Source organism: Mesoplodon mirus (genome assembly GCF_964341445.2).
Source record: "Mesoplodon mirus genome assembly, chromosome: 18".
In the NCBI taxonomy this organism is placed as follows: Eukaryota; Metazoa; Chordata; class Mammalia; order Artiodactyla; family Ziphiidae; genus Mesoplodon; species Mesoplodon mirus.
Genome location: NC_138994.1, coordinates 38,130,724 through 38,199,995, shown reverse-complemented (window position 1 = coordinate 38,199,995; position 69,272 = coordinate 38,130,724). Strand labels below are relative to the sequence as shown.

The 69,272-nt window shown below is 57.4% G+C and overlaps 1 protein-coding gene across 1 annotated transcript; it reads left to right on the top strand.

The window, feature by feature from the left end:
• Positions 1-13,176: 13,176 nt before the first annotated feature.
• On the top strand, positions 13,177-36,652 carry MAP2K3 (mitogen-activated protein kinase kinase 3). Its single transcript, XM_082602785.1, has 12 exons — positions 13,177-13,367; positions 26,321-26,387; positions 26,709-26,757; positions 27,521-27,634; positions 27,730-27,849; positions 28,468-28,584; positions 29,510-29,561; positions 30,713-30,840; positions 31,287-31,364; positions 33,864-34,003; positions 35,080-35,125; positions 35,609-36,652. Exons 1-12 carry the CDS (start codon positions 13,319-13,321, stop codon positions 35,690-35,692), a joined length of 1,044 nt encoding a protein of 347 aa, XP_082458911.1. The 5' UTR covers positions 13,177-13,318; the 3' UTR covers positions 35,693-36,652.
• Positions 36,653-69,272: the final 32,620 nt, after the last annotated feature.

The following is a 69,272-nucleotide window of genomic DNA, read 5'->3' as shown; positions in this document are numbered from 1 at the left end:
TGGCATTCAAACGGAATCATGCCGAGTGTCACCTTTTAGGTCTGGCATCTTGGACTCAACGCCCTTGGGACGCACCATGTTGTTCCCATATCTGGAGTTCGTTTCTTTGTATCTGAGGAGTCGCCCATTGACGGATTGACCACATTCGTCTGTCCATTCGCAAGTTATGTGGGCATTTGGGGTCTTTCCAGGATTTAGTTATAATGAATAAAGCTGCTATTAATACTTACATACAAGTTTTGTGTGTGTGTCAGTGTAGGTTTTCATTTCTCTTAGGAATAGAATGGCTGGGTCGTAGGTAGGTATAGATTTGATTTTATAGGAGATTGCCAAGATGTTTGTAGCAGATGTAAGCTTTTATATATAGGATGGATAAACAACAAGGTCCTACCGTATAGCACAGAGAACTATATTCAACATCCTATGAAAAACCATAATGGCAAAGAGTATGAAAAAATATATGTAAATGTGTAAGTGAATCACTTTGCTGTACAGCAGTAATTAACACAACAATGTAAATCAACTATACTTCAATTTTTAAAAATCTGTGTATAAAAAAAAATCTTAGCTGTCCTAACAGGTGTGCAATGGACTCTTTCCGTGGTCTCAGTTTGCAACCCTGGTGACTGGTGGTGAAAGCATCTTTTCATTGGCTTGTTTGCTGTCTGGATAGCTTCCTTGGTGAGGTGTCTGTTCAGGGCTTTTGCACATTTTTTATTGGGTTGTTTGTTTTCCTATGATTGACTTGTAAGAATTCTTTGTATATTCTGGGTACAAGCCCTTTATCAGAGATGTGTTTTGCAAATATTTTCTCTCAGGGTTATTTTGAGGATTAAATAACACCATAAACACTAAGTAAGTGGGTACTCTTATCATTATTATTCTTTTTACTACTGTTATTTATCACTCGATTTTGTCCTGTGGATAGAATAAGACCTCACGCCTCTCTGCCCAAACTCCTCATGGCACCTGCAACAAGGCTGCCCGAACCCCATCCCCCCAGGTCCCCTTTGCTGGAACTCCCTGAGGGGGCCCAGCCTCCGCTGGAGCCCAGAACATCTGTGTTGTTTGTTGTTTACATGTTCACTTATCAAAACCATCCAGCCGGCCCTGGACGCTTGGCTGGGCCCAGAGGAGGCTGCAGAGATGGCCTCGCCTCACCCGCCCCACTCTGCCCGCAGGACGGAGCCACATCCCTCCCATCTCCAGCCCACACTCCTCGTGCCAGCATGCACAGACATGCCCCTCATTCGAACCTCATCACAGCACCCAGGATCCGAGTCCCATGTGCCAGATGAGGGCTTCCCTGGTGGCGCAGTGGTTGAGAGTCCGCCTGCCGATGCAGGGGACATGGATTCGTGCCCCGGTCCGGGAAGATCCCACGTGCCGCGGAGCGGCTGGGCCCATGAGTCATGGCCGCTGAGCCTGCGCGTCCAGAGCCTGTGCTCTGCAACGGGAGAGGCCACAACAGTGAGAGGCCCGCGTACCGCAAAAAACAAAATGAAACAAAACAAAAAAACAAAAACAGCCATGTGCCAGATGAGACAGGCGAGGCTCAAGGAGCCAGTGTGGCCATCCAGAGTCCACAGCCCAGAAGGGGTGCTGTGGAGGCCCTGGCTCTCATGCCCTGAGCATGTCATCTGCAGCACTGTCACTTGGCAAATGTCCCCCAAGGCTGAGTGGAGGACCAGTGGAAGCAGACAGGGACCACTGAGCACCTGGCTCTGCGTGAGTGATCTCCCTCCAGGGAGTAGCTGTTATGGCCCCATTTTACAGACGAGGAAACTGAGGCTGAGAGAGACCAAGTGACTCAATAAATCAGTGGCAGAGTAGGATTTGAGCCCAGGTACCCTGTCCCCTCAGCCTGAGTGCTTGACTGCTGGGCCAGGCTGAACCCATGGCCTCTGTCCCTTCTGTGGGGCCTGCCCCAACTGGGTGAGGGTGGCGTGCACCTCATTGACCGTCACGATACCCGTGGGAAGTCAGTCACGCCACCACCACTACACCCATGACTCCCCACTTCCCTTCTCCCTTCAAGCTCATTGTGACCCCCCTCCCCGTCTCTGTACCCTTGTCTGTGCTGGGCTGCTTCCCGACTGCCCTCCCGACCCAAGCACCCCCTATTCAGTAGACCCTTCCCTGTGGACATGGCTGGCTCAGAGCCTCTGCTGGCCCCAGAGTGCGGAGGGCAATGTAGCCACATCTGGCTACACTGAGGAGTGTGTGCCCTTTTCCAGCCGCCCCCTCGGGACTGTCTTCCTCGGATACACTCATGTGGGTGGGAAATGGTGTTTGCACGAAGACATTCATTGTCAGTGCAGAAGTCCGGAAGGCACCCGAATGCCTGTCAGCAGGGGACTACTGAGTGCCCTGCGGGGGGAGTCACTGTGTGGACGGACACTCTGTAGGCCGCTGTGACGAGGACGGCTGCTCTCCCCATGCTGAGCTGAAAGGACACTCAGGGCCTTGGGACGTTGAGTCACAAAGGGACGGTGTGTGGAGAACAGAGGCTGCCTTGCCCCGCAAAGATGCACACGGGCTACGTTGCCGGGGGGCACCTGGGCATCGGGGGACAGAGCCGGGGACACTTTTCACTCTACGTCTTATCACTGCTTGAATTTTGAACTGAAATGTCTCCCTCCTCCGGAGGCCACCTTTGATTCCACCCCCTGAGGTGTCCCCACCACAGTGCTGTTTTGAGTAACTTGCGGGTCAGGTGACAAACCTCCCTTTTCTAAATCTGCTGCCCGCCCACGAGTTCTTGGGGAGCGCCTCCCACCAGCCCTTCCCTTGTGGCCTTTGGGTTACACCGGGCACCCCTGAGGGAGGGGCCTGGCATCCAGCTCAAGACCCTAGGTGGCCTCTGAGTTGGCCCAGATCCTAGGCCTGTTCCTGCCTGACCTCAGGAGGGGGCTGGTTTCTCAGCCCAGCCCCGCTGAAGCTCTGACTGCGTGCTGGGCACATTCTAACCCTCACTCTGACTCTTAAGAGTGAAGACCATTAAAATACCCACTTTACAGAGGAGGAAACTGAGGCTCAGAGCAGTTCAGAGATCCCTTAACTCGCCTGGGGTCACACACTAGTGAGGGAAGAGCCAGAATTCCACCCTAGCGAGGCTTCTGGCGGCCCTTGGAGGGATATTGCTCTTCCTGGTGTGGCGAGGCCCCTCAGCCTGTAGGTGCCTTTCTCCTGCCCTGGATGAGGCTGGGGCCTCAAAGATGCACTGTCCTGGGACTGAGGACTCTGAGCCAGTGTGATGAGGGCAGAACAGGGCTTTCAGGAGCCCAGAGGAGGGAACAGTAATTCCACCTGGAGCAGCAGGGAGGGCTTCCTGGGGAAGGTGGTGCTGGCACTCAGCCTGCAAAGATGAGGTGGCCGTCAAATCTTCAGTCCAACGTGTTCCCACCAAACTCACTATCTTCTCTTCCCACACCTACTGCCCCACCCCATTTTATTTTATGATTGACACCCTCCTCCAGGCCCTGGAGGAGGCTGCGAGCCTCCCCGTAACCCTGGCCTCCTCCCTTGGCCTCTACCCTCTTCCTACCAGCCACTAAGGCTTCTGAGTCTTTCTCAGATCCCGTCCCCACCTTCCAGCCACACTCCTGTCCCACATGGACTTGCTCCAGCCTCCTCACTGGAGGAGGAAGTCCCTGCTGGGGCCCTGCCCTATGAGTCACGCTGTCACACTGGGAAGTGCGGTAGGTAGCTCTGTGAATGGTCACTGCCCATGACGAACTGCAAAAGGGGTGTGGAGGTTTTGAAAAATGGCTGCAAGTTGTCTGTCATTACACTCATTGTGGGGAAGGGTCGATGACTCCGCCCCTTAAAACTGGGCGGGTTGCTTTGGTGCACAGTCAGGCAGCAGCAACACCAGCAGAAAGGACCATGCAGCTTCCACCCTCTGTCCACCCCCTGTGAGGAAGCCCTGGCCAGAGACGGAGGTCGTGTGGAGGGGCTCCAGCCCTGGAGTCCTCCCAGCCCAAGTGCCAGACTTGGAAATGAATGGAAATGAAGGGCCTCCGGATGAATCCAGCAGAGGCCCCAGACATTGTGGGACAGAGACACCATGGTAAAATAGTTGCTTGACACCAGTGAGTTTAGGGAGGTTGGAATGCAGCAGGAGATAAGCAGAGGGGGATTTTGTGACTTTCCCCATCTCTGATGTTATTCCTTTCTCAACACATTTCTGCTGGGACCTCTGAGGGCCTGGGGGCTGCGGAGGTGGTGCTGGTGCTGTCTCGGAACTCGGCCCAGGGTCAAACCCTAGAGCCACTGTTTACCCCTTCCCTGTGAAACTACGGGGCTGGATTAGAATCAGGGGACATTGGCCATGACCATCTGCTCCCCCAAACCACTACATACACCCAGCCCCTGACACCACTGGAGTAGAGTCTTGGGTCACTAGGTGGTGTCAAGTCTCATGAGGATCAATTTGGGTAATCCAGGAAGGCTGCATGTAAGAGGCAGGATTTAGTTGTAAAGAACAATCAGAGTCAAAAATAATGATGTCATTTTGCTTGTTTACATTAAAATATCAAAATAATATAATTATATTAACTGACTTTTTAACATATTAAAATATTATATATTTAATTTATATTAAAAATAACAAATAATTCTTGGGATTTCCTTGCTGGCGCAGCGGTTAAGAATACGCCTGCCAGTGCAGGGGACACGGGTTCGAGCCCTGGTCCGGGAAGATCCCACATGCTGCAGAGCAACTAAACCCGTGAGCCACAACTACTGAGCCTGCGCTGTAGAGCCCACAAGCCACAACTACTGAGCCTGTGAGCCACAACTACTGAAGCCCACGTGATACAACTACTGAAGCCCGTGCGCTTAGAGCCCGTGCTGTGCACCAAGAGAAGCCATCGCAATGAGAAGCCCGTGCACCGCAACGAAGAGTAGCCCCCACTTGCCACAGGTAGAGAAAGCCCACGCGCAGCAACAAAGACCCAACGCACTCAAAATTAAAAATAAATAAATTTATTAAAAAAACAACAACAAATAATTCTTGCAGAAATGTTTGACAAGAAAAGCATAACGAAGATAAACACATTCCTTGTGAACTTAGGCCCAGATATCATTATGGCCTGTTGGAGTATTCCTACCTTCCCCCCTTGCAACTGGGACCAGGTTGCAACTTTGGGCAAACTTTCCCGGTGGTTCAAACAAGGCACAAACCAGCTGGCAGAAGCGGGTGTTCCCAACAGCAGCAGAGGAAGCCAGGCTTGGGGCATGTGGTCCCGGCCGGCGTGGAGCCCTCCTCCCCTGCCCCCGCCCAGCCACCAACAAAAAGGTCATCATGCAGCTGGTGCCCTGGTCCTTCACAGAACAGCCCTGTGGAGGGACACCTCCGAGTGTGCCAGACCCAGCATCCTTCCTGCCACCCCTCGGCCCTCTAAGCCCCAAGCACAATAACCCCCAGACCCAGGGCAGTGGAAGCCACTTGTCGGGGAGCTGGGGGATCCTGGGGCCGCTCAGCAAGTGTCAGAATCAGTCTGAGTCCTGGGCCTGGGGAGGAAATGAATTCCTTCCTCTGGGCATCAAGGCACCCCGCCCCCAGAAGCCCGAGGGGGGAGGGGGGGAATTCTTCTTTCTACCCCAGAGTGTTTGTGACCCTCCAAGGTCAAGCACTTGAACTTGTACTGTCTCTGGCTTTTCAGAGGACGACGTGTCGGCCGCTGGAGAGGGTCTGGGAGCAGAACGTTCCTCGCGGTGGGGCTCCGCGGTCTCAGGGCGCCAGGCCGCGCCCTCGCCCTAGGCCTGGGCAGCCGGAGGGAGACGCTGGTAGAAAAAAGTCGACATTTATAGCATTTTCTGCTGCAAAGCGCTGGTCACAGTGCCCCGTGGGGTACCACGCAGGACGGATCTGGGGCTCAACTCGGGGTCCAATGGCCGGTCGGCCCGGATTCTTCCCCAGAGGGCCCCTCGCGGGCCCCGCGCCCACGCGACCAGCTCCGCACTCGGGCTGCGCTGGAAACCAGGCTGAGGGCAGAAGGGCGGCACCGGGCGGGGTCGCAGGGCCAGCACCGCCGAGGCTGTGGGAGGGCGTCTGGCCCGCAGGGTTCTGGGGAGACTTGCATCTTTGTTCTTGAGCGGGTAGCTGGCAGGCCGGACAGCCCAGATCTTCTCAAAATATTCCATTTTTGGCTTCCCACGCCCCAGGCCTGCTGACCTCATAGCCTCAAGTCCTCACTCCGGGGGCCTCGCCTCCTGCTTGGGCTGTACTCTAGACACGCTGGCCTTTAAGTGTTCCTTCAAGTGACTTCTAATTCTTATTAGATCGATGCGGACACATAGTGTTAGAAGTCAGAGGGCACTGCAAGGCCTATGAGACCAGGAACAGAAAACCAGCAGCCACCTGCTTGCACCCACTGACAAACAGGAACTGAGCACCTACTGTATACTGGGCTCTAGGCACTGGGGATGCAGCAGAGACCCAAACGGACCCTCCCTCAGCTGACATTCTGGTGGGACTGCTTCCAACCCTTGTAGTTCCCCCTTACTTCTCAATCACATGCTTGTATTGCTATTTCATTTCTCTCTTTTCAGTGTTAGACAGTATCTGATGCTTCCTACTACAGGCAAGGACTTAGTCCCTTACACATGGATCCCTGAACTTCCCCTGCCCCAGTGCTCACTCTCTTTTCGTCACAATTTTTGGATATATCAGCATTTGGTGTTTTGGTTTACATATTATGATTATGTAAATATTGTTCCCAGCTGAGCTGTGCAGTACTTTATGACTACATTTTCTCTTCTTTCTTTTTAAAAAAATAATAAATAAATAAATAAATAAATATTGCTGTGTTGGGTCTTTGTTGCTGCGCTCAGGCTTTCTCTAGTTGTGTCAAGCGGAGGCTACTCTTCGTTGTGGTGTGTGGACTTCTCATTGTGGTGGCTTCTCTTCTTGCAGAGCGCGGGCTCTAGGTGTGCGGGCTTTGTTAGTTGTGGCATGGGGGCTCAGTAGTTGTGGCTGGCAGGCTCTAGAGCACAGGCTCAGTAGTTGTGGCTGGCAGGCTCTAGAACGCAGGCTCAGTAGTTGTGGTGCACGGGCTTAGTTGCTCCGTGGCATGTGGGATCCTCCCGGACCAGGGGCTCAAACCCGTGTCCCCTGCATTGGCAGGCAGATTCTTAACCACTGTGCCACCAAGGAAGTCCCAATGACTACATTTTCTATTTTGTGTTATTTGTTTTTCCAGGAGTTGATAATTGCCTTGTTTTCTTCTTACATCCAGCTGGGCATTGAGGGGGGTCCTTTCAATCTGGGAACTCATGACCTTCGTTCTGGGAAGTTGGAAGGCATAACTCCTCCTTTCACAAACTCTTAGCTTATTTTCTTTTCATCCCTGCCTGCCCTTCCACCTCCAGAGGGACCTGGTGTCTCCCAGGCTGCTGTTTCTAGGGGCTGTCTGTAGGTGGTCTGGCTGCAGATTGGCTTCCTCCCCTGTAGACTTTCATTTCACTTTCCTCTACTCTACTAACTTGGTTACCATTTTTCTATTCATTTAACAGCTTCAAAAGTTTTATAGATTCTGTCCCTGTCATTGACTTTCCTGTTCTCTTTGTCCTTGTGAGTTTGTGCCTTAAAGTTTTCTTATTTTACTTTTATTTTAGTGGAGTTTTGGGAGGGAAGGAAGAAAAATATCCCTGTTCAGTTCATGGTTAATTAGGGGTCCCCCTCACCTTCCCTTTGAGCACCTGTTGTGTGCCGTGGACTATTTAAAGTCAGCTCCTACACCCAGTTTCACATAGCTCTTTTTTTGTCACCCATGTCTGAGCTCAGAAGAAACCTCCTCCAGGTAGGCCTCCTTGGCCACCCATCTAATGGAGCCACCCTAGTGCCTCTCTATCATGTTGCCCTGCTTTACTTTTGTTTTTAGCCCTTATCACTATTTGAAATTAATTTATAGATTTACTTTCATTGATATATTTGCCTTCTTTTTCAACCTCCCCCAGAAGGCTTGCTCCATGAAGGCAGGGACCCTGTCTGTTTTGTTCTTCACTGCCCCCTCAGCATGTAACATGGTGTCAGGCAAAAATGTTCAGGAGGTATGTGTTGAATGGATGGATGGATTTGAGCCTGGGATCTTCAAGAGGCAACTTCAGCATAACTTAAGGAAGAAGCTGGTAATGGGCAGAGTTTCCTGGGAATGGAAGAAACTGCCAGTGAGAGGGTGGACCCCTCATCAGGGAAGGGATGTAAGCCCAGGCTTGGGGATGGCTGAGAGGGGACACAAACTCTAGTGAGAATGGATGTGATCACCTCCAAGGCCTGGCTGAGACAGGTGATTAGCTTAAGGTCACTCATGTCCATCCTGGTGGAGCCAGGACTCCCCTCAGATTGGAAAACAGCCCTTTGCAGGCAGATATTGGGATGTGTCTGGGTCGTGGAGTAAGCCCGGCCTGGACACAGTTCTCTCTCTCTTCTCCCTGGTCCTGTGATCTTGGGAACGTGGCTTGTCTCTGTGTTTGCAGTACTTCTCCCCCACACCACAGTGATGAGGACGACTCTCAGGTCCTGGGTTCTAGGGGACGGGCTTGAACCTGCTAGTAAAATGCCTGATACATAGCACGCTGCTCCTGATCAGGGCTAAGAGCCTGGCTTTGTGCTACCTGGCAGTGGGACCTGGGCCAGCTGCTTGAAGACTTGGGCCTTAGTTTCCTTGTCTGTGAGATGAAGGTCTAACCACACTGGCCTTGCTGGGTCACGTCAAGTCTTGGGCTTGGAGTGTAATGCATGTCAGTGAACCCCTGGCCCTGCCTCCCGAGCATGAAGTGCTATGTGTGAGGGCCTGGGGACAGACAGGCTCTGGGCCAGGGCTCCTGGGATGCCCTGAGCCCCTGGCTGCCTGGAAGATTTCCTGGGGGAAGCCTCAGGGTTTCTGTGCAGCCGTGAAGGGTCCTGGGCTGGACATACCCAAGGGCTCAGTCAGAAGCGAAGCACTTGGCATCTTCCCAGAAAGCGGTGGAGGGAGTTCAAGGGCGATGCAATTTGCCCAGAAGGAGGGTGTTGCAAACTACTTGAATTAATGGAAGCTTGGGCAGGGAAAACTCTGTCTCCATCTGACCATTCCAACAACAGCTCTGCCATTGCCAGCAGCCTTCAGCCCCTCTCCGAGCCACCACTTCTCATCTATTACGCTGGGATGATGATAACAGCTGCCCCTTGCTGCAGTACTGTGAGCCATCCTCCTTTCCACAGCTGTTCACTGCACACCTGCAGTGTGTGCGGACACTGCAGTGACCAGAGCAAAGTCACGGCCCCCATGCAACTTGATTATAGTGAGTCCACAGAATCATGAACTTCAAGGGATTAGCACATAGTAGGTGCTCTAACAATGGCGCTTGCTGTTTTGCTCCTGGAGCCACCCAACTGGTGTGAATTCACCCTTTGATATTCAAGAGTGATGGCGGCTTAGATAGAGCAGGTGAGCTCCCACCCTCCCTCGAGGTCTCCTTCTTTGTAAACTGCAACGTCAGGGCCTGACCCTGAGGGAGGCTCCCACCTCCCTCCAAGCTCAAGGGCAATTACTTACTGCCCTAAAGCACCACCTCCAGCTGGCCTGATGCTGGGCCAGAAAGAACTCAGCCCCTGCCTCGGAGCAGCTCGATTCTGCTGGAGACACAGGTGGGATTTCCGCCGCTGGCAGAGATGGGGTCCCTGGGGGCAGTGTCAGGGAGAGCCTCCCCTCCCTGTTTCAGAAGTAGGCCTTGAGGGGTAGACATGAGTCAGGTGGAGAAGGCAGGGAAGGGCATTCCAAGCTGAGGGAACAGCCTTTGCAAAGAAAGGTTCAGGGAGGAACGGGGAGGGGGAGGGGGAGCAGACGAGGTCCCGGAAGTGCCCAGGGCTCCGTAGAGTGACCAGTTCACGTCCAGCCGCCATGCCAGGGCTGGCCACCAGAGGGCACTGTGGGCGTAAGCTGAGGGGGCCCTTGCGGAGTCACAGCCGTGTGTGTGTGTGTGTGTGTGTGTGTGTGTGTGTGTGTGTGTGTGTGTGTATCTGTGCACGTGCCTGAGCCTGCGTGGCCGCTCCGCGGGCAGGTCCATGCTTGTGCACCCCGCCGTGCTCACAAACGTGTGCATGTGTCTGGGGTGTGTGAACTTGGGTGTGAGCTGGGGGGGTGGGGGGCGAGGGCGTGAGTGAGCACTGCAGGGGTGCATAGAGGTGAGAGCAGGGCCCTCATCCCCCGCTGCTCCCGCCTGTTCCTCCCCCACCAGCCGTCCACCTCAAGGCCTTTGCACACGCTGTTTCCTCCCCCTGGAGTGCTCTTCCCCACACCCTCATGACAACTCCCCCACCTGCTCAGGTCTTTACTTATATGTCACCTGCCGGTGAGGCTTGTCCTCCCTCTTTAAAATTACAGCCCCACCCTCAGACGCACGCCAGTCCCCTTCCCTCCTTTCCCAGTAGCAGATCCTCCGGTGACTATAATTTAATTTGGGCATTTCGCTTGTGTGTTTCGTCCACCAGTCACTTCCCCAAGGGCAGGGCCTTGTGTCTGTCTCTTCAACGTCGTGCCCTCAGCGCCAGGCACACAGTCAGTGCTTACTACGGAGCTGTCGAGTGAATGAAGGGATGAACTCCTGCCATCCCGGGCGCAGACATCCTCTCTCCAGCCCTTAGTAACCCCAGGCCCCGCCCACCTCAGCTCACACCCAGATCCTGATCTGACCACACCCCTTTCCCTGAGTCCACGGAGAAGGGTGTTGGGGACCTATCTTCTAGGAGTCAGGGCAAGAAGCAGCCTGTTACAGGGACCCTGTCCAATATCTCTTCTGGTTTCTGAGTGGTCATGGAGCTGCAACCAGCGAGGAAGGGACGACGGAGCCCTGCCTCCCCGCCGGGCCCTCACACGGGGCCGCTTGCACAGCACCAACCCTCTACAGGGAGACTGTTTCTCGCTTCTCTGCTTGATGAGCTCACAAGCTCCTACTGGTCCTTAAAGGCCCAGTCTCAAAGTCACCTCCTCTGAGGAGCCTTCCCGACCTCACCTGGGTGGAGCCTGGCACCGTCCTGGGACTCTTGCTCATGCATCTATTTATAGCAGCCCACATGGAGTTTTGTGATTCTTGGGCTGTCTGTCAGGCTCCCTGACTAACCATCACCTCCTCCAACGGCAGGGCCTCGTCTGAGTCATAGGAGCAGGCCAGCATGGGACTAGAGTTGCTTCCAATGTCTGTGGCATGCTTTCTGTCTGTCCTTTGCTCATTCCTCAAACATTTTTCCTGGCCTACTATGTGCCAGGCCCTGGGCTGTGCATCGGGAGTGCCCCACAGGGAGTGAGTTGGCCAGATTCCTGCCCAGGAGGCGCTGACAGTCCAGATTAAGAGTCAGATTAAAAGCAGAGGAAATAGGAAAGGCATTGGTGGCATGAATGCTGTGCAGAGAATTACAACTGATTTGGGGGTATGGCCAGAAAGCCTCTTAGGGGAGTTCATTTAAGAGGAGGCCTGCAGGATGAAAGGGACCAGCCCCAGCAGTCACGGTGGGAGGCTAGGGGAGAAAGATGTTTCAGGAAGAGGGAACAGCAGAGGCACAGGCCATGAGGCAGGACCGGTATTGGCGTGTACAAGGGGCAGCACTGAGAACCCGTGCATATGGCATGGAGCGGAGGGGGCGACGGGGAGCATGGGAGGAGCAGGAGTCCGAGTGGTTGGCAGGGGCCTGAACCCAGAAAACCCACCAGACCAGGCCTGCAGTCCCACTAGGGAGGTATCTGCTACTGGTGTCCATTTTGCAGATAGATAAGCAGCAGGAGCCATTTGGGACCGAGTGCCCTGGGCCACTCCAGACACCCAGGTGTGGTGAGGCCGGGTCAGCTTCCTATAGGAAATTTTTTTTTTTTTTGGGGGTACGCGGGCCTCTCACTGCTGTGGCCTCTCCCATTGCGGAGCACAGGCTCTGGACGCGCAGGCCCAGCGGCCATGGCCCACGGGCCCAGCCGCTCCGTGGCATGTGGGATCCTCCCGGACCGGGGCACGAACCCGCGTCCCCTGCTTCAGCAGGCAGACTCTCAACCACTGCACCACCAGGGAAGCCCCTGTAGGAATTTTAAAAACATTTGCTGGGCACCTAGTGAGTGCCAGGACCTAAGCCAGGAACTTCCAAGCTTACACTTGTGAACCAACTTTGGAGAGGCCGCCCTGTCCCCGTGGCACAGGTACGTCAACAGGCACGGAGTGGCTCAGGACGTCTCTGAGTGGCAGGGTTGGCATTTGAACCTGTAACCTGATGAGTCCATAGCTCATGCCTTTCCTCCCACTGCCTGGGGATGCAGGAGGAAATAATGACAATTAGCAGGCCTCCCCTTATCTCATCTGGCCCTCCCCATCACTGTGTGCGTAGGCCCTGCTGTCACCCCATCTTACAAGTGGGAGGGCTCCAAGCCTTTCTAGCAGGTGGTGGAATCTGCTTCCCTCATGTGAGGCTCCTGGCAGGTCACACACTCACGCCCGCGTGAAGCGAGGGACTGACCCCGTGACCTTTGCCAGGCTGTCCATTCTAGTGACCTGGTCCCACTGCCAGATTGGTCAGTGGCTCCCGAAATCCTCCAAGGCTCCACGTGGGAGCAGAAGGGAGGGCTGGTCTGTCTGGACTGAATAGTCAACAAACACCTCCTGAGTGTCCGCGGTAGCCCAGGTCCCTTTCCACCAGCTGCGACCGGAGGCGCGGACGCGAAAACAAGCTCCGGGGTGACCCGAGTTGCCCAGGTCAGTCCCGCTAGAAAGTAGTCGAAGCGGGATCTGACCCTGGCCTCACCCGGGGGGTGCACTTTGACCCCCGCAGCACCCACCTTCCCGCTCCCCAGGGCCGCAGCTGGGAGGGCCAGGGGTACCCAGGGTTTCTGCGCACAGGAGCCAGCGCGCGCGAGGCGGGGCCCGGGAGTGGGCGGGGCTTGCGTCCGGACAGGCACTGGGAGGGACCCGCCAGGGCCTGGGGGGCGGGGCCTGACGGGTTTCCCGGTGGTGGGCGGGCTTGACAGGCGGTGGGAGGAGCCGTACCCCGGGCCAATGGAGGGCGAGGCTTGAGCTTGACGGGCAGACCCCGGCCGGCGGTTGATAGGCAGGGGCCGGGCCCGGAGACCGGCGGGCCAATGGGTGCGCGGGGCGGGGCCTGCGTCGGCGCCGTCCGGCCGGGGCCCCCGCCGCGCTGCCCAGTCTGGCCCCGCCGCCGCCCGTCGCGGACGCGTACGGGACGACGCCCTGCTAGCCGCCCGGGCCGCCCGCCCGCAGCCATGAGCGTGCTCCGCCCGGGCCGAGCTCGCCGCCCCCTGGACTAGTCCCGCCGCCGCCCCGACCCGCCTGCACCATGGAATCTCCTGCCGCGAGCCAGCCCGCCGGTGTGCCCGCGTCCAAAGGTAGGAACGCCCGGGCTGCGGACCCGACCTCTGCGCGGGCCCCCGGTCCGCACCCGGGCAGCTCCCCTGCCCGGAACGCCTCCCTTAGGTCCCGGGCCCAGCCGGACCCCAGTTTAGGCCCTGGGGCTGCACCCAGGCCCGAAGTCGGGAGAGGGTCTCGTTCTGATCACCCCGCTCCAGGTCAGGAACCTTGCTTGGACCTCCCCCTTTGGGCCTTAACTGCACCTTGGACAGGAACTCTCCCAGTCTGGGTCTCTCAGCTGGACCCAGGTGGGATTCACTCTGATCTTGCACCCAGCCCCCTTCCACTCCCGGGTCCCAGGGCTGTATCCAGCCTGGGCCCCCAGTGGTGCTCCCCTACTGCGGATCTCTCTGTAAACGCCCCCTCCCGTGTGGCTGCCCTGGCCACGGTCCAGCTCAGAACTCCCCGTCCTCTCTCCGAAGGCTCTCCACCCTCCTAGGTCCCACATTGCCCCATCCCTGGCGGCCTGCACCCCGTCCTGCAGCTCTGTCTGCAGCCTCGTCTTCCGGGGAGCCTCTTTTGGCCTCTCACCCCACCCTACTGCATGGCCTCTCCATCGGCTCCCTCATCTGGACTTGCAAGCTTCTCTGTGCACGGGGGCGGGCGGGGGGGCGGTGCTCACCTCTGACGCTGCCTGTGGGTCCTGGGCTGGCTGCCCGGTGGGTGCTGGCCGTGCGATGGGCTTGCTCTTGTTTTCTCCAGGCAGCCGGCCTTCCTGGAAATGTCTGTGAGGTGGCGGCTGAGGCAGCAGGCTTTGTCATGCAGAGGGGGAGGATGAGACTTGGAGGGCGAAAGGGGGATTTTTTTTGGCAGGAAGAGGAAAGGATGTTTTGGGCATGTCGGAGTCTCAGCGGGCTGGGCTGTGTGAGAGAGTTCCAAACCGGACGCAGCCGTAATGAATGGGCTGCCCGCGGCTCCCTAACTTGCTGTCTCTGGGCCTCGGTTCCTTTATCACACCTACCTTCCGTGGACTCCTGGCGTAGGATGTGAGATAGTGAATACTAAAGAGCTCTAGGCAAGTGTGGGCGATGAGATGAAGAGCTCAGAGGTGCTGGGGAAGGGGCACTTGCTGTGTTTTATTACTGTTACCATTCTTCTTGCTTAGAAAGGCCTCAGCCATGTGGGATCCAGGCCTTGCCTCTGTTGGGCTGTAGCTTCAGAGTGAGGGGGAGAAAGGTAGCAGCTGGCACTTAGGGGGCCCCTAATCAGGGGTTGTCTCTGCCTCTTTTTCTTTGCGGTGGGGGGAGCCCAGGCAGCTGGAGGGCTTGTGGGGTCCTGGGGAGGGTGTGGGTCCTTCGCTGCCCCTGCTCCTGGTGGCTGCTGTGGCTGGGGCCAGAGCCCAGCCGGCCGGGTGGGCAGGGTAATTACGTCTTACATAAGTGGGAGGCCGGATCCCTGACCGTTGCCCAACCACTGTGAGTAACCCAGGAGGCACTCGAGGGGGAAGACGGCTGGGGAGGGACTTGCACTGTGCAGACCTCGTGGAGCTTGGGAACCGGGAAATCAGACACTTCTTTTCCCCAGCTCCAGGTGTAGGCCTGGCCTGGCCAGCGCTGTGAGACCTCGGGCAGGTCCATCAACCTCTCTGGGCCACAGTGGTGTTTTCATGGGTGGAAAGAAGAGGTTGGAAGCAGTGGTTTTTTTTTTTTTTTTTTTTTTTTTTTTGCGGTATGCGGGCCTCTCACTGTTGTGTGTGGCCTCTCCCATTGCGGACGCGCAGGCTCAGTGGCCACAGCTCACGGGACCAACCGCTCCGCGGCATGTGGGATCCTCCCGGACCGGGGCACGAACCCGTGTCCCCTGCATCAGCAGGCAGACTCTCAACCACTGCGCCACCAGGGAAGCCCGCAGTGTTTGTTTTTGAAGGCCCTTCAGCTCTTCCAGGCAGGGAATGTCTCATCAAAATAAAAATTAAAGTTGCAGGGTTGGGAAGGAGAAAGATCATGGGTGTGAAGGAATAAAGCACTTTGGGGAAACACTCAAATGCTGTGTGACCTGAATCCTGGCATTGCCTTCTCTGAGCCTCTCTGCAGAGAGAGGGCCAGGATGCATTTCCAGTCTGTGGGTCCAGGTAACAGATGATGTTGGGTGGGGACACCGTCAGCCTCTTTGGGGTCTGTGGCAGCATGTGGTGGGAAGCCATAATGACCTCTTGCCAAAAATCCCAAGAGCTCCCACGTACCAAGGTTTTTCCATGTGCCATGTGCTAGCCCGTTTATTGCTCACAGCCCCATTCACAGACGAGGAAGCTGAGGCTCAGAGGAATTCATTGCCTTGCTTGAGGTCACACAGCTGTGATAGATGGAGCTGCTGTTCTAGTGCTCAGTGCTCCTCTGTGTCCCATTTCTGTGATGGGTCCTTGGGCTGAGCTGGTGGGATACTCCCCCCTCCCCCGTCACACCTCTGTTCTGAGGCATCTCCTCTAGCCCATGCCTGACCTGGAGGACAGACTGAGCGGAGGACGGACTGAGCAGAGGTGATGTCTCCTGTGTGCAGAGCCCTTTATAGCTGGCACATTTCATACTCTCTGCGGTCTGACCCATTTGTCAGGTGACAAAACTGAGGTCAGGTGGGAGGAGTGGCTTGACCCAGCCCTCCGTGTCCTGGGCACAGGCCACAGTGTTGTCCTTCTCGCCACCTTCTCAAGGAATTTGGACCAAGCAGGATGTGGTTGGCACTCGACCTTAGGGAGTTTTACCTCTAAGCTTCCTGCCCTGCAGGGGTGCCCTGCCCCCGTCCTCCATGCCACAGCCCTTGGGAGTTTTCCGGGAGTGCGCAAGGCCCCAGGCCCTACAGCCCTGCTGTTTTCCCTGCTTCCTCGCCCACATGCCATCTCTGCCTGGGATCAGAGGCCGAGGGCAGCTGCGGCCAGAGGGCAGGGGCTCTGCTGCCTCTGGCCATGTCTGTCCTTGGGGTGCCCCCACTGCACCGTGAGTGCTGCCCCCGTGGGCACTTCCTGGTTCATCCTTAAGTGGCTCCTGGATGCCTGACGGGGACACTGAGGCTGCAGGAGCACCATGTCCCGGCCCTTCCTGCTGTGCAGCTGCCCTCCCCTGACCTGTCCTGTCCTGTCCCGGCTCTCGGAAAGATTGGAAGGTGGCACTTGGGGACTTCCCCCACCCCTGGCGTGACGCACAGGAAACTATCCGCCAACCTGTGGCTCAGGGCCTGAAGGGAGCAAAGTTCTCAGTCGCTTGTGTGGGGAGAGGGCCGGGGCAGCGGAAGGCTTCCGGCGTGAGTCAGCGGGCACTGGGCGCTGACTCACCCGTGGGGCACGCCAGCCGGTTGGCTGCAGCTTAAAGGGCCAGTGCCTGGCCGCTGGTGGGTGGGAGGGGGCTGGGAGTCCCCACCTCGTGGCCTGGAGCTGGGCACGGCGGTGGCCCTCCTCCTGGACCTGGGATAGAGCTGGGAGCCCCCTCCTGGCCCTGCGCCCATCCCCCCAGGAACTTCCTCTGTTAAGCAAGGGCCCTGCTTCCTCTGTTCAGGAAGCAGCGGAGGAGCAGGTGACAGCGGCTGTTTACCGCCCTTGGCCCAGGGCCTCCTCCGGCTCCGGCTCCGGCTCCGACTCCGATGTGCTCCCGGGGGCCGCGGGCAGCCGAGGAGCAGAGGTGGTGCGGGGTCCCCTGGGCTCCCGGGAGACAGGGCTGTGCAGAGGTGAAAACTCTGCCGTCAGATCCCAGCTCAGCCCCTTGGCTGTGACATTGGATGTCCGCTGCCTGCTGTAAATGCTTTCAGTCCCCTGGCACTGCCCGGCTTTTGGATGTGAGGCCTCGGTTTCTTCACCTGCAAAATGGGAGTGGGAACCCTGCGTGCCGTCTTGCCGGCAGCCGCGAGGACAGGTGTAGACAGCCTCATTCCACTCTTGTTAAGTGTCAGGTCCTGGGAACAGCGAGACTGCCTTCTGCCCACAAAGAACCTCAGCGAGACAGGAAGTAGGGCAGAGCCTGGGCTCGGGGGTGGATGGACCTGTGTTCGAATTCTGACTCGCTCCACTGCTTCCCAACTTCCTCACGTGCCCTCTCTGACCCTCTTCTGTAAAATGGGAGAAAACAGCCCCCCTCAGGGTGGTGGTAAAGGTGGGAGATGGTGTTTGTCAAACAAATGTCATCTGTTATTATTTTCTCATTGTTATGGTGGTGGCAGTTGTTCGTTCGTGGATGAATAACCAGGATGGGGACCTCTGGTGATGGACTTTAAGCTCTGTGACACGACTCTGGCTGCAGGGTCCTGTAATGGCAACTAGAATATACCTGGCTCTTTCCCCACTGGTCCCCAAGCTGGAGCTGGGAGCTTCATTGCCTCTTGGGCCTTCCTGGGGAGGGCTTGCGGGGAACGGAGAGGACGGCGTGCCTGCCTCGGCCTGCACATCCGCGTCCCCTGCAGCATGGGGGTGTGTGGGACCGGGAATTGGGAGGGGGGAGCCTCCTAGGCCAGCCCCTCAGTGGGTGGAGCTCCGTCAGGGCCAGGCAGGGCACCTGCTGCAGGAGCGCAGGGCTGGGCGGAGAGCGCCCTAACCGTGGAGTGGAAGGAGGCCGCGGGGGAAGTGGTTCTGAGGGTCCAGCTCCAAGGCCTCCGTGTCGGTGGGCGGCAGGGCTGAGCTGAGTGGGAGCAGCTGGGCGGGGCCTAGGCCGCTGTGGGGAGCATCGTCAGCATCTTGGGAGGGGTCACTGTTGGGTCCTAGAAGAAGAACGGCATGCAGGGCCCCGTCCCAGCTGGGTGCGGCGACGGGGCGGGCCTCCCTGAGCTCAGCTTCCCACGCTGGGGCTCATTGCCCTCCCGGGACTGGCTGGGCCTCTCGGTGTGGCCCCTGTGGTCAGGCCTGCTTCCCCAGCAGTGACCGTGGAAACCCCCCGAAGCCTCATATAAAGGGTGTGAAGAGCAGGCAGGGCTGGGAGGCAGCCCCTCTGCAGCTCAGACACCACACTTGGGCCCACGTTCCACCCCAGAGGGGGTCACCAGGCTCACCCTGACAGGGCTTCCCCCTGCCCCATCCCCCCAGTCCTGGGCACAGGTCCCTGTCACCCTCTCCCTGTCCTGAGGTCCTCTCTGGGGTGTCCTTGCAGGCTGAGCTGGCATCCAGGGGCTGCCCTGGCTTCTCTGGGAGGCCGTGTCCAGTCGCCCCTCTCCCCCAGTGCTCGCCCTGGGCCGCTCTGCACTGGCCCTTCTGCCCTGTCAGGGCAGACACCGGAAGGATATGTAGAATGTACCTCTACTTTTTTTTTTTTTATTTAATTTATTTTATTTTTGGCTGTGTTGGGTCTTCATTGCTTGCACGGGCTTTTCTCTGGTTGCGGAGAATGGGGCCACTCCTTGTTACGGTGCGCAGGCTTCTCATTGTCGTGGCTTCTCTTGTTCTGGAGCACAAGCTCTAGGCACGCGGGCTTCAGTAGTTGTGGCACACAGGCTCAGTAGCTGTGGCTCGCGGGCTCTAGAGCACAGGCTCAGTAGTTGTGGCGCACGGACTCAGTTGCTCCGCAGCATGTGGGATCTTCCCGGACCAGGGCTCGAACCCATGTCCCCTGCATTAGCAAGCGGATTCCTAACCACTGCGCCACCAGGGAAGCCCTACCTCTACGTTTTAAAGAATAAAGGAAAGTGAATTCTGTATACCCAACACCCAGCTAAAGAAATCTCCCCTTGCTGTGCCCCTGCAGCCCGTCAGTGTTGCCTCTCTCTGACCACTGTCCTGATGTGGGAGCTTATCATTTCTATATTATTGTTTTAAATCAAGCCCTAATGTACGTGTGGTGTAGTTAAGCTCACTGGCCTGCAGGAGCCCGGGGCCAGTGTCCACACCGTGGTCCATGGGACAGGCACTGGTGTGTAGCGGTGTTGGGGGAACGGCTAGAGCTGGCTGGCGGTCAGGGGCTGCACTGCGGGGGTGATACTGGGACCTACGTGGATGATTCAGCGTGTTAACACGTGGCCGCACTAAGTATGGGGCCTCAGGGTTAGCGTGTCGAGTGCCTGCAGCTGTTATTGCTGTTGCTTCAAGTGAACGTTAAGCCCAAGTGGTGCAGTGCTCGGATGGTGCAGCTCTACCACCGCCCTGAGTTTCCTTGTCTGTGTCACTGTGCAGCTTCGAGGGTTTGTCTTAAGGTTTGCACGAGCCAGTGGGCACGAAGGGACAAGTGATGGGCCTCGGATGTCAGTGGAGGTGTTTGGGTGCCACCAGGAAGTAGAAAGGGGGCCGAGGGGCATTGCTGTGCCTCCAGTAAGTGGGTGCTTCCTCGGTGTTGGCGGTCGGCGGCTGCTGAGGCCTAGATGGGAGGCTGGCCCGAGACCGCTCTGGGCGCGGGGGCTGGAGACTGTTCCCTGCCCTCTTTGTTCTTCTGTGCACCTGGGTCTGGGCCTCTGGCCCACCCCATCCCCTCTCACTCCAGCCCAGCTTGTCCCATCCCGAGTTGCCCTGCGCAGACCCGGATAGTGTGGTTGGACCCTTGCTGGGTGAGCCTGTGGGCGCTTCCACCCCGAGCTCCCTGCCTGGATTCCCCTGCTGCAGAGCTTTCCAGGTTGCCTCCTCTTCCCTGTCAGCCTCCACTCAGATCTCACCTCCGCAGGGTCCCCTGCTTCCTTTTTCGTCAGAGCACTTAGCACTGTGGAAATCTACGTAAACGGTGTGTACCTGGACTTTGTCTGTTAGTTGGCTTTGTCTATTGCCCTGTCTCTCCCCAGCCCCGGGCGTCTAGGGCCGGATCATTCTGGCTTGTGGGGCAGCACCTCTGGCCTCTACCCACCAGATACCAGTGGCATCCCAAGTTGTGACAAGCAGATTGTCTTCAGGCTTTGCCACGTGGCTGTGGTTAGAGTGTGATCCTGGGAGGGCAGGGCCCCGTCTGCTCACTGCTGAGGGGACGGATGCTGTGAGCTGCGTGGGCTCAGGACCCTCCCCACGGGCTCTGCAGATGAGAAGGGCCCTGGAGGTGGGGGGACGAGGGATGCCGAAGGCCTCTGAGGCCAGGGCCTGGCCCGGGGGCCACCGTGCCGCTGGGGGTCGCAGGGCAGGGCTGCTGGGTTGAGCGGACCCCCGCCCAGCCTGTCACTCCCCTGTGGGCTCGGTGCTAAGGGCACTGTGGCGGGTGCAGGCCCGGCCCGTGGAGGCTCCCAGGAAACGGAGAGCCCTCCCCTCTGTGGGACCTGGGGGAGAGGCCATTGCAGAGCTGGGGAGCCGAGTGTGAACGTGAGGGGACGTCCCTGCTGTGCCTGCCTCTCCATGTCCTCGCTGGACACGCCCGCAGAGCGGTAACGGGGGGTCATGATATCAGGGGGTGGATATAGGCCTTGGCTTGGCGATAGACATTAACTGTGCAGGTGAATCTACTGCCCCCCTGAAAGCCTCCCCTTCTCGGGGCCTCAGTTTGCCCACCTGAGCAGTGGGAGCGGGTTGGCCTGGTTGATCTCTCTCTATGGGACCCCCACAGGATAGAGGTGGCCAGCTGGGGGCAGGGCCAGGCGGGTGTGTGGGCATCCTTGGACATCTGGCCTCTGACACCTCCGTGGTGGCACGTGCTTCCTTACCTGATGGGCACGGACCCGGAGGACCCAGGACATCTCCAGCAGGATTGGAAAGCACGAGAAGCACCCCAAATATCCAAAAGTAGGAGACGGGAATAACAAAGTGGGAGCCGGTGTTGCTTTTGTCGGGGAGGCCACGGATGAGACAGAACGTGGCGGGGTGTGGGGCTCCCGTGCGAGCGAGGCCCGGCAGGGCCCGTGGTGCGGGGTTGTCTGCCCTGCCCCCCGCCCCGGACGGAGCCTGAGAGCCGGGCAGAGCTGGTTTGTTGGAATCTCCCCAGGCCCCGCTCAGGGTCTGCTCCCCACCAGACGCCCACTGTGACCTCGCCTGGCGCCTCCTCTCCGACCCTCTTGGTGCAGCAGACCCGTGAAGACACTTCCGGGGCTGCTGAGGGTGCTGACAGAGTGGCCGTCTGGGCTGCGGGCCCGGTGTTAGCTTGGGTCCCACGCGTTTCCAGGCGGCTCAGTCTAATCTTCCTCGCGCCAGGACCACTGAGGCAGGGTACTGGACCGCGTGGGATGCGCTGATACCCGTGCAAGGTCGGTCCGTTGTCCCCACGTCACAGTTGAGGCCCAGAGAGGTGAAGTCGTTTGCCTGAGGGCACCCAGCTAGGAAGCGGCAGCTTTGCGGTTCAAGCCCAGGCTGCCTGGCTCCAGAGTCCGTGCTGCCTCTGAGATGTAACTACAGGGCCGTGACTTGTGGGGTGCCGGCTGGACACGGGAGAGCCAGTTAACAAGGGCGCTTAACTGTATGACCGGGGGGCCTCTCTGAATAGACAGAAGCTGAGGCTCACACATCAGCTGGGACAGAGTTGCAGGGAAGAGCATTCTAGGCAGCGGGAACAGAACCAGCAAAAGCCCTGAGCTGGGAACAACGGTGGCTCATTCAGGTCATGGCTGGAGTCCTCGTTGCCTCCTGTGGCTCCCCTGGAAGGCTGGAGCGGACGAGGACACAGACACCCGGTACTGTGCCCTCCTGCGCTGGGATCCCTGCAAGCCGAGGCTGGCGGGCTCATCGTGCTTTGCTGGTGGCAGCCCACAAAGTCTGTTTGTTGTGGTGACAGTCGCCACAGTGGCCTGCACCTGGGCAGCCCCGGCCCGGCGCTGACGGCTCTGGCAGATGGTGGGAGGGGCCGGCAGCCTGTTTCTGGCCGCCCCACAGACCCAGTTGTGTCACTCTAGACGTAGGCCTGGGGACCCTGGCAGGCAGGGGGTCCTCGCCCTCTTCCCCTCACCCCCACCACCACTGCAGCCACAGGCAGGGAGACTGAGGCTTGTAAGGGGGACGTTCCCAAAGCCCAGGGCAGGCCATGGGTGTGCAGGCTGAGCCCAAGAAAGGTGGAGAGGGGGCTGAGAGCAGAGGAGGTGCAGGTGGGCCCCGGAGACCCCCACGTGGATTGTTACCTTGTAACTTAAAATGTTTTATCTTCTGGTTACAAAATAGCATCAAGTCAAGAATAAAAACCACCCATATTTCTCATTACTTAGGACGGATTTTTTCACCTCTGCAGAGGCGCTGATGATAACTGTGGTGTCCAATTGCGGGCCATTAGAGGGTCACCTACTGTGTGCCAGACCCTCGGCCTTGCCTTTTAGGGCGGCAGGTGTACCTCCAAGCGGGTGAGAAGTAGAGGTGCGGGCAGGAGGGCGCTGTGCTGGGCTCCAGCCGGGCTGCAGAGCTGGGCTTCCTTTGGCCTGGCCTGTGGCCTCCACACGCCGTGGACCCCTGCGCCACCTTGGGGCCTGGTGGTGACTAAGTCTGATCTGGGGACAGTACAGAAGTGGCCTCAGGAACTGAAGCCCTGGCTTTTCTGTTTTCCTCTTGGCGTGTGGAATGTGCTGGCTTCCCTTGGGGGAGTGTGGCAGGCCTGTCCCCTCTTCCCGGCAGGAGGGGCACTGTGAGCCGCTGGCCTGGCCTGTTGGGGTCTCCAGGTGTGACTCCTGGCCAGACCCTTGACTAACGTGCAGTGACTCCACCTCCAAGCCTTGGTTTCCCCAAGTAAAACGAGGCTAAGAGCTCCTCCTCCAGGGTCGTCGGGGTGTCTGGAGGAGATGGGAAGGGCCCGTGTGTGAGTGGCAGGTTGCTGCTCTCATGGGCGAAAGGACTTTGGAGGGAGACCCCCCACCCTGGCCCCTGACAACCAGCCACCTTGCCTTGTCTGTAAAGCGGGTTGAAATCTCTCCACACACAAGGTCATGATTGTGCAGCTGGCACACCCCCGTGCTGGGCGCAGGCAGTGGCGCCGGTCAGGTCCTGGACAGGCCCCTGGGGCTTCAGAGGTGGTGAAGTAGCTCGATGCAGGCTGAACGCTGTTCTAAGTGCTTTATCTGATAACTCTACAGGGAGGTGCTGTTTTTCTTTTTCTTTTTTTTTTTTTAAATTTGGTTGTGCTGGGTCTTAGTTGCGGCAGGCGGGCTCCTTAGTTGTGACATGCAGGCTGCTTAGTTGTGGCATGTGAACCCTTAGTTGTGGCATGAATGTGGGATCTAGTTCCCTGACTAGGGATTGAACCTGGGCCCCCTGCATTGGGAGCGTGGAGTCTTAACCACTGTGCCAGCGGGGAATTCCCAGGAGGTGCTGTTTTTGTCCCCATTGTATGGATGAAGATACTGAGGCTCAGAGAGGTGTGGGCACTTGCCCAAGATCACCCAGCCTGTAAGGGGCAAAGGTGGGATTTGAACTTGTGGCAGAGAGAGCCCATGCTTTTGGCAACAGGGTTGCACGAGAGTCGAGCCTGGTGTGGAGTGAGCAGGGACCCCGGCTCTGGGGCTGTGGACTGTGCCGTCGGAGCACTGACTTGGCTGCAGGCCCAGGCCCGCCTGGGTCAGGGCCTTTGGCCAGGACTGAGGCTCTCCTGCTGGCCGCCAGGGCACAGACGGATGCACCTCAAGCCTGGCATCTGGGGGCCCCTGCGGGTGCTTCTATGGAGAGGCTGCAAGTGTCTGCCTCCATCACCCACCCTGGGGTAGATGCTGGGACCCCACCCCCACCGGACTTTTCCTGGTGGTTCACCCAGCTCTCAGGACAGCTGGGCCTGGGCCTCGTCTTCCCAGGGGCACTGATAACCCCTCCTATCATGGACAGTGGTGCCAGGCCCCCCACCTCCCCGCTGCTGGGCCCGAGCGCGTGGGCCTGTCTGGATTCACAGATGAGGCTCTGAGGCTGCACAGCAGGTGTGTGGCGGCTTGATCCAAACCCGGTTCAGAGGTGACTTCAGGAGGGTGTGCACAGGGTCTCCTGGTGCCCTGTGCACACCTGCGGCACGAGGCACGGGGTCTTGGGCGGGAGGCGGAAGGACGTGCCTTCAGGAGAGGCACATGGGCACTGTTTCTGTTCTGGGTGGTTTTGGGAGGTCCTGGTCGAGTCCCAGGTCTGCCCAGTGCTCTCGATGCCGATTCTTCTTTAGCACCGGCCGTGTGCCAGGCACCGGCCAGAGAGTCCTGGAGAGGCGACACTTCTTTTCGGTCCCTGGCGGTGAGGGGTGAGGGAGGCGTTGCCTCGGGACTCAGGCCCACCCAGCAGCCTGGGGGGTGGGAGTGGGCTTCCTGGGGCCGTGTGGTGAGCATGTGCACAGGCTCCGGCCTCCAGGGTGAGTGGGCCCAGCCAGAGCTGTCCCTGCCCGCCCCTTGGGTGGTCCTCCTCCCCTGGGACGTGGACCCCGCCGGGCCCCCCTCACCTCCCACCCTGTTGGCTAGAGCTGGGGGTGGAGCTCCTCACAGATGGGGATACTGAGGCCCAGGGGCAGTGGGCAGGGGTGAGATGAGGCCGTGGGTCCGTTCTCCAGGCCTGGATCTGCCCTGCTTTGGACCCTGCAGGCCTGCTGGGCTTACTTCCCGCTTCCCCAGGAAGGTGGGCCCCCAGGAACCTCCCCCGCTCCCAGCCTGGCGTGAGCCTGGGCGGGGATGCTGACAGCATCAGGTGTAGCTGTGGGTACAGGCACCTCAGTCTCGCTGTCTGTCCACGGGGAGGGCTGTGTGGAGGGCTGGGGAGCTGGCCCCAAGCACAGGCAGCCTTGGCGGCAGTGGGAGCTTGGCCAGTCCAGTGCCCTCACTCCACAGGGGACGTCCTGCCCTGCCCTGGACACCCCCGGCTGTGGAACCAGCAGACCTGGGTGCACATGCGGTCCTTTCCCGACTCACCTTCCTGCCCTTGGCCCTGGCCCCGTTTTCCAAACTGAGCTGGGGGCCGATGCCCTGGCAGGTTGTCCTTGTCCTCATACTTTGTCCACCCGGGGCCCCTTCTGGGGAAGCTGAGGCTGAGAGGGGCGGGGTGCCTGCACACAGGCTCCCGGCCCATGGGCCTGGCTGTGGACACCCCTGGCCGGGTTGCATGTGATGCCTGCCGGCAGGGCCCCCAGCCTACGTCTGCGTTCCAGCATGACGGGTGGGGACGTTGAGGCTCAGAGGCGGGGTGGGCGGCAGAGCTGAGGCTCTGGCTTGCCGGGTGCGCCCCCACCGAGGTTAACACTGCACGGGCTTGGGGTGGGTAGAGGCCCTGCTACCTTCCTAGGCTGCTGGACAAAGCCCCACACGCTGCACGGCTTCAACACCGCAACCTCCTGTCCCCCGTCTGGAGGCCTGAGCCCATCCAGGTGTCGCAGGGCTGGTCCTGCTGCGGCCGTGACGAGAGGAGCCTCCCCAGTCTCGCCCCCGGGACTGCAGACGGCCGCCTTCTCTGACACGTGTCTGTCTCCGTGTCCAAATCCGCACCCCCCCCCCTTTTTTTTTCTTTTTGCGGTGCGCGGGCCTCTCACCACTGTGGCCTCTCCCATTGCGGAGCGCAGGCTCAGCGGCCATGGCTTACGGGCCCAGCCGCTCAGCAGCATGTGGGATCTTCCCGGACTGGGGCTCGAACCCGTGTCCCCTGCATCGGCAGGTGTACTCCCAACCACTGCGCCACCAGGGAAGCTCTAAATTTCCCCCTTTAAAAAGGGCACCTGTTATGCCGGATTAGGGCCTCACCTTAATGATCTCATTTTAACCTGATCATGTCTGTAATTCTCCAAATAGGACCATGCTCGGAGGTACTCGGGGTTAGGACTTCAGCGTTCAGGGGTTAGGACACAATTCAGGCCTTCAGGGAAACTTGGGACATAGGACTCTGCGTGGGTGGGAGCGCGGGGGCCTGATGGGGGCTGTGGGGGCCGGTCTGTGACGGTGCATCTTCCTTGGAGGCGCTGTCTCTTCTCAGGTGGCTGTGGGGTGACTGTTCCAGGAGGACTGGCAGGGCTCAGGCCCTCCAGCCCAGGCTGGGCACGTCCTCTGGGCTCCTGGAGACCCCGGGGCCCCATCACGGTGCCGACCACGCTGACCCTCGGCGTCTGTGTCTCTGCCGGGCCCCTGGGGGGCCCTTGTCCCGGGAGACGCTGACTGAGCAGTGGCTGAGCGGACGCTCCCTTCTCTCCCTCCCATTTAGGAAAGTCCAGGAGGAAGAAGGATTTACGAATCTCCTGCGTGTCCAAGCCGCCGGTGCCCAGCCCCACGTGAGTTGGCCTCGGGTTTCCCCCGGCGCCGCCCAGACGGCCTCCTGAAGGGACCACCGTGAGAGCCAGGCCCCTGCCTGGGCAGCACCTCCTCTGGGCAGCTACGGGGGCCACGGGCCTCTCACGTCCGCTCAGGGCCCTGCTCTCCCGTCGAGGACGGAAGGCGAGGCCCTGGCCATGTCTGTGTGCTGTACCGCGTGCTGCCCCGCAGACGCTCGGTGGCTGGGAGGTGGGGGCTCCCGGGCAGGATATGCGCCAGGCTGGGCTGCCCGCTCAGGAGGGTGCGGCTCCCCGGGCTCACGGCCCTGCTCCTCTCTGCAGGCCCCCCCGGAACCTGGACTCCCGGGCCTTCATCACCATCGGGGACAGGGTAGGTGTCGTCAGGCCGTGGGAGGTGGCTGTGGGTGGTGGACAGAGCTGGGCTGGGGCGGAACGCTGGCTCCCCACTGCTGACCAGTGGCCCGTCTGGGGCAGAGGTGGTGGCTGCCTTCTGGGGCCCTGGTGAGCCGGAGCCGGCGTGGAGCTCCCCGACCTCAGAGGAGTGGTGCTGAGCGCGCAGATCCCTGGCCCTGCCCTTGGGGCCAGTGCCCGGGGACCTGCATTTCACTCACACTTCCTGATGCCCCTCGAAGCCCAGCTGCCGGCTTGGGGACTGTGTGTCGACCACAGGACACGCCGACGGTGTCCTGTTCGTCCCCGTGCTCGCTCCCTTTTTTGGCTGCTCCCTGTGAGGCGAGACCTTTCTGTTGTCCTCTCCGTGTCCCCGGTGCCTGAAACAGGGACTTGCATGCAGTAGGTGCCGCACGAGTGATTCAGTCTGGCCACCTGAGTGGGGCGGGGCGAGAGGGAAGGAGCATCTCTCAAGGGCCCCACGCCGCTGGGAGCACTTCCCAGACCGGCCTGCTGACACTTCGCAGCAGCCCTTGGAAGTAGGTGCTGTGCCTGTTCTGTAGAAGGTGAGGGGAGGCTCAGAGAGGTTAAGTGAGTTGCCCCAGGGCACGCAGCAGAAGTGGTTCGGGCAAGATTTGAGCACAGGTCTGACTGGCTGGCGGTCCTCTCTTTCTGCTGCCCCAGCGTCTCCACTGGCGCCTGACTTGGCCCCTGTGAACCCTCCCTCTTTTGTGTCCCCCAAGAACTTTGAGGTGGAGGCGGATGACCTGGTGACCATCTCGGAGCTGGGCCGAGGCGCCTACGGGGTAGTGGAGAAGGTGCGACACGCCCAGAGCGGCACCATCATGGCCGTGAAGGTGAGTGGGACCCCCAGCACAGGGCTGTCAGGGCCGGGGGCACCGGGGGCCGCGCACCTGCCCCCCAGCCCCTGACCGCGGCCCTTGCCCCGCAGCGCATCCGGGCCACCGTGAACTCCCAGGAGCAGAAGCGCCTGCTCATGGACTTGGACGTGAACATGCGCACAGTCGACTGCTTCTACACCGTCACGTTCTACGGGGCCCTCTTCAGAGAGGTGGGCCCTCGCGGAGTGGGCCCGGGGGCTGGGGGCTCAGCCAGGCCCAGGCCGTGGTAGGGGAGACACGCCAGCCTCTCCACCGGCCGGGTCAGAGCTGGCAGGGGGCCCAGGGCCTTAGGGGTACCCCAGGGGGTGCTGCACCCAGCCTTCTCAGAAGGCTGTCTCGGGTAGGGGTGGGCGGTGGGGGGCTGGCGGAGGAAGGACCCGTCTGCCAGGCTCAGAGCTGGGACGAGCCATGGGGCGGCGGGGGGGCCGGTGTGGGGCTGAGGCAGGAGGGGTCTGCAGGGCCGGGGCATGGAGCTGAGCTGGCACAGGTGGGTCCCAGAAGCCCCCACTGAGGGACACAGTCACTTCTCTCTGGAACCTGCCGTGGAATTAGGGGTCAGATGGGGAGCGAAGAGGTGACAGTGGCGGTGGGGGGGCTGCTGTGTGGAGCCAGCAGAGTGGGCAAGCCTCGGGGGAAGGGGGAGGAGCTGGGAGGTCGGGGCATCCGCAAAGGCTGAGGGGTGTAGGTGTGTTGGGGGCGCCGGCTGGCTCCGGGGAGGTGGGCACGGGAGGACGCCGGGCCAGGCGGTCCTGGGCGGGCATGGCTGAGTTCCCCATGTCCACGTGCAGGGAGACGTGTGGATCTGCATGGAGCTCATGGACACATCCCTGGACAAGTTCTACCGGAAGGTGCTGGACAAGGACATGACGATCCCCGAGGACATTCTCGGGGAAATCGCTGTATCTGTAAGTGGCTCAGGCCCTGCTGGGGTGAGGGTCCCGATGATGTTGTCTTGGGCAGAGTCGGGCTCCCGGTGTGGCCCCCAGCTGTGGCCCTGAACCTGGGCGGCTGCCCCTCGAAGCCCAGCTGCCGCCACCCTGGACCAGAGCCTCCCTGCTGAGGAGACCGGGGCTCCTGGAGCCAGGCAACTTTGGCAGAGCCAGGCCCTCTGGGCCTTCCTGTGCAGCTCCTGAGCTTCTAGGCCACGAGAAAGGACTTAGTGCTTACAACTTCCTCATGCTGAGGAGGACGAGGACGCTCTGGGGCAGCTCACAGAGGCGCAGTGTCGGGGGAGGGGTTCGCCTCCGTGCTTGCCCCCTGAGCTTGCATGTCCCTAGGGCAGGGCGGCAGCCCTGGGCATGAGCACCCCGGCAGCCAAAGCAGGAAGGGAAATGGAGTCAGCGAACCAGCGGTCCTTCCTCCTGACCGCACCTGCGAACGTGTGAACATCCCCCTGGCGTTGAATCAGGATCTTTGGGGTCATTCCTGTGGGGAATGGCTCCGAGCATGTAGCCCACTGACTGCTGAGGGAGGGAGAGGAAGCAGGGAGGCTGCAGAGGGCTGGGTTCTACCAGGAGCCTGGCAGGGGGAAGGGACAGCACCCTGGGGGCTCATAAGTCTGGGACTCTGCAGGGTCCTGGGCATATCACCTGAGACCCTTGCCCCCTCAGAGCAATGCAGGAACCGAGTGCGTCTGCATCAAGGTTGCTGGGACCCCACAGCAAAGGCTGGGGTGTGGGCAGGAGCCTAGGGTAGTGAAGGGTTGGGTGTGTACCTGGGAGAGGGCGATGGACGGCCCTGGGTGGGGTCTCTTACAGCTCTGTCATTGTTGATGCAACCGGGAGTCACAGCCATCCGGTCTCTTCCCCCCCTTCCTGTTCCAAATGCCAGATTGTGAGGGCCCTGGAGCACCTGCACAGCAAGCTGTCCGTGATCCACAGAGGTCAGTGCCCAGGCCGGCCGGCGGGAGGGGGCCTGGCTGCTCACACACACGCTCTTGCCCAGTCCTGCTGGGCCCGCACTACCAAGGCTCAGAGGCAGCCGGCTCTGACGTGCCTGTTGGGTCAGGAGCTGAGCCTGTTGCCCGGACCAGGCCACTGTCCACTCCTCCCAGCCATTTTCCTCAGCCCCCAGGCCCAGTCCCAGTTCCGCTGGCTGGTGCTCAGAGCACGGATGGTGTGGGCCGTTGTCCTGGGAAGGCTGAGCCATCTTGTTTTGATGTGTTGTTTACGTGTTGCAAGACACGCAGGGGGTTTGTGTACCACTGTGTGAATCTGATCATTGTTGACACTGTGTAACCCCCGCCCATCAAGATGAAGGTGTTTCCAGCCTCCCCCTCCCTCCCGGCACGTTCTCAGCCCTTGCTGCTCAGTCATGCCCCCAGCCCCCCACGTCCTGGAGCCACACTCCTCTGATTTTCCCACAGTGGGTTGGTTTTGCTTGTTCTCAGCCTCCCGCTTGGCCCGGTGATTCTGAGACTCCCCCAGGCAGCGTACGTCCTGCCTCTTCATCTGTGTTCTGGGTGCTCTACTTTTCCAGACCAAGTCCATTAGGCTAAACCCCCTTGACCACTCAGTGGCAGGTTGTCACGGAACCTTCGGTCCTTTTTCTGTGCGTCTGTATCCACACAGAAGTCCCCATAGAAGGCAGCAGAGATGCGTGTGTGTCCTGTGTGTGTGCTCGCTGGATGGTCCCTGCTGTGCCCTCCAGCACACTCCATGTCCACCTCGAGTCCGGGGGCTCTGGGTTCTCCTGCAGACCCATCTCCTGTGTTTAGCTGCTGCCCTGCGCTTCCTGGACAAATCTGCCGAGCCCTGTGGGTGGGCACAGGGTGGTTTCCAGTGCCCACGCTGTCAGTGATGGGTCCCCCTGGAGCCTGGGTGGACCACAGAGCTAGAGGTTGTGCGGGAAGTGGCGGCTGAGTCCCAGCTGGTTGGCTGCAAAGACATGGTCCCAGGCGAAGCCCCCGAGCCCTGACTTCCTCCCCTACCTGTGGCTGGAGCCCAGGGCTCCTGGCTGTGTGGCCACCAGCTCTGCCCTGGGCAGTGGGGGCCCCACAACCAGGAGCTGAAAGGCGTGTCCTGCCCCTGGCAGACGTGAAGCCGTCCAACGTCCTCATCAACAAGGAAGGCCACGTGAAGATGTGCGACTTTGGGATCAGTGGCTACCTGGTGGATTCCGTGGCCAAGACGATGGATGCTGGCTGCAAGCCCTACATGGCTGTGAGTGGTTCCTGGGCCACCCAAGGAGGAAGCAGCCAGGCTTGGCCACCCCCGCCGTGTCCTGTGTCCATCAGGGATGAGGCCTCCCCAGACCCTGAATTTCCTGACGTTGGGGGCAGAGGGGTCTGCTGCCCGGCCCTCTCCACCCCTGTCTGACTGGCCCCGTGGTGCCCATTTGGGTAATAAGTCTCACCTCAGGGAGGTGGCTGGTGGGGCCTGCGGGGTCCCACCCCTCCCCCAGTGTCCCGAAGGTGGGACCCCCAGGCAGGGCAGCTGCGTGGCAAGACTCAGGCCTCCACCTTGAGACCCTGGCCCTCGCTGGCCTCAGCTTCCTCATTTGCCCTGGGGGAGATGGGATGGGTGAGCCCTGGCCCCTCGGTTTGGGGTGGGGGAGGCCAGACCCAGCTGAGGATGCCTGGGCGACCCTGCTCTGGTCCCTCTTACAGCCTGAGAGAATCAACCCGGAGCTGAACCAGAAAGGCTACAATGTCAAGTCCGACGTCTGGAGCCTCGGCATCACCATGGTACCACCTGGGGCTCCCTTGCTATTTGGGAGGGGCTGTACCAGGTCCTTGAGCTTCCGGGGCCTGGGAAATAGTTTAGCCTTGGACAGAAATGTTGGTTGGCTTCACAAACTGAGGAGAGACTGTGTCATCAAAAATTACGGTGTCTTGGGCTTCCCTGGTGGCGCAGTGGTTGAGAGTCCGCCTGCCGATGCAGGGGACGCGGGTTCGTGCCCTGGTCTGGGAAGATCCCACGTGCCACGGAGCGGCTGGGCCCGTGAGCCATGGCCGCTGAGCCTGCGCATCCGGAGCCTGTGCTCCGCAACGGTAGAGGCCACAACAGTGAGAGGCTCGCGTACCACAAAAACAAAAACAAACAAACAAAAAATTACAGTGTCTTAAGGGGAGCATGTGCAAGTGCCTTACACCCGCCGTGGGGTGAGGGGCAGCTTTACATAGTTCTCGATGTCTCTGATGACTCGTCCATTGGACTTTACCCAGCGCTCATGGTGCTTGTCGAGAAATCACAGTCAACCCCAAATTAAGTGAGCTCCTCATACATGTGGCCCTCAAGATCATGGTGAGACTCAGCCCTGGCGCTGGACGGTCATACTGCTTCTCGACGTTTACTATCACAGATAACATTGTACTGTGCATCTCTGTGCCCAGAGGCTGTTTATATTTTTGTTTTTCTTTTTTTGAGCTCCTTAGAAAAAATTAGCAGGAAAGGAATTATGAGGTCCAGGGTTTGGACACTTCTCTGTTTTCCTACTTGTAAACTCTGGTGGTCCTTCTCTGCAGCCCAGGCAGTGTCCTCACTTCTGTGTGTCGGAATCATTGGGAACTCTAGGAAAAAAAGCAGGCTGACTTGGTCCTATGAAAATCTAGGGTCACACCCACACCCACCGCACTGTGCCACCTCCATCTGTGGGATGCATTTGTGTCTTGGCTGGAAAGGGGCCTTTAGCCTAACGGGAAGGTGCTTTCTTAGCACAATGACTAGCGATCTGTTTCGGTGCCAGTCACCACCAACAAGAAGCATTTGCTTGAGCTGAGGTCTCTTCTGTTCATTACGGTGATCACTTGTCAGGGAAAGGGGCCTGGGTGGACCTGATCTGTGTTTTCATCTCAGCAGTCAAAATCGGAACCCAGAGTTTGCTGTGAGCTGCCAGTCTTTTTAAAAAATTAATTAATTAATTAATTAATTAACGGCTGCCTTGGGTCTTTGTTGCTCTGTGCGGGCTTTCTCTAGTTGCGGCGAGTGGGGGCTATTTTCGTTTCGGTGTGCGGGATTCTCATTGTGGCGGCTTCTCTTCTTGCAGAGTATGGGCTCTAGGTGCGAGGGCTTCAGTAGTTGTTGCTCACAGGCTCAGTAGTTGTGGCTCGCGGGCTCTACTTTACGTTTCGGTGTGCGAGCTTCTCATTGTCGTGGCTTCTCTCGTTGCAGAGCATGGGCTCTAGGTGTGCGTGTTTCAGTAGTTGTGGCGCATGGGCTCAGTAGTTGTGGCTTGCAGGCTCTAGAGCACCGGCTCAGTAGTTGTGGCGCATGGGCATAGTTGCTCTGCAGCATGTGGGATCTTCCTGGACCAGGGCTCGAATTCGTGTCCCCTGCATTGGCAGGCGGATTCCTAACCACTGCACCACCAGGGAAGTCCCGAGCTGTCAGTCTTTCCCACAGATGACTCCTGCCAACTGCAAGTGAGGCACCCAAGGCACAGGGAGGCCCGGGTCTAGTAGGAGAGATGAGGCCATGGCAGCCTTGTGTCCAGGGAGTCAGGGAGAAACAGTGATGAGGTCAGAGCTGGAAGGCTTCCTGGAGGGGGAGGCATTGGATATGGGCCTTACAGGTATTGGTGGCTGGGCAGTGGGGGCTCTGTGGAGGAGGAGGGGCCTGTAAACTTCATTTCCTAATGGAGTCTGGTGGATTGTTGCACAGTCCAGGAGATGAAACTCACGGTCAAAGGCAGACCTCACAGTCTAACATTCCTTCTGCAAACACATGAGAGTCATTTCATTTCCTGTTGCCCTTTCAGTAATAACAACAGCCCAAATAAATGGCAGCAGACGCTTAAGTCATTGTTGAGACATTAGGGAGTGGGGAGTGGCCTGTGGCAAAGGAAAGGGAAACTGGTTGCCTATCCGAGTTCCTTTGCTGCCGTTGGCCTGTGGGAAGGCATCCCCAGGTTGCCAGCTCCTCTGATTTTTTCAGATTAGCTGAAACCTGGGTTTTCAGGTACAATCTTCTGAATTCAGATTGTTTGAAAACCTGATGATAGCTAAGCCAGTCAAAACTCAGGGTTGGATTTGCTCCATGAGCCATAGCTGCTGGCTGGGTCAGAAGAATTAACTACTGGTGTCCCCTTGGCTTTCATCTTTGGTATGATGTCATCTATCAGCCCCTTGACTTGCCTCACAGTCCAGCTCTGGGTGCTGGACCAGGACAGGCAGGATCTGTGAAGGCCCTGCTTCCACGTACAGAATGTGGGTGCATCTGACCCAGTGCCGCTGTTGCCACTGCAGATCGAGATGGCCATCCTGCGGTTTCCTTACGAGTCCTGGGGGACCCCGTTCCAGCAGCTGAAGCAGGTGGTGGAGGAGCCGTCCCCGCAGCTCCCAGCTGACCGCTTCTCCCCCGAGTTTGTGGACTTCACTGCACAGTGGTGAGTCTCAGCCCTGCCCAGACCTCTGAGCCTCCCCAAGCCCAGTCAGTACCCCTCCCTGTCCTGGCCAGATCCCAGCTGCTCCCTGGGCCTGGTCTCCTTCTCCTTTAGCAAATAACCCCCAAACAACATAGCATCAAAATAAGTAAGGCAAAAATAGTTTGAGTACAAGGAAAATTTGACCAACTATGGTCCTAGTGGGGAGATTTTAAAATAGTCCCTCTAGAAATGGACAGATCATGAAGATGGAAAAAGAAAACAAAAAGCATATGGAGGGTTTAAATGCATAACAAATTTGCTTTCATTGATGTTTAGAACTTCGTATCAAATTAAAGAATGCCCACAGGATCCTTATAAAAATTAATTATGTTTGAGATTACAAAGGAAATAGGGGAAGAGGCAGAAGGCAAAGCCATATAGGCCACGTTCTCTGACTAATTAGCTGGAACAGGAAATCCATAACTGAAGAGAAAAAAGCTACATGCAAATTAAAAGTAAATTCTTCTAATGCACTCTTGGGTTATGAGAGAGATTTAAACAATAAAATTATAAACTAGTCAGAAGTGAAGACAATGAGAATATAACATGTCAACATCTATGTGTTGTGGCCAAAGAGATACTCAGAGGAAAATTCGTAGCCTTTATTTCTTTTATTGGAAAATAAGAAAGACTGGAGACAAGTGAGCCTGTTAGACAGAGTCATTTTCTCCCAAGACCTGTGGTAGGGGGTATCCCAGTGAAGGATACCAAGTAAGTGATTGTTCATGTTAGCATTTTGGTATTAGGATCATTGTAAATTCCCTAGATCACTCTAGAGACAAGAAAGCTAACACCCCAAGAGGCAAAGAAACTTGGTCCAAATCTCTGTAGTTTGCACCATGGATCCCACTCTGCCCTTGGAAGCCCCCCAGAACAGTCCGGCCCCTTCCTCCCTGAGCCCGAGGAGCATGTGTGTTCCCTTGCTGCCCGCGCAGGGCTGAACCCAGACTGGCTTGGCTGGCCTGGATGGGCTGGACTCACTTCTTCCCTGCCAGTCTGGCTCCAGCCTGCCCTCAGCCTACCCTGTTCTGTCCTAGCCTGAGAAAGAACCCTGCAGAACGCATGAGCTACCTGGAGCTGATGGTGAGTGTGGGCACGACTCTCTGGGAGAGGGCTGCATCTGTGCACAGCAGTGGGCAGCTCTTCTGGCTTGCCTGTGCATTCACTCCTAGGAACTCCTGTCGCTCATTCACTCACATGTACCCTGGCTCCCTCCTCCCCCCTCCATGCCAGGCCCTGTGGAGGGAGGCAAAGGGCAAGGGGGGGCAGGTGGACCATTTTCTTTGGAGGCATCAGGGAAGGCTTTGCAGGGGAACTGGGCTTAGAAGGGTCACTAAGGATTTACCCGCTGAGGGACAGAGGCCTAGCATGCACGGGGAAGAGTGAGTTGAGGGTGGCTGCGGGAGGGCTGAGCAGGAGGCCATGAACGTTGCCTCTAACAGGAGGGCTTCTTGGGGGGCAGAGGTCCTGGAAGGAAGACTGGGAGTTTGCTGAGCAGGAGAAGCATGTGGGGGCACCTCCACCTCCCCCACTCCAAGGTGACTGACCGCCGTCTATCCCCATCAGGAACATCCTTTCTTCACCTCGCACAAAACCAAGAAGACCGACATCGCTGCCTTTGTGAAGGAGATCCTGGGAGAGGACTCGTAGGCGGTGGGGCCTTGGACCCACTCTGGCCCTGCGGTGCCCCGCAGCCCTCTGCTGCGGCAGTGCTTGCCCACACCCATAAGCTACTGCCAACCTGGCCTTGGGCACCCGGGAGGAATCCAGGGGGCTGCTCCTGCCTGACAGGCTGTTGGTCCCAAGTGCCAAAGAACCAGACCATCGGGGCCCTCCAGTGCCTCTGCCCCTGCTGCTCCAAGGACTCTTGAGACTCTGGACTTGGAGGGGCCAGACGCCCCTCACAGAGAAGGCAGTGGTGCCTTGTACAGGCCGCTGCCTTGGCCCGGCCCTGGATGCCACCCAAGTTGTATATTTTTTTATCTCTCGACTGAATGGACTTTGCACACTTGGCCCAGGCTGGCCACACCTCTGTCCCGGCATTGGTAGGGGGACCCAGTAGGGGGATGAGCCATGTGAATCCCCTGGAGCCCCCATGAGGCAGATGCCAGAGCCACCGAGGCCTTCACCCCAGCACAGGCAGACAGGGCTCTAAGGGCACCGGGGCCACCTCGCCCTTGCCTGCCGCCTCTAGGGGTGTTGTTTCACTTTTATTTTTTTAATTTATCCTCTTGATTTTTTTCTTTCGCTTTGTGGGTTTGGCTGGTTTTTCTTGCATGGTTTGGAGCCGATCACTTTTCTGTCACCTGCTAGGGGACCAGCAGGCTAAGACCTGCCCTCTCTGCTCAGGCTGGGGTCTAGGGGGATGGACCCAAGGTCTCTGCTCAGAGAGGCGCTAGGGGAGCCATCCAACTCACTCTCCTTGGGGACCGGCTCGACGGGGGCTGTGGATTTGCTTTTGGTATTGTTTTAAAAAAAAAGAAGAAAATATATTTTTTTGAAGAAAGGACTGCCCGTCCAGGGTCCTGTCCCTGATTGGTTGGGGCACTTGCCTGATTGCTGTTTTAATTTAAAAAAAAAAAAAAAGTGGGACAAAAGGTCGTGTGAGACTGTGTGTCATAGCGGCGAGCCCTCCTCCTGCTCAGTGACGGCTGGTGGCCCTGGAGGGGGGACCCCTTACCCCCAGGACAGGGACACGGCAGCGTGATCAGGGGAGTGGGGGCCTCTCACCTGCTGGGGCCCTGCACTTCCACATGTGAGGACACGAGGCTGCCCCCAAGGGCCGTGACGAGCTGCCAGGCCCTTGCTGAACGCTGGACAGAGCAGCAACACAAGCCCAGTCCCCTGAGGGGCCCCCTGTCCCCCTGGCATTGACGAGTGCATTGCCAGGTGCTGCACCTGCGCCTGGGCCATCACCTCACTGACGGGTAATGTCATTATTCCCAGCTCACAGATGAGAAAACAGGCCCGGAGAGCCGAAGTCACTTGCCCAAAGCCACATGGCTTGTGAGATGGAGAAACAGGCTTGGGGACAGGTAGTAGCCCCTACAGAGGGAGTGGGGCAGCTGGAAGAAGGCATCCTTGGCAAGATCCGGTCTGGCTCTGTCATCCTTGGGGCCTGGGCTGGGGCAGAATGGGGTAGAAGCCCTCTTCCATCAGACTGAAGCAGAAGGGGATTTAATAGCTCATGTAAGCAGAACTGTGTCTGGCTTCAGGCATAGTGGGATCCAGGAGCCAGGTTACTATCCTGTGGAACTTAAGTCTGCCTTAGCTGTTTTCTCTGCCTCAGTTTCACACTCCCCACATGGGGCCATGTCAGGACTCAGTGGCTCCCACCAGCTTAGCAAAGGGGCCCAGAGCTCCCACCGAAGTCCCAGGGCCGGCTCTTCTCAGCTAGGAAGGGTCATATGCTCATCCCCAAGCCCATCTCAGGCTAAAAGGGCCCAACACAGGAGAGTCAGCCTCCCTACATCCCAAGGTCTGAGGACTAGCCTTGCTAGTCCTCCAAGGAAAATGGGTGTGTTCCCACAAGGAGACACGGATCCCTCTGGGGTCCATCTCCCCTCTGCCTCATCCACCAGTCCTCCCAGCCTCAGTTCAGCCAGAGGCAGAGTCCAATTCTCGTCCTCAGCTAGCCTCAGTCTGGGACAGCCTCTACCTATAACCCTCCCTGGCACAGCATTTAACAGCTCCAACCTCCTTCCCACGTGCAGGCTGTTCTGACCTCGGGGCCTTTGCACTGATAGTGCCCTCTGTGTGGAACGCTGCTCCCCATCTCCTTGTGGCCCCCTGCTCACCGGTTCCTGTCTCCCTGTCACTTCCCCAGGGAGGCCCGGCACCTGGTCCCATCGGTGTACTAGCCTCTCTCTGATTTATCTGGGCCGATCGGACCCGCCACCATCGTGTGCTCAGTGCCCGCACCCGGGGAGCGCTCAACCTGTGTTCAATGAAAACACTAGTGAATGAACACACGAAAGAAAGGACGACGGCGTGAGTCCTGAAGGTGCGCGCGTGGGCGGATCGCCCTGCGTGCGACTGTGGCTCCGTGTGCACACACGGCCTCACACACGCACGCACGCACGCGTGTCCTCCGCGCGCGCGCAGGACCAGCGGACCCAAGTCCCGGCCGCGGCCCCGGCCCCTCCTCCCTCCGCGGCCACCAGGAGGCGGCAGAGCCCGCGCTTCGACCCCGCGGCCCCGGAGCGCCCGCCCCCAGCCCCACCCGCGCTTGGGCCTGGGGAGGGCGGTGTCTGGGTTGCGGGGAAGGGGTCGGGGGGACCCTCGCCGCCCAGCTCTGCGCCCCGGATCGGAGCCTAGCCGGCGGCCCGCGCGCGTCCGTCCTCAGCGTGGAGGCGTGGAGGCCCGGAGGGGAGCCCGGGGCCGAGGGAGGGCGACTCCTGACGCACGTCCTCCTGGGTGCACAGCGCTCTACAGCTGGCAAGTCATCTGCAGTGTCCAGAGGACTTTGCGGTTTACAAAGCCCAGAGCTGTTTACAAAACACAGCTTACAGAGTAATTTATCGTGCACAGGGCCTCCGCAGGATTATGAGGCGCTTTATAGCTCAGCAAGGGGTTCCCAGTTTGCCAAGCCCTGGCCATATTAGAACGTTAGCGTTTGTAGATTCCTCTCGGCATTAGTGCAAACACGGTTGTTTACAGGTTCAGGTACTATTTAGGGGACGCTTCAGCTTTTACAAAGGGTGTCCAGGCATCCAAGTGGGAGAAGCCAGTGTGCAGGTCACTGACATTTACAAAGCACATGCCAGTGCCCAGGCCCTTGACAGTTTATTCAGCCCGTGATTGCCCCAAGTGGCAGGGCCCCCTTCCCTGTCCCTTGGCTGGGGGGTGGCGGTCATGGGCACAGGGACCAGATGGGCAGACAGGGGCCTATCCCAGACCTGGGGTGAATGAGTCTCCCTGGACTGACAGCCAGCCACATGGTGGAGGTTCCTGGACTTTCTGTTTCAGCTACAGCCACGAGAGCCTCCTCGACCGCCAGCATTAAAAATACAGCGTCTGGGCCTGGTTGGGAGCAGGTGGTGGCCTCTGAGGGAGAATTTGGCGAACTCCCTTCTGGAGGCCAGGAAAGGCGGCTTTGCTTGTTAGACACCAGCTCGGCCTCCCCTCTCCTCAGAGCCCTGCTGTGGCTCCCGCCTCCCTCTGTCCAAGCCTCCCCATGGCCCCCACCAGCCAGCCCTCTCCCCACCCCCCTGCCCGTACTCTCCCTTGCTCCCTGTGCTGCAGCCATGCTGTGCTCACCTGCCTCAGGTCCTTTGCACTAGCTGTCCTCTACTGCCCAGAATGCTCTCCCCCAAGCCATCCTCCTGGCTGGCTCAGGACACCTCTGCTTACCTCCTCAGAGGTGTCATCTCCTCAGTGAGGCCTCCCTGACCACCCTGTCTCTCTGTCCCTTTATCCTGCTGTGTTTTCCTCAACCTATTTATTCACACTCTTGTCTGCTGGCCAGCTCCCTCACTAGACTGGGAGCTCTTCTAGGGCTGAGATGGGTCTGTCTTGCTCAGAGCCTGGCATGGACGAGGGTCAGGAAATGACAGAGGAAACAGGGCAAGTGCAGGGAAGGTGCCCTCCGGCCCCAAGAACGATCCCAGAACCAATGCAATGGGGCCCAGAGAGCAGGGCCCTGCCAGATCTGTGCGAAGGCTTCGGCTGGGGGTGGGGGTGGGCACTGCAGTTCTATTTATTTGGGGCTGTGGGTCCCAGGAGGGCTCTCTAGGACCGAGGCAACCCCCTGGTTGTACTGAACGGGGACTCTGTGCGTCAGAGAAGGGAAGCGATGAGCTCAAGACCACACAGCGAGCAGCACCAAAGCTGGGACCACGCTGGGGTCTGAGGCAGGGCTGCCTGCGTCACTGCGGATGTCAGCACAGCAGTCCCGGGAGCGGTAGGTTTACCCACCCATCCCCCCACCCTTGCTCCAGTTTTTAAGTCCGTCGGGATAACTCTGGCTCAGGAAAAGGGGAAGGGGCCAGCACCTGGCTCCTACCACCAGCCCTACCTCCGGCTGCATCCCTGACTGCTTTGTGGGCAGGGGCAGTGGCTGAGAAAGCAGGGCTGGTGCCATCTTCTCTCCCAGCAGGGACTTAGCATCTGGCCAAGCCTCTATCTGGTGCAGGGATCCCTCCCCACTCACACCCCCGCCAGGGGCTGAGGCCTCTGCTTGCACACCGCCTCTGATGGGGAGCTCATTCTCATTCAGACGTGCTTCTTAGAGGGATCTGAGATTCTTCTTGTCCTGGTTCTACTCCCTGAGGCTTGTGACGTGGGAGCCTCATGTGTAAACTCTGGCACGCTCTAAATGTTCATTTCTTTGCCTCTTGTGAAAGCCGTTTTGAATCCTTTTGGAAACCAGGTGGGAGGGTCTATATATAAATCAGCTGTGCTATTTTTAGTGTAGCTCGTTCATCCTCAGGCCCAGGGCAGTCAGGCTCTCCTGGAGGCCACAAAGCCTCTGTGAGGGTCCAGGCTTGCCTGAGGCCCACCAGACAGTGAGCCAGTAACCCAGGAGTTACCCTACCCCCAACTCCCACCCTGAGTGAGCCACCTGCCGAGCTGGGTTTAGCTGCATCCACCCCCTCCAGCCTTGCAGAAGACGTGGGCTGCTCTATTTCTGTCCTGGGCTGGCCTGGAGGCGGGACTTGGGTGGGGAGAGGCTTGGGATGCAGCAGCAGCTGCCAGCTCTGGTTGGGGATGCACCAGTCCAAGAAGTTCTCCTTTCCTGGCTCCTAAACCCTCCATGGCTCCCTATTGCCCACAGAATCCAGGGAGGGGAGGCCCAGCACCACCTTTCTACGGCAGAGCCTTGTCTGGATTATTCTCTGCAGGGCTTGGCACGTGGAAGGTGTTACCTGAGCACCTACTGTGCGCCAGCAGCGTTCTAGAACTAGAGCTGTAGCAGGACCTAGACAGACCTGGCCTACCCTCCTTGAGCTCAGAGGGCATCAGACAGAGCATAAGCAAACTCATAAATGCTTACAGCAACATTTCCCACTTTTTTTTCCCATTATCATTCCCTAAGGAGAAACATTGACTTATTGAATTAAATCACTTAATTAAACTTAATTACAATTAAGTAAATTATTTAATTTCTCCCTAATGAGAGATACAATACTAATGAAGAAGATTTTGTCATGTGGGGCCACAAGTAATTGTAACATCTATTTTTTCAGTCCCCCAAGAACCAAATTTTGCCTCCCTTGAAAATCCACGGCTCAGAGGATTATAATCTGTGCTCAGTGGGGTGAAAAGGAGACACACGAGGTGGGGGGGACCCTTACGGGGTGCTTGTCTTGGGGGGCGGCCCACAGCCTCAGAAGACTCCCAGTGAGCAGGCAGGGCAGCAGCGGGAGGGCTGGGAATCATGTAGGTGAGGAGTGCAGAGCAGATCGGGAACAGCCTGTGTAAAGGCCCTGGGGTGGGAGGGGCCTTGCTGCCACCGAAGAGAATCAGGGGTTGGGGGCAGATCACGCAAAGCCATGTCAAAGACTCTGGACTTTATTTTCAGGGGGTAAGGGAAGTCGTGGTAGGCTTTTAGGCAGGGGAGAGATGCAACTGGATTTACATGAAGAGCAACAATAACTAGAGGATCACCTTTCTGAAATGTCCTCATGTCTTTTTGGCTTCAAAGCCCTGTTCCATGCCTCCCACCCCCAGCGCTTGGGTCAGACAGCCCTGAGCTTGAGGGTACTAATGCTGATCGTACAGGATAGCAGGTGGCTTCCACGAAATGCTGGAGAGCTCAAGGCCCATCACGATCCTGGCACACGGTAGGTGCCCAGTTAATGAACCTGTCCCTCCAGTTCCTGGGCCGCCCCTTGGGCCAGGCCCAGAGTGTGAATCATGAGCTTCAGTCCCTGTATTCCATGGTTCCAAATTCATTCCCCGTCTCACAGTGGCCTTTAAAACAAAGCTTCATTCCTCCTTGTCCCCCTAGGATGTATGGCTGTGGCCGAGATGGGCTTGCCTTTTAAACCTTGGTCTCAAGGTCTGTCCTTGGGACTATAGGATTTCACAGGCTGCTGTGGCAGGTGGGGACGGACCTGCCCATCTCGGGGTGCTGGAGCCCCTGACTGGAACAAGGGCAGAGCCTGGCGAGCATCTAACCCTCTATGGGCGACCTTCAGCAAGTCACCACTTTTCTCAGGGCTCAGCGTTGTTGGCTGTGAAATGGATTGGAGAGGCCGACCCCCATCCAGCCTGCCCCCGTGTGATCACAATGGTCTCAATAAGGGAAGCTTGGGGGAGGAGGGTGGGGCTCGGGTGCAGGGCCTGGGGGACAGGATCACTCATGCAATCGCTCCCTTCCATTTCTTGCTTATTCTGGTCTTTCTGCCAGGATTTCCCTACAGAGTTCTTTGCTGCGAGCAACACAAAGTGACTCTGTCCACCATAAGTAAAGGGGGGCATTTCTTGGCTCAATCTCAGGGCTTACAGAGTGGACAAGAGAACTTTCAGGGGCTAAGGGGGCTACAGGGGCCTGGGCATCAAGGCCAATATGGTCAGGACTCCCTTGTCGTCATTGCCCCAGATATTAAGCTTCAAAGTCCCAGGCAGGAGTGGCCTCCTGACCCGACCAAAGTCTGGCCCTTTCAGCTTCTGCAGTGGGAAACAGGACCCTGCCCACTGGGGACTCTACACAGAAGGATCCCCCCCAACTAAGAAGGGGTTTGGGTGCAGGAGAGCCACCCCACCCCAACACACATATTCCCTACACCCCCTTTTTTGCTGGCGAACTCCTACTCATCCCTCAAAAGTCACTTCCACAGGTACTGGTCACCTCCTTTGCAGGGTTCCCCCCAGCCCGCTGCTTCCCTCCATCCAGCCCCAGTCACACAGGTGGCCATATCCATGTCCCAGTCTGCTTCCCACACCGAATCTGCTGCCTTGAACCAGAGGTTGGTCAGCATGTTTCCAGCACTCGTTCTGTGCCAGGCACATCCCCAGCCCATGCTCTTTGCAGGAGTTATGCATTGAACCCCTAGGAGGTGGCTTCTGTTACCTTTTCCATTTTACAGATGGAGAAACCAAAGCACAGAGAAGCTAGGCAACTGTCAAGATCACACAGCTGGTAAGGGGAAGACCTGGGATCCAAATCCAGCAAGCCTGGCCCGAAGGACAGGGGAGTGAAGGGCTGTCCAGTCCCCCAGGGCTGACTCCATCCGGGTGGGATCTGGCACTTTACTGCTCTTCCCCTCTCAGGTGTTTGAAGACAGTGACCTTCCTCCCCCAAAGTGGGTTAATCAAGTGAATAGATAAAATGGCAATGTCCAAATGAAAAGCTCTACGTCACTCAATTCTTGAAGTTGTTCAGATAAAGGAGGCACACAGGTCTCAAACACTGGCATGCTTTATTTATTCATTTATTGCCGCTGGGCTTGTGGCATCTTAGTTCCCAGGCGAGGGATGGAACCAGGGCCCTTGGCAGTAAAAGCGCGGAGTCCTAACCACTGGACAGCCAGGGAATTCCCGCTATTTCTAGAACTTAGAGGGAGAAAGTGCTGGAAGGAGTGTAAGGATTTTGTGCCCAGGGCCAGAGGGGCCACAGGAAGCCCCTCGACTCTGTGAGGAAGAAAGTACCAGCCTGAGCTGGTGCAAAGTGTCGGCCCTGCCCCGGCCCCAGGCTCCGCCCCTGCAACCCGGCCGCGCCCCGGCCCGCCCCGGTGCCAGGCCCCGCCCCCTCCCGGCCCCGCCTCGCAGACCCCTCCCTGGTGCCGGTGCCGGTGCCGGTGCCGGTGCCGCCGCCGCCGCCGCCGCCTCAGCCCCTGCCCCCGAGATTTTTTGGGCCCTCGCGGCCCCCAGCTGCCCCAGCTGCATGCAGCTCCACGCGCTCAGAGGACCTGTGTTGAGAACACGCCCTGTCTCGCTTTCCTGTGGGCATTTCCCAGGATTTCCTTGCACCTAAATCCTCCTCAGTGTCTGCTGCCTGAGAGGGAGCACCTCTGAGAATGAGGGTGGGGACGCAGGCGCTAACCGAGGTCAGGTTTTCAGTCTGTAGATGTGCTCGGTAAGTGACACCTGTAGTCATTACAGGGATCCTACCGCGGCGCTGTCCCCTCCCCATCAGCTCAGTCCTGGCTCTAAACAGAATCTGGGGTCTACTTCTCCCGGGTTCTCTCAGGGCTTTTCTGTTACACTGCCCCTCCCCTGGCCCACCCACCTCAGTCTCTCCACTTCTGCTGTGTGGCCATGGGCAAGTCGCTGCACCTCTCTGATTCTCTCTGTGCTGGGACTTGTTGCCTTTTCAGGGCAAAGGCCAGCATGGCTTACTGGGCAACCAAATCCCCGGTGTCGTGGCATCTGCCAGCACTCTTGGCTAAGGGTCCCAGGGAAGTGTCTGTGGGGCCGTTACTCACCTTGTCTGGGGCCACAGTGTGAGCAGGGTGGAGAGGCTGACAGGATGGGAATCGCAAAAGTTCTGGGGGGCTTCCTTCTGTGTGTGGAGCCCTGTCGGCGCCTTGCCAGAGCCTGCAAGGGAACCTCATATCTGGTCCCCCCACTGTTCTGGGCCTGGCAGCTGGCCACTCACATCTCAGACCTGCTTCAGAGAGTGGCCCTCAGGCCCCCGGAGCTGCATTGCCCTGAACAGCTGGCATGCCTGGGAGTTGACACCTGCCTCCCTGGGCACCTCCAGCCCATCTGCTACAGTAGGAGAGCCCAGCTTCTCGCCTGGAGCAGCACAAACTCAGAGGTGTGATGGACACTGCAGAGTCCCCTGGGGTCGGGCCATGGCCAGGACAGAAGTGCACCCTCGGTGGGCCTCTGCTGCTCTCTCCTGTTCCCCTTGCTCCATACTGGTTTCTGCTGGGAGAACTTCCTTCCTGAAGCTCTGGCACCTGAATCCTTGCCTCAGCTTCTGCTTCTGGGAGAATCTGACTAGACAGCCTGCTGGCACTGGGTGCCTTGGGGGCATTTTAATCAGGCGAGTTTATTGGTTAGGATCGAGGTTTGGCGGCTTATTAAAAACACCAACAAAACCAAGCTAATGTTGGTTTAAACCAGATAGACGATCATCTCTCTCTCCTGTAACAGTTTGAGGGTCAGTGGTCTGTAGCAAAAGGGCCGTTTCATGGAGCAGGGCCTAGGTTCCTTCCATCCTGGGTGTTTGATGCCTTCATCCACATGACCCGAGATGGTCCCCGGCACCAGCCCACAGTACTGGGCGGCAGGACGGCGGGAGAGGTGGAGAGGTGGCACATCCCTTCCCTTGAAAGGCACACGCATCATTGGCTCACATCCTGTTTCAGTCACATGGTCACCACGCTGCAAGGGAGGCTGGGAAGTGTAGTCCATACAGGCAGCCCAGCACCCACCTAAGCTTCAGGGGCTGTATGGCCTAGGAAGAGGGGGATAGAAAAGGGGGAAGTCTGTTTATTCTCAGCACACGTAAGGAGGACAGAATATTACTCTAAAGCTGGAACAAAATTCTTCCTTCAGAGATAATGGTCTCTGTTTAAGAAAATATGCTTAGGTTCCTGTGGCAGTAAAGGGGCTCCTGTTCGGGAGGGCCGTGGGTGCAGGGGAGGTTAGGGCTTGTGCAGTGCAGCGGGGACTGGGCAGGCAGAGACAGGAAGGGGCCAGGAGGAGTGGCCTGTGGGAGGGGCCCCTCCCTGTGGAACCCACCAGCGTCCACTCTTGGGTGGAACTGTGCCCCACTGCAGCCTGGGCGGGGCTTGTCCGCGGGCAGAGGGGAGAGTTGCAAAAGACAAAGCTGACCTGGAGATGTGAGAGACACAGGCCAGAGCAGGCTGGGTTTGAGAGCTTCTGGAGGATCTCAGGGAAAGCCGATGCCCCATGAGGGGCCAGGGTCAGGGCATCTTAACACGCTTCGTACTCACAGCGTGTCCCATGAAGCTGATAAGGGCTCCGCTCATTTTCCACGTATGTTTGCAAAACTGGACTCCTGACAGACGTACAGACGTGCATCCTCGGTTCACCCAGCGTTAAGTCCACCAATTTCCGTTTTGGTGGCTGCCCAGCGGTCCATCGCCATGATGTCCGTGCTTCACTGACACGACCCCTGTCGCGGGATGTGGCCCCCCAACGCCAAGCTTTCACCCCAGTAACTGCACCGATGTGGACATCCTCGAGCAGGCAGGTCGGCTGGCGTTTCAGGTTTAGATGATTTCCCCGGGCACGATTCCCAGAAGAGAAGTGGGGCGGAGGGAACCACATTTGCCTGTAAGGCCACGGCTTGTGCAGCCAAATGGCTTCCTGGCTGGGTCTTGCCAAGGGGCCCACCCGCCTGCAGAGCCCGGGCGAGAGGGAGCCAGTTTGGTTTAATCTTTCTTTACCAGATTTTTAAAGTGCTGTGTGTTCACTGTAGAAAATTTAGAAGATAATGAGCAACTTAAAAGAAAATTTATCTATAATCCCATCTGCCAGAAGTATTTATGGCTAGCATTTTTAGAATTCATTTTCACTGAGATACAATTGACATATAACATTGTGTGAGTTTAAGGTGTACAGCTAGCATTTCGATTTATATCCTTCCAGGCTTTTTTTCTATATATGCTTTTATTATGCAAAAATTTACATACATAAAGCTTTTATTATGAAAGGGTCAAACGTATACAACATTTGGTTGAGTAATGAGCCTTCAGGCACTCAGCACCCTGTTTCAACAGTGATCAGCACACACCAGTCTGGTCTCATCTCTGCCCTTGCCACTTTTTCCCTCCCAAATTGTTGGGACAGTCGTCCTGTTCATCCCAGACATTGTGTAACTTCATCCACAAATATTTCAGAGTGTATTTCTGAAAGGTTATGACGTAAAAGACAATATAATTGTTTAGACCTTCATAGGTAACAACCATTCCTTAATATCAGCAAATATCCAGTCTAAGTTTACAATTGTCTCCTAAATGTCAAAATGAACAAAATATGGTTTGAATCAGGATCTGAATAAGGTCCCCACGTCACACTGCCTGATGTAGCTGCTAAGTATCTTTCATCTAAAGGCTCAGCCCATGTTCTCTTCCTTGTAACTTACTTGTTGGGGAAACTGTATTCCCCCAGTGGGAGGCGTGGCGTCCTACCGTCTCTGCTGTGTTAGCAGCTGCTGATTCTCAGCACCTGGATTCACTACTTTATTAGTGGTTGCAAACTGGTGACATCCTAATTCTACCATCCCTGCCTCATTTGTTAGCTGAAATGTTTCTCGGAGAGAAAGTTGCCCTCCGCAGTGTTTGGCTACCTGGTGGTGCGGTTTTATAGAGGAAAGGCAGGATATATGCTTGCCTTGTCCCTGTAACAGTTTTCTGATTAAGTTGGTCTTCCAGTGGTGATCAAGTAGGGATTAAAAAAACAATTAGGAACACATGGATTTAAAGATATTTTATGTGTTTCAGCTGTTTGTGATAATCACCCTTATTGAGGGTCTCTCCCCAGTCTGTAACCGTTAAAAAAAAAATGGTTTAGGGCTTCCCTGGTGGCGCAGTGGTTGAGAGTCCGCCTGCCGATGCAGGGGACGCGGGTTCGTGCCCTGGTCCGGGAGGATCCCACGTGCCGCGGAGCGGCTGGGCCCGTGAGCCATGGCCACTGGGCCTGCGCGTCCGGAGCCTGTGCTCCGCAGCGGGAGAGGCCACAGCGGTGAGAGGCCCGCATACCGCAAAAAAAAAAAAAAAAAGGTTTATCCTTGGTGGCCATTGTAGTTGTGAAACACAGCTACGAATTCTTGGACACACGTCTCATTGAGAAGTGTGGTCTCTGTCCACCCCCCCTTGACTCTGGGGAACTTGGGCCTGCTCCAGCCACTGGCAGAGTGTGGCTGACAGGCGCTGGGGGCTCAGCAGAGCTGGGTGTACACGCCGCAGAGCCGCGCCCCGCGGAGACCCTGTGCTGGAGAGCCAGGTGTAGACACACCAGTCCAGTCTCCGCGAGCCCAGCCTCCAGGCCAGCCTGTCCTCCAGCTGGATGCCAGTGAGGAACCTCCGTCAACGCCACGTGGAAAAGGACCCGCCTGGGCTCCTGAACACGAAATCGTTTACACGGTGAACTGATCGTCTGAGCCAGCCATGGGGTGGTGGTGGGGCAATAGGTCATCGAAACTCTCTCCCCCGAGCTTCGAACACTGGAACACGAGCTGACACCTACCGCGTGCACCTCCCCCTATGGCACAGCTGCTCCTTCCACCTCACTCTTTCCCTGGATGGCGGGCTCTGGAGGTCACTCCAGCTTTGGAGCTTCCTTTCTTAGCCAACCTGAAAATCTGTTTTCTATTAATAGGTGAGTTAAGACCGATCGAGCAGTATGTTTCGCCTCAGTTCTGCATGGTGTTTTATGTTACATTTACACCTACCCGTGCAAGACTTTTAAACAATTTGTCTTTCAGTGTGGTTTTTATTTTATTTTATTTTATTTTTAAAATTTTTTTATTTCTTGCGGTACGTGGGCCTCTCACCGCTGTGGCCTCTCCCGTTGCGGAGCACAGGCTCCGGACACGCAGGCTCAGTGGCCATGGCTCACAGGCCCAGCCGCTCCGAGACATGTGGGATCTTCCTGGACTGGGGCACGAACCCGCATCCCCTGTATCGGCAGGCGGACTCTCAACCACTGCGCCACCAGGGAAGCCCCCGTAACCTTTTCTGTTGTTCATTTTTATCTGAAATGCCTTTCAGAACTTTCAAGAGGAGGACTGGGCCAGCGTCATAATCTTTAGTTTCCTTTTCTGCTGTTTTCATGAAACGTTAAAACAAAATGGTCTTGTATTCCCTCCTTTCTCCCTCCCTCCATCCCTTCCTTTCTTCCCCACTCCCGCACCTTTCATATCTAGTTTTTGGCCCCTCTTGTCTCCGTTCTGCCCATTTTGGACTCTGTTCTCAGCACCTCCTCCTCAGTGGAGGGCCCTGCCCTGGAGGGGAGTTTAGTTTGTGTTGAGAGTTGCAGGCCCGCAGTAGCTCCTTCACACATTGCCCGCTTACAAGCACACACACCTGGGCGTGTGCAGCGAGCCCTCCCAGTTCCCAGGCTGCGTACACGGTCTCTCCACCTCCATCACTGCTGTGGTCTTCTTGGGAGGCAGAGCTGTGTCGGGAGGGCCCGGGCCCCCCATCAGGCCACGCCAGACCACGTGGGAGCCAACAGTGAACTTTTAGAGTGGGGAGCCTTTGAACTCTGGGGCTCATTCCACAGCCTTCCCTGTTCTGACTCACAGAGAAACCAACACGGAGGAGAAATGCTGCCACTGCAGACCCGAGGCGGGGGGCGCTGGCCTAGCTGAGTGTGGCCAGGCGGCCAGGACACCGACATCCGGGGCTGGAAAGACAGAGCTGCGTCTGCAGAGGTAAACCATTTGTAGACCAGCCTCCTATGAGGGTTGGGAAGGTGCATGGAACAGCTCCTGAGTTCATAGTTCCCGGGGAGAAGTTGGAAAAGAAGGGGTTGGTAATGTTTCTTTGCTGCCACCAGCTGCATTTGGCAAGGGTTACAGGAAGGAAATCAGCTCAGAAGGAATGGAAAGGTGTTGGGGTGAGTCAGAGGTTCAGGACAGAGCAGGGCGGGGACACTCGGGGGCCTCCTGATTCTTGACAGTCAAGTGGGGTTTAAAAGGCTTTGGGCCAGAAACCCAGACACATCTCTCGCTGGGTAAACGTTAGAGTGAGGATTTGGCCTTCCCAGCTCTGTTTCAGATAGATTCAACCAGTAACTAGGGAAAGAGGCCCATAGATGATAAAGGGAAATTGCGTAGGTGAGAACTGTTTCTTGGGAAGGAGAAGTTCAGGTGTAGTGACTGGCCCGTGGAACAGACCTGAGGCGAGCAGGTTAGAACCTGCTAGGTTTCCAAAGGGAGTGTAATTCCAATGGAATCCCATTCCTGGCCTGCAGAAGCCTCGGTGACTGGAGACTTGAAATGGGATGAGGTGGCGTGGGGACTTTCACCCTCCCTGGAGACGGGCAGTGGGCTGAGCGGTGAGGAGAGTCACTCCGGATGCGACCAAGAAGGGAAACGAGGTAGGAGAGAAACAGGCGCACCCCCAAAAGGCAGAGCGAGGGCCCACCGGGACACGGCTCGCGGTGCAGAGAGGGCTCAGGGCCTAATGCCTCAAGACGGGGCCGCACAAAGTGTGCCTGGTGGCTTTGAACTTGGAAGTGTCTTGATGGGCTCCAGATGGGAATCTTACTGTTGTTGTCTGATGCCTGTATCTTGTGTGTGTGTGTGGAGAGGGTCGATAACCCACTGTTTTAGTTCACAAGGCTCTGGAGTTAAGAGGAGCCGCCCAGACAGTGGCCACTGCACGTCCCCAGAGATCCCTTGCTCTGAGCTGGAGGCCGTGCTGGACGGGACGAGGGGTGTGTTCTCTGTGTAGGAAGGAGGGGGCAGGCGTGTTTGGAGGATTACAGCAGAGGCCACGAGCATTCACTGGAGGCCCGTGTTTCCAGTCTCCCTGGCCATTGGGTTGGGGCCGCATGACTTGTTTGGCCCATGGGCAATGAGCAGAAGTGACATGTGTTAATTCCAGGATGACACAGGTGGGAGCTGGAGCTCCTCCATCCTCCGCCTTGTGGACAGAAACTGCAGGTTTTGCACAGGAGGGTGGAGGCTGCCCGGATGCCAGCTGTAGTCAGCATGCAGGGGAGAGCGGCTGCGACCATCGGCCAGCTTGTTCTAGGCTGGGACGTGAGTGTGAGAAGCATAGTTTGTCTCACCCACCAAGACTGTGGGCTTCTGTCACCCAGCGTATCCTAGTCTGTCCTAACCAACACAGATGTGTACTGGTTTTCTTTACACAAAATTGAGGCCCTACCAACCATGTTATTTTTTTTTTTAGTTAGTTAATTAATTTATTTATTTTTGGCTGCATTGGGTCTTCGTGGCTGCGCATGGGCTTTTCTCTGGTTGCGGCGAGCGGGGGCTACTCTTCATTGCGGTGCGCGGGCTTCTCATTGTGGTGGCTTCTCTTGTTGCGAAGCATGGGCTCTAGGCGTGTGGGCTTCAGTAGCTGTGGCTCGCGGGCTCTAGAGCACAGGCTCAGTAATTGGGGCTCATGGGCTTAGTTGCTCCGCAGCATGTGGGATCTTCCCAGACCAGGGCTCGAACCCATGTCCCCTGCATTGGCAGGCGGATTCTCAACCGCTGCGCCACCAGGGAAGTCCCCAGCCATGTTATTTTATAACATTCTTTTCAAAAAGGCTGTTAACAGTCTGCTTTATTGAGGCATAATTTATGGATAATAAAATCCACCAATTTTAAGTGACACCTTGATGAGATTGATAAGTGTCGACAGCTGTATAATCGCCACCTTGATCAAGGTAAGGAACAGCACTTCCTTCGTTCCCGAAATTCTCTCTGACCAATTGGCAGTCGACCTCCAGTCCCACCTCTGGCTCCTGGCAAACGCCGGTTAGTTTCCTGACACTGTGGTTTTGCCTTTTCCAGAATGCTGTATAAATGGAATCCCACTGTATGTAGCCTGTTATGTCTAGCTGCATTCACTTAACGTGATGCTTTTGAGATTTACCCAAAAGTCTGTTCCTTTTTGTTGCCAAGCAGCCCTCCACAGTATGCATGACTGCTCCCCAGCGGACAGACAATTCGGTTCTTCCCAGTTTGGGCTGCTGTGAGGAAAGCTGTTATGAACATCTGTGCCCAAGTTTTGTGTGGTTGTGTTTTCCTTTCTCGTGGGTAAATACCTAAGGGTAGAATTGCTGGGTGTTGTGGCAAATGCATATTTGACCCTAGAAGAAGCTGCCAGGCTGTGTTCCAAAGCGACTGCACCACGTTGTTTCCCAATCAGCCGTCTATCAGAGCATAACCTGCTTCTAAAGTTAACTCATATATCAGCAATATTTCCCTGAAACAGGATTTCACTGGTCTTGATAATTCAGACCATCCCCTGTTGTTTAGCACTTAGGGCACTTGCATTTTTCCTCATTACAGGTATGACTGTGAAGGACCTCTATGTGATGTTGGTACCCATCTCTGGTTATTTTCTAAGGCAAAAAATTCCTAAAAGTGGGATTACTAGGTTAAAGGGTCTCAACTTTTCTTTTGACTTTGGATATATATCAATGCGTATCGCCTTCTTAAACCGTGCGACCAACTTATATCAAGACCGGCAGTGTGGGAGCGTGTTCATCTTTTCTTAGCTGATTTGGAAGGGCCCTTCATATAGTGGTGATGTTAATCTCTTCTGCCTTATGTTGTGAATACTTTTCACAGTTTTTGTTTTGCCTTTATGACTCTGCTTCAGGCATATTTTATCCACAGACGTTTTTAACTGTTTTGTCATCCAGCATGTTGGCCTATTCCTTTGAGGCTCTGTCTTTGGTGTGATGCTTGGAAAATCCTTCCTCAGCTGAGGATTATAAAAACAGTTACCTAGATTCCCTTATTTTTTTTTTAAAGAACTTCAATCTTTACATTTAGGCCTGTATGTATTTATTTTTAACTGTGAAATCTATGAGACATACCAAAGAGTCTATGACATGAATGCAAGTTTAACAAATAATAGTAATAAACATGCCTACCCCAGAAATAACCAGGAGAAAAAGAAGTGTCAGAAGAGATATCGCATTTACTTTATTTATTTTATTTATGTAGAGGTTATAACTGAACAAAACTGAACTATCTATTGTTTAAGAACATGCCTGGCAAAAGTGTAAAGGAAAGCAAGGACATGGTGAACACAGCGTCTAAAGGGTAGTTTCTTCTAAGGGATGGGGTGAAATCAGGCAGGGACGCTCAGGGCTTCACAGGGACTATGATGCTCTATTTCTTCAGATGGTTTGGGCCCACAGGGGCTCATCCTCGCATTCTGGTTTAACCTGGATTGTCATTTTATGTACCCTTCTGTATGTGTATATCCCACGTATCATTTAAAAGTTTTAAAATTGTGGTAAAATACATGTAACGTAATGTTGAGTATCTTAACCATTTTAAAGTGCATTTGTAAGTTCACTCCTGTTAAGTATGTTCACTTGTCGTGCAGCCAGTCCCCAGAACTCTTTTCATGTTGCAAAGCTGAACTCTGTCCCCAACATAAAACAACTCCTCACCCCCCGCCCCAGGCCCTGGCATCTGCCATTCTGCTTCCTATCTCTATGAATACAAGTATGATATTTGTGTTTTTGTGCTTGGCTTAATTTCATTCAGCATAATGTCCTCAAGGTTCACCCATGTTGTAGCAGGATTTGCTTCCTTTTTTTTTTTTTAAGATTTTTTTGGTGTGGACTGTTTTTAAAGTCTTTATTGAATTTGTTACAACAGGGGTCCCCACCCCCCAGACCATGGACTGGTACCGGTTTGTGGCCTGTTGGGAACTGGGCCACATAGCAGGAGGTGAGTGGTGGGTGAGTGAGCGAAGCTTCATCTGTGTTTACATCCACTCCCCATCCTCACATTACCGCCTGAGCTCCACCTCCTGTCAAATCGGCGTCGGCATTAGATTCTCATAGGAGCGCGAAGCCTACTGTGAACTGCATGTGTGAGGGATCTAGGTTTACGAGAATCTAATGCCTGATGGTCTGAGGTAGAGCTGAGGTAGTGATGCTAGCGCTGGGGAGAGGCTGCAAATACAGATTCTCATTAGCAGAGGGGTCTCAGGGCTCCCACTGGTTCTGCATTATGGGGAGTTGTATAATTATTTCATTACATATTACAATGTAATAATAATAGAAATAAAATGCACAATAAATGTAATGTGCTTGAATCATCCCGAAACCACCCCCTTCCCCTCCACCACCCCCACCCCCCAACCCGGCCCCGGTCCGTGGAAAAACTGTCTTCCATGAAACTGGTCCCTGGTGCCAAAAATGTTGGGGACTGCTGTGTTACAATATTGCTTCAGTTTTATGTTTTGGTTTTTTGGTCAAGAGGCATGTGGGATCCTAGCTCCCCAACCAGAGATCGAACCTGCACCCCCTGCATTGGAAGGGGAAGTCTTAACCACTGGACCACCAGGGAAGTCCCAGGACTTGCTTCCTTTTTAAGGCTGAATAATATCTTGTTGTATGCATATACTACATTCTGTTGATCCATTCATTCATCAATGGGCTCCACATAGAATTTTAAAGAAATAAATAAAAATATGAACCATTTGCTTCTGCATTTGACCCTTTAATTGACCAGGGCTTTATTTGGGTAGATGGTGTGAGGTAGGGGTAGACAGCTCACTTTGAATTTCTCCATTTCTTCACAAACTTTAGTGTAAACATACACCACGTGTAGGGCATGGTGGAGATGCTAAGATGAAGCATCTATTCTTTTTTTTTTTTTTTTGGCCACACCAAGCGGCATGTGAGATCTTAGTTCCCCGACCAGGGATCGAACCTGTGCCCCCAGCAGTGGAAGTGTGGAGTCTTAACTACCGGACCACCAGGGAAGTCCCAAAGCATCTATTCTTTCTTCACCAAATATTACTTGAGTGCCTGCTACTCGCCAGGCACTTTTGTAGGGTCTGGGGGTACAGCTCCATGAGGATGGATAGTGACCCTGTCCTTGCTCTGCCATGGGTTGGTGCCAAGTGCTGAAAGATGGGGACCAACCTATGGGTTACAGGAGGAAGGGGTCACTTCCTACTTTGTGGGGGATGTTAAGAGAAGGTGGCTCTTGATCTGGGCCCTAAAACATGGCTGGGATTTGGAGAGAGTTGAGAAGAGGGACCTTTCACTTAGAAGGAATGACTTAGAGGCCTGGAAGTCGGATGCCGGTATTGTTTCATAGTTTATCAGTTAGAAAGTACTCAGCTGCAGGTGACAGAAATCCCCAACTACAGCTGCTTGAATAATAAACACATTGAATGATCTCATACAAAGAAAAGTTCAGAGGCAGCTAGTTCCACTGGTCAGTGGAGGCCCAGTCTCCTTCCATCCTTCTGTTTTGCCCCCTGCCATGTGTTGGCTTTTGTTCTGAGACTTATTGCCTTATAGCTGCAAGAAGGCTGCCTCAGCTCCAGCCTTCACATCCTTTCACTACAGTCTTCAAAGGCTGCAGGCAAGGGGTACGTAACCAATGTGTAAAGTGTCTGCTCCTCCCATGTCCATCCCTTTGTACCAGGAGGATCATCTTTCTCAGTCTTCCCTTCTGTCTCCCTGTTCAGTAGAAGAGACCAGCCACTGGCTCTGGGGAATGGGATTCTATGACTGGTTTAGACCCATCAGGATTCATCCTCTAGAGCTGAGGACTTTCTGTGAAGGTGGAAACGCTCTGGATCTGTGCTGCCCGGTGTGGCCGCTGGCCTCACGTCGCCACTGAGCACTAAACTGTATGTAGCTAGTGAGACTGTGGAACTGAATTTTTATTAAATTTAACTTTAATTAATTTAAATTTAAATAGCTACGTGTGGCTAGATGCTCCTGTAATGGGCAGCACAGCTGGAGTAAGGTCTGGGTTCAGGGATCCGGGGAGAAGGCTCTGAGAGGGTCAGCGAGGGGTCTGCTCGGGACGGCCTGTGAGTAGATGAGGATCGGGTGTGTGTGTGGAGGGTGAGGCCCCGTGGCTGCAGGCGCTTCCGTCTCCGCCCAGGCGGGGAGCTGGGGAACACTCACCCGTGGGTGGGTTGGCCGGTGCACTGGGCTTACGGCTTCCAGAACCTTTGGTCCCACCTCGAGCGCTGTAGAAAGTGCAGCTTCCCATCTGGCGTCTCCGAGGACCCTCTGGCTCGGACTTCCAGCTTCTGGTCAATGTCCTGACCCCTCTTCAGGCATCCAGCTGTGGCCCTGCTCCAGAGCACAAGCACTGACTCAGCAGCACAGTGCCCACTGCCCTCATCCTCTGCTGAGTCACACTGAATCTGTGTCACTGCAGGCCACGGTGTGGGGAGCCGGGTGCACATGCGTCCAGGGAAACGCCATGTGGACCCTCATGGGGCAGGGCGACGCAAGCCCATTTCTCGGGGAGGAGAGGTGAGGTGGTCCCCCTGGGCTGAAAGGCAGGGTGTCACCCGGCCTGGCTCCTCCAGAGCCTGCAGGGCCTCTGGAGTCAGAGCTGGAAGCAGCTGCAGACCCCAGCCCGTAAGCCAGGGAAAGTCAATGGAAACATTGTGTGGGTGTGTTTTCAGCCTCACTGGCCAGAGCCAGAGGTCGGCATCCGGCCGGCTGTCAGGGAGGATGAATGGGCTTGGCGGTGGGCAGAGGCCTTGGGCTGCTGGGACTCCTGAGAGAGTCGGGGTGAGGGGGGCGATGAGCCCAGAGGGTGGTGACGTGGCCAAGGTCGCGCTGTGTGTGGGGCAGAGCTGGGAGGTAAAGCGCCTGGGGGGTGGAGTCCTGGGCTCTGGAGTGAGGACTCAGCTCCAGTCCCGGCTCTGCCTCGGGCTGGTTGCTTTACCTCCCTGGGCCTCAGTTTCCTCATCTGCAAAATGGTGTCACAGCACTGCCTTGGGGGTGGACGCGAGCTGGCCACGGCCCACGGCAGACACTCAAAAGCACTAACATTTGTGCAGCCAGTTCTGTTCTGAGCACCTTCCGTGCCAGTCTGCACAGGACAGCTCCCCTCCGGAGGGCGCGGCGCAGACGTCTGACCCCAGGTGGGCGGCTCCAGGCTGCGCTCCTGGCCGCGACCCTGCAGGCAAGGCTGGTTCTGGGGCCATTAGGGCAGCGCCCTTCTCAGTCCTGAAGCCCGTGGCTTCCCACGGCGACTCCCGTTCTCACTGAGGCCCAGCCCCACCCCTCGTCCTGCCCCGCCGATCACCGCCTCTGCTCCCTGGAGACCTCCCGGCTGCCTGTGGTCTTGGGAGATTCTGAGTTTGGCTCCACATGCACTGATTCACTCTCTTGTCCATTCACTCATCCAGCACGCGTCCAGCAGCCCCCGCTGTGAGCAGGCTGTCTGTGGATGCGGCCCCGAACTTGACCTGCCCCGGGGGCTCAGGCTGGGAGGGCGAGTAGATGGCAGAGAAACAAGTCATCCTAATCACAGTCACAGGGGGAGTGAGGCAGGGGCAGCTTTCCCAGGGTTTGCTGAGCCATCTGGGGCCCCCCAGAAGAGATGACATGAAGTGGACGGAGATGTGGACAGCAGTCCCGGCAGGGCAGGTGCAAAGCGCCTGTGGTGAGGAATAAGCCAGGTCTGTTGGAGGAATGGAGAGAGCAGCTCTCTGGACATCCAGGCTGGCAGGGCCGGTGGTGGCTGTGGCTAGAGTGCAGCAACAGGGCCTGGGGGTCCACTCGGAGGATGGTGGTGTCCCTTTCCAATGGCGACTTGGCTTGACCTGGGCCTGCAGTCTCTGTGGGGTAAGAGGGAGGCCCGAGGCTGCGTGGCTGGGAAGGGGCAGAGCCAGAGTAAAGCCAGATCTGAAAGCCTCTGGGGCGAGTGTCTCCACAACACCAGGGTTAAGTGGACTCATTTTGTCAACCTTTTCTTCATGGTTCTGCTTAAATAAAGCGTGTTCACGCGTCCGCCACGTGGCCACCACCCAGGTCAGGCCCCAGCACCCCGCAGGCAGCCCCACTCCGACGGCATCGCCGAGAACCGACGGGCCCGTTTGCAGGCATGTGTGTGGCTCTGCATCTGGGTCCCTCGCTGGGAACGCGTCTGCAGCGCTGGTCCACGTGACTGGTCCGCGTCACCGCTGTGCTGTATGCCACCGTGTGGATGTGCACGGTGTGTTCACCCTTCCTCTTCTTGACGGGCTGCTTCCAGTTTAGGGTGATTCCGAATAAAGCATCAGTAATGCTCTGATGTGTACCTTCTAGTGGATTCACTTCCTGTGGGTTCACACCCAAGAGTGGATCTGCTGGGTCACAGGCTATGGGCATCTTTAGCAGATGCTGTCAGATGGCTTCCAAGGTGCTTATCCTAATTACAGTCGTACCCACACTGCATGGAAGTTAACAAACCCATGGAGAAAAAAAAGAAAGAACGTGCTCCAAGCCCTGATATGTAAAACAGATTGGAAGCTGGAGCAAGGTTCAAGGTGGGGGGAGCCTGCATCTCCTGCACCTGGCACCCCTGTGGATCCGAGGGTGCTCTGGGACCCAGTTTAAACCCCTGTTCCAGCCCAGCCCTCCCCAGCCCTGGCCGTGGGTAGGAGTCATGGCCACAGGCAGAGAGGGCAAGGCGTGTTAAAATACAGGTTCCAGAGCCCCATCCACACAATGTGATTTGCAGTCTGAGGCCCCCCTGGACCTTACCCAGTGACTCACAATCATGACCAGGTTTGAGAGGGCTGGAATGAGTGGACACGGTGCCGGGGAAATGCATTTTCCTGGAGAAGTGTAGTCAGAGCTGGTGCCTGAGTTTTACTTCCTGTAACTTACCTTAATTCAGGTCAAGTCCCTGCTAGGACCTGGCCTGTGCGGGGTTGGAGGACAGGGTGTGGACAGAGTGGCTTCCACCCTCGAGAGGTTTCCATGCTGGCGGGAAAGATGCTGCTAAACTGTTTATTTCAGCTCAGGGCCCAGGCCTGGGGGTGGGACACAGAGAGATGGGTCCTGCCTGGAATCAGGGCCTAAGAGGACATTGACGTGGCTGGGCTTTGAGGGTGGCACACAAGTTGGCCGTGGTCTGACAAGGAAAGAGGAAAGGGTGCACCAGGCAGAGGAAGCGACAGCTGCAAAGACGTGGCAGGTGCAGAAACTGTGATCGGCCTGGTGCGGCCGGGGCTGCAGGTGCATGGGAGGTCCTGCCTGCCAGCTGGAAGCAAGGCAGGCTCTGAGCTCCCCTCCTCACCTTCCCGTTGCCCCCACGCAGGCCACAGCCAGCTCTCAGATGGAGGAGAAGACCCCTCCTCGCGGGTCCAAAATCAGTGGGGAGGGGACTGATGCTGGTCCTTGTACCCTTGTCTGCTGGGGCCACGCTGCCCCTCGACCAATGAACAGCCAGTGCAAAACGTTAGGAGGGCTGAGAAGGTGCCCTTGGCGTGAGCTTTATCTGCAGCAACACATCTTCCTCAGTGAGCTGCCAAACTGCTGGCAGAACTGTCACAGTCGTCCATTCCCAGGGTGCGCACTCTTCATTCACTGCGGCTGCGTCCCCTCAGTTCCGTGTGATGGGACAGTGGGTAGGATGCCCCCTTGCAGATGGAGATGAGGCCTGGAGATTTGGCCCGTTGAAACCTCAAATCTCCTCACCTGAGAAATGAGGGTATGATGTGTACCAATCAGCTATTGCGCTGTAACATACATCCCCTAAACGCAGGGGTGCAAAACGACAGTGCTTTTATCTTGCTCACCATCTGTGGGCTGGTGATTTGCGCTGGGCTCGGCTGTTCTCCACTGGGCTTAGCTCACTGTTGGCCAACTCAGGTGGGGTGCCTGGGCCTCACTTCCAAGAGGCCCCTCGCCCTCCAGCAGGCCAGCCCAGGCCAGCTGACCCGAGGCAGAAAGCTGCAGGCCTTTTGGAGACCTAGTCTTAGTCCCGGCCCGGTTTCACCTCTGCCTATCCTACAGCTACTGTAAAGCTCACGATTCAAAGCAACGGGAGATAGAGTCCATCTCCTGACGGCAGTCACTGCGAAAAATGTGTGGCCATATTTGCAAGTTACATGTGGTGAAAAGCCATCATGCAGTCAGTCAGTAAACATGTTCTGAGCTCTCAGGCCTTATGTTGGGTGTTGCTGGGGCCACAGAGAAATCAAACTCAGTGTCTGCTCTCCAGAAGCTCTGGTTTGATGGAAGAGGCAGACACAGTCGGAGGGGGGACTAGAAGTTAGGGTGCTAGAAGTTGATGGAAGTTTTGTTTTGTTTTGTTTTCTTTTGTTATTTTTTTTTGCGGTACGCGGACCTCTCACTGTTGAGGCCTCTCCCGTTGCGGAGCACAGGCTCCGGACGCGCAGGCTCAGCGGCCATGGCTCACGGGCCCAGCCGCTCCGTGGCATGTGGGATCTTCCCAGACCGGGGCATGAACCCGTGTCCCCTGCATCGGCAGGCGGACTCTCAACCAGGGAAGCCCTGATGGAAGTTTTGACCTGACAGAAATGAGGTCATGGAGGCGGGATGTGGGAAATAAGCTCTACCGGGCTTTATAAGATAAAAAGTGCTGATTTTGTGCTTATTATTCACCACAGGTGTTTGTGATGTTCTTGTCGGCTCTGGGCTATTAGCTGAGGCCCAGGCAGCTGAGGTCACTTAGCCTGAGGTCGGTCGTGGCCCAACCGGCTTTGACCCCAGTGATTCAGTAGGTGTGTGTGCCTGGACTGGACCCCCTCAGAGCCCCCAAGTCAGGCACGGTGAGGGCCTCCAGCCAGGCCTGCTCCCCAGCCCCGCTTGCTCTGGCTCTGCTGCTGACTTCTCCAGCCGACTCATAACCTTGCTTTCCCTTCTGCTATGTTTGTTGTGTCAGTCATGCCGGGAAGGGGGTGAGGGAAGGTTCTCCCTGAGGACAGCTGCAGGCCCTTGGACAGGATGCTGGCGTCCCCTGCATGGAGGGGCCCCGCCAGCCACAGCAGCAGCAATGATGGCGCCAGCGTCATTTGCTGGGTGCTGCCCTGGTCTCACCTCCCTTCCTGCTCACGACAGCATCCCACGCTAGGCGTTATTAAGCCCGTTTTGTGGATGAGAAGACCGAGGCAGAAAGGCAAAGAGCTTGCCCAGGATCACACAGTGAGTCAAGGTGTGGCCCTAGGAATGTCAGACTCGGTGGCCCTGCTCACCTCACTGACTGGCCTCAGAGGCCGGAATGTCAGGCCCAGCCAGGCGCATCATCTGTGTCATGGCCCTGAGCTTCCACAACAAGCTCTGCTGTGGGGCCGATGCCATCAGCCACATGGGGGACGGGAAGGCCACCCATCACAGTCGGGTGGCTGGAAGCGGGGAGCCGGGGTGAGTCGTGAGCCCAAGCTGCCTGGCGGGGAACCGTCCAGGCTCCAGGGCCTGTGGCTGGCGGGTGCTCGGGGAGCCGGTTCTGAGGGCCTGGAGAAGCCATGTTTCTCCTTGGGGAAGGTCACTCCCCAAATCTCTGCTCCCTTGGGGTCTCCTCTGCCTGGCCGGCAGGGCTCTGGCAGACAGGAGACGATGGGGACAGCAGCCCCAGATGCGCCTGCTCAGAGGGCCACGAGGGCCCTGGCTCTGTGGACCCCCGGCCTCCCCTCGGTCTCAGAGACGACTCTCGTCAGCTGGGCTCTTGCTAAGGGCTTCGTGCACTTGGCCTCACTCGGTCCTGCAGCAGGAGCTGCTGGCCCATGTCCTGTGGAGGAGAGAAGGGGCGCAGGACTCACCTCCCCAGCCGGCGAGAGGAGGGCCCGGGAGTGACCTGGGTCTTGCTCTTTCCCCTCAGAGCCATCGCTGCTGAGGGGCGGAGGCCTGGGGACAGGACGAGTCTCACCCTGGTCCCCCAGTGCCTGAACGAAGAGCCAGGACCCAGCATGGGGACAGAGGAATGAGGACAAGCCCACGTCCTGGGCGAACCCTTCGCTTCCCCGGGGACTTGGTTTCCCCACCTGTCAGACAGGACGCTCAGGGCATCTCCTCAGGATGCAGAGTGGTTTGAAGGTGACGTGAGTTAAGACACATCAAGCATCTAAACAGCACCTGGCACGTGTCACGCTGGGTGAAGCCGCTGTCAGGGGCGTGTTCATAACTGGCCTGGATGTGGTGCTGGGTGTTGGTTCCCACGGAAACCCGACAAGGCAGGGTGCACCCTTTAGTTTACAAGCCTGCTCCCCAGGCGCAGGGTCGAGGCGATGGCCTGAGGCCCCTGAACCAGGAACGCGGGGACATGGCCCCGTCACCCCAGCCCCACCAGCGGCGAGCGTCCCCTCACCGCATTCCCTGGCCTCAACCGGCACCGGCCCGGCGGGGACCGGACGTGTGCCTTGGACACTTTGGGGTGACACCCTGGTGGCCGGTGGGGCTGCCCAGCAGTGACTTTGTGGGGGAGGGGCCCCCTCACGTTTCGCTGACCAGAAAACTAACAGTGGTGATAAACATGCACGTGGCTCTAACGCTGCACCAGGCTCGTTCTTACAAGCACATGGGGCCGCTCTGCAGGGGGACAATTCCACGGCTGGTGGGCAGCAGGGCTGGGCTTGAACCCTGGGCAGGGGGCTTGGAGGCTGTACCTCAACCACCCACTGTGGGGCAGGTAGTTTTATCATCACACATTTACTATTGGGGAAACTGAGGCACAGAGAGGTCTTGCGTCTTTCCCAAGGCTCCCCAGCCATGAAGTGGCTGGTGGAGGCTGCCCCGGGCCCCGGCCAGCCCCCTCGAGCCTGTCCGCTCACCCCTCCCTATCAGCTCGCTGGCCACTTCATGTGTTCACCTGAGGACCAGGCCAGCGTGTGTGACCTTCGGTGGAGGGTAACCTCCCCAGGCCTCAGTGTGCCCGTCTGAGAAGTGGCCTTGAAGCCCCACAGGACAGGGGAGGATGGGGTCTCCCGGCCTACCGCTGCACCCTCCTGGGCCCAGACACACCTGGCCCTTCCCATCCTGCGGCTCCCTTGTCCCCCCTCCTCCCCCCCACCCCCCCGCCCCCCACTGCAAGCACTTCTCTTCCCTTTGAACTGTCTGTCTTGCTGTGGAGGAAGCTATTCATAGCTGAGATGATGCAAAATTTATAAAGCATGGTTGGTAGGGCTGAATCCGCCCCCGGCACAGGCCACGCTGCCCATCCCCTTCGGGCAGCTCTTTCTGCATGTGTCCGTGTGTGAGCGTGTGTGTGCGTCCGTGTGTGCGTGTGAGGGCCAGCTCCCTCCCCCGCCCTCTCCCCCCAGCCCCCTTCCTTCCTGGCCTCCCCTCTCCGCCCAGCCCGCCTGAGTCTCCACTCTTGGGCGGACTTGGGCTTAGCACAGCCAGTCTGCCTGGCATGGAGCAGCCCAGCCTGTGGCCCCCATTGCACATTCCAGCCTGACCCTCCATCTCTTCACCTGAAGAACAGGGGTTGTAAGACTTAGACGTTTGACCCACACCCATGGAGCCAGTGCCGTGAGTCAGGACTCATGCAGGCCTCCCTGCACCCCACAGAGTGGCTGCAATTATTACCCACATTTACAGGTGGAGAGACTGAGGCAGGGAGCCACTGACTGTGGCAACTGGGTCCCGAGGGTGGAGGGCTGGCCAGTGGGGGAGCTGGGATTTGAACCCGTGAGGCTCCGGGAACAGAAAGGTCCTGGGGCTGGGAGCTCTGCAGATGGCTGGTGTCTGGTCCCTTCACAGACAGGTGGGCAAAGCCCCAGACGGGTGGGCAAAGCCCAGGGATGAGATGCCAGCTGACCAAGGATGCGGAGGGACGGCCGCTGTGGCTCAGATCTTGGCCACTGGGGGCGGGGTGGCCGTGGCCACAGACATGGTCTGGGGCAGCTGGGAGCCTTGCCCACCCAGGGCAGCCAGGCTCAGGTGCTGTGGCCCTTGCTGGTGGCGGTAATGTGGCGGCAGGCCTGCTCCAGACACGCCCACTTGTCCTCCCTGCAGTCCTGGAGCCGGTGTGTTCTCCTTTCCCCACAGGTGGAGGAATGGGAGCTCAGAGAGGGAAGGAACGTGCCCAAGGTCACATAGCCGGCAGGTGGCAGGAGGCACTTGCACCCGGGCGTCTGCTCACCGTGTCACCTGCTGTTGGTGCCGCGGTCCTGCCCTGGCCCTGGTGGTTCCCCCATTTTTATTGAGGTAAAAGTTACATGACATGAAATTACCCAAAGTGTACAGTTCAGTGGCGTCGAGTATGTTGTGTCGTGCAAACGTCTCCACACTCTAGTTCCAGAGCGTTTTCGCTCTCCAGAAGGAGCGCCCTGTGCCCCCCAGCAGCCACCCAGCCCCGGGCAGCCTCTAGGCTGCTTTCTGTCTGTGGATTTGCCTGGTCTGGATGCTGCATGTAAGGGGTCATGGTCTTTGTCCTTTGCACTGTCTCAGTTGGCATAATGGCCTCCAGGTTCATCCACATTGCAGCCTGGCCAGAACTTAATTCTTTCCGGGGTGGAGTAATATTCCACCGTGTGGACAGACCACTTTTTGTGTGTCCGTTCATCTGTTGACAGACACTTGGTTTGTGCCCCCCTTTGGCCATTGTGGGCAGTGCCGTTCTCAACCTTCTCAGATGGTTTTTTTTTTTTTTAAATTATTTATTTTTATTTTTGGCTGCGTTGGGTCTCCGTTGCTGTGCGCGGGCTTTCTCTAGTTGCGGTGAGCGGGGGCTACTCTTTGTTGCAGTGCGCGGGCTTCAGTAGTTGTGACACGTGGGCTCAGCAGTTGTGGCTCGTGGGCTCTAGAGCGCAGGCTCAGTAGCTGTGGCACACGGGCTTAGTTGCTCCGCGGCATGTGGGATCTTCCCGGACCAGGGCTCACAGGCAGATTCTTAACCACTGCGCCACCAGGGAAGCCCCTCTCAGATGGTTTTGTGAGAACACGGGATTCAGTTCTTTCAGGCACAGACCTTGGAGGGCGTTGCTGGGTCATGGTCCCTGGTGTTTGGAGGGTTCAACCTCCTTCTGTCCCCAGCAGGCTGCACTCTGCTCCTTCCTCCCTTATCCGGGGGACTGCGGCCGGGGACCCAGGGCTCTGAGGAACCAGGTCACAGAGAGGTCGGGGACCACAGGGGCACTGTGGGCCAGTAACCAAGGCCCACGGGACGCCCGAGTCCTGGCTCTCCCACTGTCACTGTGTGTCACAGGGCGGCCTTACCCCGGAGAAAGCCAAGCTGCAGGGCACTCACGGCCCATCTTCCTGGGACATCGGCTTTCCTCGAAAATCCAGGGCAGGACGTGACACTTCCTGTGAGAACAAACCTCGGGCAGATTCTGCAGCAGAATGCCAGCCTCGCGTACGTTTTTCATCATCAGGCAGAGGCATCCAAGAAACATCAAGACACACCAGGGACAGGGCCCTGGCTGCTCAGTGGCTAGGGTGTGATTGACACTCCGGACAGGCTCCCGGGATGCGCGTGTGGGAGGGGTCTCTGCATCCCCTTCCTCCTCCAAAGAGAGGTGTCGCCCAAGCTCACCTGGCCTCCCTGAAGCCTCAAGGTGACAGGGAAGGAGACCTGCCGGCACGGGCACAGCCCCCCGCCTGCGGCGCCAGCGTGGTTGGGACCGTGGCGGTGACGTTTCTTCTTCCAGATCCCGGGCCCCACGCAGTTTGCAGCTCCCCCGACCCTTCTGATCAGCCCTGGACACTTGATAAACATCGAGCTGACCAATGAGTCTGTCCCTCTGGCCTGGCCAAGGGAGCCCCTGAGTGTCCCCGAGGGGCTGTATTTACCACTCCCCTCACTGTGCAGGTGGGGAAACAGGCCTCCAGTGGGGTTACCCACTAAGGACGAGGGGTGGGGATGGGCCTGGTGAGCAGCTCAGGATTCCGGGCAGGGGTTGTCCGCCCCGTGTTCGGTAGCCCTGAGCTGATGTTCTTACTGGGGAAACAGACATAGTGAAATGCCAGGCAGAGGGGAGCACTGTGGGAATAACACTGGGAAACGGAAAGGCGAATAACACAGGGAAGGAAGCCCTCTCAGAGCAGGTACCACCTGAGTGGATATCTGAACACGGTGAGAGGTCTGGAGGAAGAGCTTTCCAGGAAGGGGAGGGTGAGTGCAAAGGCCCTGAGGTGGGCATGGTTGAGGAAGTTGCCCACGACCCGGCCCTGTTGCAGGGACAGGTGAGAATGAGGGCTCCAGGTGGTTTGTGGCCCAACTTCCAGGCCTGGGGGGTGTCCATCCTGTTGGTGTCCTCCATCTGGTGGACACCAGAGCCCTGCCCAGTGGGGCAGAGAGGGGCCTGATGCAACCATGGCTCCAGGCTCACCTCGACGGTCCTGGCGTTCCAGGGGTGACCCTACCTCAGAGAGGAGAGAACCAGCTTTGTGGAGGACATGCACTGTCTCAAGGCCACCAGTGAGGGGGTCAGGGCTGCAGACACCAGCTGCCAGACCTCTGATGATGTCACACCTGGTGGTGTCACTTCCGGTCTCTCCTGGAGGGGGTGGGACCAGGGCAAGTTCAGCAGGCAGGCTTGAGGGTGTCATGAAGAGCCAGCCCCCTCCCCCTGCCCTGAGCACGGCCCATGGAGGCCCCTCAGTGGCGCCTCATGCACGCAGGGTGCATCCTGCAGCCCCAGCAGACACCCCCTGGGGTCCAGTGTCCAGGGCTGGGCACTGCCCACACAGCAGCTCGGGCGGCTGGGAGGGAGACACCGGCCCTCCAGTATCTGGGCAAGAAGACTGGCCCAGCCAGCAACCCTGCCTCGACCTCGTTCTCCTGCCCTCTCGGAAGTAGGTGTGCAGGGCTCCGGGCCCTGGACCCGGGACCCCTCCGCACTCTTGACGGACCCAGAGACTCGCAGCCCTCCGGCCTAACTTACTCCCTGAGCCCCGCCCATTTTTAGGGCCAGGTGTATGGGGCTCAGAGGGTCTGTTTTGTGGCCTCAACTCTGCATCCCAGGGCTTGTAGCTGAGGCCAGCCCTCAGTGGCAGGAACTTCTCACCCCAGCAGCTCTGGTAACCCTGAAGGGCCTGGCCCCTGAGCTCATAGGGTCCTGTTACACACTCTGACAAGGCTGCCCAGAGAGGCTGAGCCACTTGCCTGGGGCCACACAGCACCTGCCCTTGCTGTGCTCTGCCTCCAGCCCCTCTCAGCCCCTCACTCCTTTCCTCTCCTCCTCTTTTCCCAGAAGCTTGGAACTCGGGGGCCAAGTGGGTCCTAAGCACTCAAGTTGAACGTGCCCATTCTGCCTGGGGTCGCCTGGCAGGTGGGACCCCAGAGGCCGTGAGTCCGCCACCTCTGCGCGGCCGGGTCTTCAGAGGGCGTCGGCAGGACCCCGTCTGTGGAAGGAGGGGCGCGGTGTGGTGTGTGTGGGTGACTAGCCTTTCAAAGCTCCTCGCAGCCCCCGTCTGTCCCCCGACCAATTTCTCCGTGTGGTTGTGAGACTGGGAGGTGTGGTGGGAGTGTGTTTCTGTGAGGCTGATTTGGTTGTGCGGGGCCGGGGTGGGGGCTTGTCTCTGAGCCCAGAGTGGGGGCCGCTAACGTGAGTGGAGCGGCCGGCTTCAGGGACGGCAGCCTGCAGGGTGGGTCCTTCCCTGGTGCCCAGCCCCGTGGTAGGGACAGTGATGGTCAAGTGTGGCCTTGTCCTGGAGGAGCCCGCAGGAGAGACCCGTCTGCAGGGTCATGCACAGGACAGCACGCGATGCTGCTGATGCCCCCTGCCCACAAAGCCCAGGCTGTGCTAGGGTAAGCTCGGGGGTGCCGTGGGGGCCTGGCTCAGCCTGGGGGGCAGTGAGCCTGGGGTAGGGCCTTTTTTTTTCACATCTTTATTGGAGTATAATTGCTTTACGTTGTTGTGTTAGTTTCAGCTGTATAACAAAGTGAATCAGCTGTATGTATACATATATCTCCATATCCCCTCCCTCTTGCATCTCCCTCCCACCCTCCCTACCCCACCCCTCTAGGTGGTCACAGAGCACCGAGCTGATCTCCCTGTGCTGTGCGGCTGCTTCCCACCAGCTCTCTGTTTTACGTTTGGTCATGTATATGTGTCCACCACTCTCTGGGGTAGGTCCTTTTACCCCCACCAGCCATACACATTCTCAAAGACACAGAGAAAACAAGGAGAAGATACCAACGATCTGGGCCCAGGGCTAAGCTTGCCCTCCAGACACTTCTCTCTGCACCTGAGCACATCTCACTCTCCTCCTTCTGTGATACCTGCAGTCTGCCTTCCTGCTCACTGGCTGTGCGGGGCGCCGTTTATGCCGTTGTGTCCCATGTGGATGGTGGTCAAGGCTGTCACAGCCCGGCCACACACATGCCAGACACTGTCCCCTGCTGCTGGACGTCGGGCCCTTTCTACCTCTTAGCCATTAAAACAAACCCTGAGGTTACAACTTCACATGTCTTAATTATTTCTAGAGGGTTTGTGCACCATTGTAAAACCCCTGGGTCAGTGGGTCATCAGGTTTACATTTACTCAGTTTTTACATTGAGTTTGTAATGGACACATGGGGATGGAGTCTGAGGGAACAGCGTGGATGCCTCCTCCAGCCCCCTACTTCTCCCTTCTAGAGGCAACCACTGGGTTTCTTGTGTGTACTTCCGGAGGCTCCCATACACACACAGCACTGATACAAAGTCTTTTTTGTGGTTCTCATTTTGAACAGAAAAATAGCATGTTTGAATGCTGTTCCGCACCTTATATATTTTTTTCACTTGTTACCTTTGGAAGTGTCTCCTATCCTGAGCGATCGGCTCTGAAACATTCTGTGTCTGAGGGCACCAATGTTTGTCCCATCAGTGCCCTGCAGTGGGCATCCTGGCTGTCCAACTTTTTGTTCTTGCAAACAGGCTGCAGCAAGCATCTTTGCTCAGGTGCTTCACACATGTGCAAGGAAATTCATGAGCTAAAGTCTTCAGTGGGTCAGTGGTTTCTGGTGAGCTTGCCTAAATGGCCCTCTGGGAGTGGTGGCTGTTTGACCAGCGATGAGTGTGGTGCCCACTTCCCCGTGCCCTGCTGAGGTCTTTGGAAATCTGCTGGTGAAAATGGCACCTCCAGGTAGACTGCATTTGGCTTGCACCTCTTAGAGCTGGCAGAGTGGAAGGGGGTGGAGGGAGGGACCCCTGGGCGAGGCAGCCAGCCATCACACGGGGTGGCCCTCCATGTCAGGGGCAGGCAAATCTTCCTGAAAGACTGACTTCATCGGGCCCTTGAGATGGGGGGTTATTGCCCCAGGTGAGAAAGAGGCTGGGCCTCCCGACAGGTGAATCACTGCGGGCAAGGCAAGGAGGTGTGAATGGGAGGGTGGGTTTAGGGGGCAGTGAGGCTGTCAGCTGGGCAGCAGGCGACAGGGACAGGCCTGTGAGAGCCTTGGCGTGTCCGCCTGTCCTCTGGGTGATGGCGAGTCAAGCAGGAGAGGGAGAAGGGAGGACCCAGGAAGAGCGGGCGGGGCGACCCTAGCCTACGAGGCCTTCACGAACACTGGGCCCAGGGCGGAGGAAGGCAGATGTTTTATTCACGCCGATGCAGAGCCATCCATCACCGCCAAGCTGCCCAGCCCCGCCACCTCCATCATCCTGCCACCTCAGGCTATTTTGGGCTTGGGCTCGGCCTCGCCTCCCCCATCATCCAGGCCCCTCTCCCTGCCTGGGCTGGGGGCACTCATCCTGGCTCGAGGCGACAGGCCAGAAGTGTGGGTCCACTCCTGCCTAGAACTTGGGTAAACTGAGGTTCGGAGAGGCGTGAGGCCCGCACTAGTGCAGCCAAGGACCAGGGCCCTCATCTCCCCCACGCAGCCCCCCAGGCACATGGGGCTTGCTTCTCCCATTTGACGGGGAAACTGGAGGCCCTCAGGTGCTGTACGACAGCTTCAGATCACACGGGGCGTCAAGAGAGAGAGACGAAGCTGGAGCTGTCCCCAGCCGTCACCG

What these genes read in the sequence shown, in the direction of transcription:
- MAP2K3 (XM_082602785.1), top strand. Translation starts at nt 13,319, where the DNA reads ATGGAATCTCCTGCCGCGAGCCAGCCCGCCGGTGTGCCCGCGTCCAAA. An exon ending in CCGCCGGTGCCCAGCCCCAC is followed by an intron (nt 26,388 to 26,708) that starts GTGAGTTGGCCT and finishes TCCTCTCTGCAG; the next exon opens with GCCCCCCCGGAACCTGGACT. An exon ending in TGAGCTACCTGGAGCTGATG is followed by an intron (nt 35,126 to 35,608) that starts GTGAGTGTGGGC and finishes TATCCCCATCAG; the next exon opens with GAACATCCTTTCTTCACCTC.